This window comes from Lissotriton vulgaris, chromosome 3_1 (assembly GCF_964263255.1).
Source record: "Lissotriton vulgaris chromosome 3_1, aLisVul1.2, whole genome shotgun sequence".
Taxonomy (NCBI): domain Eukaryota; kingdom Metazoa; phylum Chordata; class Amphibia; order Caudata; family Salamandridae; genus Lissotriton; species Lissotriton vulgaris.
In genome coordinates, this window is record NC_141689.1 from 176843610 (window position 1) to 176915698 (window position 72089).

The window sequence follows — 72089 nt, forward strand, 5'->3', positions numbered from 1 at the left end:
GCAGCAATACTCACGCACAACCGCGGGAAAATGGTACAAGACCAGCACACCGAAAATGCGACTAGACAAAAATCATCAACAACAGAGTACGACAAATGCACCCTGGCCAAAGGCAGAGGACAACATGTTCTTCACAACATCCAAGCACCGTGGAAGGAAAGAACCAACAGGCACACCGCACGAAAGAGACCAGTGGCAGACATAGCAGAGCCGCAGGAGCGACACACCGAACGTGCAGCATCCGCACACAATCAGGAGTGCACCCCAGCAGTGACAACATCCCTGTTCAAACAGCACCCCACCAAACTTTTCAACACAGGACACAACTGGTTCAACAAATATGCACAACTAGCCAAATCATATCTGGAACGCAGGGAAACGTAGCAACAAAATGTACAAGTACAAACTGAGGCCTGCAAAAATGTTCATTAACACATGTAGTGCATTTGGACATTCTCTACCGTTACATGATTGTCATGGGCGGTCACAATGTGACGTGTTCATGAGATGTAAGTGTTAATGATGGTTTTCCTACGGGCCATTCCTGCTGCTGCTGCAGTGGGATGTGGCCCACCTGCCCCATCACCACCATCATCCACTGGTACCTCCTGAACTGGGATCCATTGGGCCCTGGTGCGAACACAGATGTTGTACAACACGCAACATGCAACAATCAGCTTGCGCACGATGTACAGCTGTACAGGAGCTTCCCATCTGTGCGGTCCAGGCACCTGAAATGTGACTTCAACACGCCAAATGTGCATTCAACTATGCCCCTGGTACGTATGTGGGATGCATTGTACTGCCTCTGGGCGGGTGTGTTCGGATCTCAGAGGGGCGTCATCATCCAAGGGCAGAGTGCATATCCTTGATCACCTGTGACAGTGCAGGGAGAAAAGAGTCAATACTTGGTTCAGCAGAATGTGATGGCAGGTCCACCAATCCAGTGACGCCTGTGCTCACTGTGTGTGGGGTGAGTGTTCACCAGCCCGCAGGGATGCGCTGATGCTGGCAACTACACCAGCAGCCTGTATAGGGTGCAGGAGTAGGCCAGGATGACCATGGAGTGTTGTGGTCATGTCTGGTATGTGAACGTGTATTTTGACATGTAGAATATGATTTTGTCACATGTGCATCCCCACAGTTGTGCATTGTGCTGTTGAGGCATTGTGATGTGTGGTGTGTTTATTTGGTACTTACCAATGAGCAGTCCCGTTACGGAAAGGGACTCCTCGTTGGTGCCATCCTGAAAGCGCTGGTTGATGATGGACTTTCAGAAGATGAAGGTATAATGCACACTGCCTTGGTAGTTGGCTATGACATTGGAGTCTCCAGTGGTCCACTATTGCCTGCACATTGATGGAATGCATGTGCTTTCTGTTGCGGTAGTGGTGTGCAGTATCCACAGGGGGCACAAGTGGGACATGTGTGCAGGCGATTGCACCCAACAAGGCCGGGAATCTGGCTATGGCGTAAAAGCCTTGCTTGGTCTCCTGCGCAGTGTTGGGGAAGTTAAGGTACTGGGGTATGAAGCTGAGGATGTCATCCAGGACAGGTGTGATGAACTTTGTTAGGGCTGGCTGTGAGACCCCTCGTACTCTTGCAATTGTTTGTTGGAGGCCAACAGGTGCAGCACAGCCAGCAGCTTTGTCTGGGAAGGGATGTTGGTGTTTCGCTGTGTTGGGACTGTCAGCCTGTGGGTGATGTGGGTCATGATGCAGTGAATGGTTGTCTTTTTGAGCCTGTAGTGGGCAATGACTTCCTTGGGCATTAGGTCTGTGAGCATGGTGCGTTTCCGGTAGGTCTGCTTTCTTACTCTGTGCTGCTTCTGTGGTGGTCCGGGGGGTGGGTTCGGGTCCAGTGGGTGGTGGCGGTCCTGGGGATTGTGGCGGTGGGTGTTGTGGCCCTGTTGGGGCTCCGAGCTGCATGGTGAGTAGCTCCATGGCGTTGTTTGGTCTTCGGATGTGGCTGTGTGCGGGGCTCTGTTGCCTACTGCAGGTAGTCGTCCATCTTTACACCTGCTTGAGGCAGGTGTTAAATACCTGCGGCTAACGCAGCTTATCGCGTCTTTTCGGTTCGCTTCGCGGATCTGTCACTTTGTTGTGAAAGTGGTGTTGCTGTTTTTTCATGTGGTTCTGCACAGGAATGCCTACTCTGCATCTCATTAGCGTTAGTTGGTGGTGTCCCCCGTAGTGTTAGGTTTTGGGGATGTTATTGCGGGAGTTCTGGCGATATATTAGCAGTTTGCGCCAGCTTGTGAATGGGGTGTTAATTCTATCACCACTTTTGATGCATTAAAGTGGGGATAATTCGGAGATAAATCCTTGTGAATATGCCCCTATATTTTTACAAACAATTGACTTCTATATTTAAAAAAACATTATTTCTCACATTAAATTCGATATTCTTCACCACGATATTCTTGCTGTTGATCTTTCTCCCTGACTATATTTAGGACTCGTTATTCCTGTAGTTCGACATTTCCAACTCCATATTTTGTCTGCACACCACTGGGTTTACCCTCCTACGTTTTAATACAATAAAAAATAGTGTGGCTGTTTATTAATGTCACAATATCAGAGTCATTGTGATGGAGGTGCACCCCACCACATATATACCTTTCAATGTACCCATCCTTCACAGAAAATGGCGCGCAGTCTATTCTAAGCACCGCACATGGCTTTAGCTACAATTTCGAGACTTATTTCTGCCTGACTAGAAGGAGGTAGCTGTCATCACCATTAAAAAAGCGAGCTTGAATGCAGCATTAAAGGGTCAGTCGCATTATGGAGAGGTGAACTCTGAGCAAGGCAGGCTCGTAATACACAGAAATGGAATAAGACTATCTAATAGAATGTACAATAAAGAGCATGCGAGATCTTGAGCGGCGTGACCTCTATCCACCAGGGGAGCTAAGATTATGAAAGATGGGAAATGTAAAACTGGAAAAGATTAAACAAATTCAGGCAGATATAAATGAAAGGTGTGCTAATATGAGACATTTTCAAATACCTGCTATAGCTTGAAGAAGGGGAGCCAGGCTAACACATGCCTGCAGTTTTATTTTACAAACGAATTCAACCTTTTATAAAACAGGGATGGCAAATCTCCCAGGTGTGATAAAAGCATCAATCCGATATTTAATTCAAGAGTCTCTTTACACATGCAAATAGAATTAATTCGAGGCTTAAACTTAGAATTTCATCAGTTACACTTTACTAACTCTCACTAAATCTTCCACCATGCGTTTCTTTTGCAGGAGGACAATTCCCTGGTCATCTCTGCCCTCTTTCTTTTTCTTTAGGATGCCCCTTTTAGGTAGCATCTTTTATCGTCTCTGGTTTTTAACCTTGCATACAAGCTCCCGTTTTTTTGGCCGCTACACCCATCCGATGGCCATTATTAACGTGGTTGTTTGTATAGCGCCTGCTACAACAGTTTTTTTCCTTTTGTAGAGCAAAACAGGTGTTTGGTGTAGATAAAAAAAATGGCACTCCATGCTTCGACCTTGGAAGGATTAAACAGCTAGATGCATCAAGCGAAATACCGTTCACAAAGTGGCAGATTCTCAGAATCTGCCCCTCAGCGACCGGTATTTATGCATTTGGGATGCATCATCCCAAATGCATAAATCTCTATTTGCGATTGCAATGCATGAATGTAAAATAGCTAGCGATTTTGCTGATAGGGGTCGATATTTACCGTGAAATCAAACTTCATGGTAAATAGCGAAAACTGTGAAAAATGCACTAAAGTGCATCTTTCAAAGTTGTATGTTACACACACACATGCCCTTGGGACTTGTGTGTGCGCAATACCAGTTTCCAGGTCAATTTAGGGGGTGCAACAGGGTGTCCTTTGGACACATGTCACCCTTGAGATTGCATTCTCAAATTGTGATTAGCTAATTGCTAATCGCAAATTGAGAATTCCTCCCCATTCATTCCTATGGGCCTCTTGGCCCATAGGAATCAATGAGATGTCATTCCTTATTTGCGAATCGCACACTGCGAGTCGCAGATAAGGAATATTTAGGAAATGCTAATATTTTAGCAAATCCTACATACATCTGATTTTGCGAGTCCCTAAATGCGAATCCTTAAACTTCGCAATTAAGGACTCGCAAAATCGAACGTTGATGCATCTAGCAGTATGGCAGAATCCGACTAGTGAAATTTAAACCGATAAACTCCAGGTCATTATCAGCACTTAACGTATTTCACTATTTTGACAGTGTTTCTTTGTTTATCTTGTGAGGACATCAGCCATATATCTAAAAAACTGCTTTAACATATACTGAATTGCCTGTGTAACAATTACTCTATCTCCTGTCAGGCGCCATGGATACATTTTGGGCGACTTAGAACATTTGGCAACTGTCAAAGATGTCAAGATCTTCTCTCCAGAGCACCGGGGAAGTGTGTCCATCATTCATTTTGCTTCTGACTGAAATATTCTGATCAATTTTCTGAATGCCTTCCTTGACATTTGCATTGAGGTGACCTATAAATTAAAACCCATGGCCGAATTCACAGTGACTTTTACACACCTTTGTTGAGCTTAGATACACAGATTCTGTCATTTAACAAAACATCCCTGAACATTCATTCTCTTCTCTTCTATAGTCTTAGAGCCCGCCGTAGCAGGCTCTACTGGCCGTTAAAGGTCCACTCCATTGTCAAAAGCCGGAGCCGAAGGCGAGGGACTTTACAAGGGAGCAGGCCTTTAATGGAAAGTAGAGCCTGCTACTGAGGGCTCTAAGGCTATTAGAACATTCCACCCCGTGAGGGCAGAATGTTCTAATTTGTAAAACAAAGGGAGTCACGGAGCCCTAGGGTGTTGAAATCCCCTCGGGTTCCGTGAGGCCTTTGTTCACAGCAACAGCAGTGACAAACATTGGAATGTTGATGCTCTGGGCTTCTACCAGCCGTTAGAAACCCAGAGCACTCCATTGTTTTCAATGGCACGCTCAACATTCCAGGGATCAAATTACAATTAGTTCATCATCCTGCTTTTTCATAAAACTTACCTTGATCTTTGCTGCCAAACTTTAGAACATTCTTCTACCTGCTCTGTAACCAATCTCTAGATACTATTGGGCCAAGAGTTACTAACGCTTTACTCAATTGCAAATTAACAGAAAGTGATTGAAAGCTACTCACTGGTATGTACTTTCCAAAGCAAAGGTTATTTTTCCCTGAAAAGGTGTCAGCAAAGGGCAGAGCAGCAGTCAAACCTTAGCAGATATCGCTCTGCTCTATGTTTGTCCCCTTGTGCAATGCAGCACAGCAAACCTGGTTTCTGCGCTGAATGAAAAATTTGAAAATCAGCTCCTCTATGTTTCGTAAGAAACTGAAAACCTAAACTGACTCAAATTCAGTTAAGTTTACTTGAAGTTTATTGGAAAATCAAATCCAACAACAGCAGCCTCCAGCAGACAACAAAAGTATGCCGCATTTCTAGAACTTCCCAACATGGGCCATTCTACAGCATCATAGCCTACCTCAGATGTGTTCTACATTCCTCACATCTCCCTCCTTTACCATTCAGAAAAGAAAAAAACAAACATCAAGCTTAAAGTCTAAGATACAATTCAACAATATTTCAAAGCGATGAGAAATGCACGCAATTGCTAACAAGAAGGATGGAAATCATACCGCGTCACACTGTTCTCTTCCTGTGTTAGTGACCTTGCATAAACTCCAAAACTCCACCCTCTCCCATCATCCAATTTAGCTACATGCCCCTTCACTTGTATTACTTTTTGTGATTGGGAAAACTTGCTTTCACCCTTCCTCACAAAACCTGCCCTCTTCACTACCCCCGAATCAACACATTTTACATCCAAATTCTTCAATCCCTTCCGATTGTCATAATTAAGCTTGTTACGCCATTGACACTCAGAAACCTTCAATCTCATTCCCACACGACCTATCCACACATGATTCTTCCCTTGGAGCCACATCAGAGATACCTTAGTTGCAGGCTCCCAAGCTTTCAGTGCTATAAATGGAGAAACCACCTGTGATCGAATGGGGAGTGACCGTATGGGCCCACACCATTTTCTGCAATTCCTCCTTCCATGGCAGACCATTCGCCAAGGACAACTGTATGTTTTCCATGACAATGCGATCCACTCTCTCTTCAAGTTTGTTGGCTTGGGACCGAAACAAAACCACCCTGTCGTGCCTGAGTCTTTGTGGTTAAATACAAAGGTGGTTCTGTTGGGTAAAGACAATCACTTTGACAAAAGCTTTTAAATGCTCAATAAACATGTAAACAACCTCTCTGAAACAAAACACATTGAGAAATTTCATAAAGACAAATAGTGATTTTAAACGATTTTTTATATTCAGAATTCATTCATGTTACAACTGAATGAGTTAATTCAATGATTCCATTAGATTCCAAAAATGATAAGGCCGTCAAGCACAAATGTATATTAAGTGACAGATGGTGAATAAAGTGCTCAGTACATGAAGTAATGTACAGTGAAATTCAGTAACACATATATACAAATTATATACAGGGATTAAGTTGGCCAGAGTCTTGTTTCATCTCCAAGGAGTCATAGGGTTCATATAAATGCTCCTGGAGTTTCTGGACCACAGGTGAGCGTCGATGTTTCGACCCTGGTGCGCCCCAGTTGGTGGTCACGGCGGGTCTTTATCAAGACAGGGGGGGTGACAGTCTGAAAGGTAAAAAGGGGATGTTTCAGAGAGGTATTCAGGTGTACTAAAGTCACTTATGACGAGAGTGAGCAAATGTACTCACATGTAAAACGGGAGGAATAGACTGATGGGTTGCCAAACGGTCAATTCTAAACACAGGGGAGAGAAGGGGTATCAGAGCCAGAGACCATGAGCCTGCAAAACCCAATCTACCGCTGCGACACCCGGGTGATAGTTGGGGCTATGCATAAGTTCAAGGCTAAGTGAGTGCATGGCTAGGCATGAATGCACTGTGGGATAACTCTGTAGATGTGCCTAGTTAAGTGTAAAGACGCGTCAAGGGAGTTGGCTGTACCAAATGTGACAGGCTGGAACATGGGCATGACGATGCCCATTCGTATTGAAATGAATTATGTGCCAGATATTAATGCCGAGTGGCTGTCTGGGATGGTGCTTAGTCCGCAGTGAGTCTAGGGATGGTCATGACAATGGTGGCTAGTATGCTATGGCCGTCTAACAAGTAGCACGCCTCCAGTTAATTCGGTTCGATGCTATTGGGGTGTGAGTCAAACTGTGACCATACCGCTAAACCTCTGTGATCGGTTAATGTCACCCATGCCTAGTAGTTCACTGGGTACACTTCTGAAAGCATTAGATTAAACATGACATGTCGTGAAAAAGAGCAACCGCACTCAGTCACTCAACGAGGCAATACCGTGAAGGGCTATAGTGATCCACCGCAAAACCAGTGGCTACTAAATTACGCGTTAGTGATGAGCCAGCGGTTTAACTCTCCATCAATACAAACTACCTGATCTTCCATAATATGCATATTGTATTTTTGTTCCACAGGCGTTCTTGACAAGCAGTCTGCAATCACATATTTCTTTCCACAGACATATTCTACAACAAATTGTATTCCATTACAGGCAATAGCCACCTTGAACTGCGAGATATCACACTCCCTTCTAAACCTCAACTACATTTGAAAACAAGAACAATGGGTTTATGGTCGGTTTTCAAGACAAACGACAAACCCCACAAATAATACCTAAAATTAGTCATTCCCCAGCAACAAGCTAAGGCCTCTTTCTCTATGACACAATAAGATTGTTCTGCACTTTGTAGCCGTTGTGATGCAAACCCAATAATTATTTCATCTTCTTCTTCTGTTACCTGCATTTGATGTCCCAAATAGTTAACTTGCTGCAACCTCCACTGGCACTTTTCCTTCTCAATGGTTCATCAATGGCTCGCTATTTTTTATTAAACTTCCTCCATCAACTCATCACAATCTTCAATCTACTTTCCCTCCACCATAATGTCATCCTGGCAGCACAACATCCTTTGCATCCCCTCAAGAATGTTTGGCATCATCCTTTAAAAAACAGCAGAAGCTGATGCCAGTCCAAACGTCATTCTACAATTTCAAAATGCTCCAAACGGCGTAACAACTCGACCGTGACTCAGGATGTACGTTTATCTGATGATAAGATGAGGACATGTCCAGAACACTAAGCATGCCACCATCCCCCATCATGCTCAACATTTCTGACCACCCATATATTTTTATTGAGGTCCCTCAAGTCAATGCATAGACAGATCATATTTCTTTATCTTAGGAGCAACCAGAATGAGAGTCAACAATTCTGATGATCCAATAGATTCAATGATGTTGGCCTTCAATACTTTGTTTAGCTCTTGATAGACAGGCCCTCTCGTCATATAGGGTATGGTTTTCACCTTGTGCACAACAGGTTTGGCATGTTTCTTGAGAATAATTCAATGAGAAAACCTCTTTAACACACCCAATTCCCCCCCAAAAACTTGAGAAATGTCTCCATGAGCCTTTTCCCACACATTGCTCTCCTTCACTGTTACATTCTCTACTACCAGTTCCACAACCATGACCGGTTCCTAAGCATTGGGGTCAAGCACAATGGTTAAGTCCCTCTGGTGTTGCCAGCCCAAAAGGTATGTTCATTCATTGGTCACATAGATCTTCCCATGTACCCCATTGTGATTAAAGATTATATCTACCCATTGCATTCCCACAATGTTGATCTTTTTGCCACCATGCCCAACAGCCCTCACATCAGACTGTTGCAAGTCCTCAATCTGTGCACCCAATTATTTATGATATGTTGCTTTAGATATCAGAGTAAACAAGCTACCTGAATCAGCTAATAATTTGACTTTAGCTTCTCCCAAGGTGAACATACAATGAGGTGTTTCCAATTTCCCGTACTTTCTTTTCTTATATTAACTTCACTTGCACAATTGCCTTCTTGAAAAGCAACACCCTCTCCATCATTTATGGTCAAAATTCTTATGTTTCCTTTTCTTACATATACTTTTCCCATACAACTGCTCGCCTGAGTTGAAATCTCCATTTCATTTACAGTTAAAATGATCTCTTGCCTTCCATGTCCTTGTCTTCAACTTCCTTGGCATTCGTGGTCTGTATTTTCCCCTTCGACCTACAGGCTTTTGCTAAATGCCCTCTTCCCACACGATCTACATGTTGCATTTCTTGCCTCACACGCAAAACTAGAACTTATGTGTCCAGGAGACTCACATCTATAACAAGTTATAGTGCAGCGCTCTTCAAATCTTGGTGGTACAGACTCACCACTTTCACCAGTCTGTCCTTGCAATGTATTTTCAAAAAAGCATTGATGTCAAACTGGAGCTGTCAGGGCACCATGCCTATATTAGTAAGTACCCACCAAATCTGGAAAAAAAAAACAACCAAAGTTTTAAACTTAGAGTCTTCAAATCCCACGCAGAGACGCTGAATTTGGATCCCTACTTCTCCATGAACAAAGGAATTTTAACAAGTGACCTCATCCTTTACACGAAGAGAAGCGCTCAGTGGAGGAAAGCCCTTTACTCATTGCTCTCTATTTCCACCTCCAGGAAAACTTCAACGATCTTAGCGTCTCGGTAGTGCCCTCATCGATTTACAGAGCAGCAGCAACAATCACCATCTACAGCAATAGGATCATCCACATACAATTATTTGTCTACAACATGGAATTATTTGAGGATATTTTTCCTCTTATCAAGAAAACAGCTACGAGGTCTGATTCCCCCCCACCATGGTCCTCCTAACTCGGTATCCACCTCTAACACGTCACCTGGGTCCCCCACTATGCAGCTACATATTACACCCACAAACCCCCTACACTCCCAGGTCAGCTCTGTCAGACTCTCCTGGCTCTGAAATCCATTCCCCCTCCCGCACTACACCGATGACCCCCAAGCCCTGCTATTCACTGCACGGCTTAAGCTAGCCCCGCCAACTATGACTAGTGAACTATCTCCATCTCCCCCATATTTTTGGCACCTCTATTCCCATTTTTACCTTTCCTTCTAACCATCGTTCATCTCTGCTACCCCATATAGGCCTAGGGTATCTCAACCCCTTAAATCCCAGCTATCCCTTCCCATTCACCCCCTGCCCGAAACCATATATCCTCAGAAACGTCGGAATCCAAGGAAAAGCACTGGAATGGATCACCTCGTTCCTCACCGGAAGAACCCAGAGAGTCCGCCTCCCACCATTCAAGTCAGAGGCCTCTGATGTCATCTGCGGCGTGCCACAAGGATCGTCACTCAGTCCCACCCTCTTCAACGTATACATGAGCCCCCTTGCGGCCATCGCTCGCCAACACAATCTCAACATCATCTCCTACGCTGACGACACTCAACTGATCCTCTCACTCACCAAAGACCCTAACACCACCAAAATCAACTTACACGAAGGAATGAAAGAAGTAGCCGAGTGGATGAAGCACAGCCGTCTGAAACTGAACTCAGACAAAACAGAAGTCCTCATCTTAGGCACCTCCCCCTCCGCCTGGGATGACTCTTGGTGGCCAGAGGCCCTTGGAAAAGCACCCATCCCGACGGACCACGCACGGAACCTGGGCGTCATCCTGGACTCCTCACTCTCGATGACCAGACAAGTCAACGCCGTTTCATCATCTTGCTACAACATCCTTCGCATGCTCAAAAAAACATTTCGCTGGATCCCCACCGAAACTAGAAAAACGGTCACCCACGCACTGGTCACGAGCCGCCTGGACTACGGAAACACCCTATACGCCGGTACCACCGCAAAACTCCAGAAAAAACTTCAACGCATCCAGAACGATTCAGCCAGGCTCATACTAGACATCCCGCGTAAAGACCACATCTCTGGTCACCTGAAAAACCTCCACTGGCTCCCCGTAAATAAGAGGATCACTTTCCGCCTCCTAACCCACGCACACAAAGCACTTTACGAACTTGGACCCGAATGCCTCAACACACGACTGTCCTTCTACACCCCCTCCCGTCAGCTACGATCCTCCAACCAAGCCCTTGCCACTGTACCTCGCATCAACAAAACCACCATGGGAGGTAGATCCTTCTCCTACCTGGTAGCTAAAACCTGGAACTCACTTCCCACTCACCTTCGCCTTACTCAGAACCACCTAGCATTCAGAAAGCAACTTAAAACTTGGATATTCGACAAGTAATCCCCCACCCTGCCTCAAGCGCCTTGAGACCCTATGGGTATGTAGCGCGCTATATAAATCTCTTGACTTGACTTGACTTTACTTGACTTGTACACAACCCTCACTTGACGCCAGACTTGATGCGATCACACTCTCACTACAACAACTCAAAGCAGACCTGCACAGTCCTGCTTGGCTTTATGCTAGAGTCACCCAAATCTGGATGGCTTTATTGAGATTTGCACATGAGCAAATCTATTTGCAATGAACATTCTCCCAACCCCCCACAATGCAAGCCACACACCCACCACCCAATAGGATCTCACCTTCTCCGATATGATATCCATTCTCTCCTCCGCTCCCATGATCTTCCTCAACACAATAGCAATTCTTCTCCCCTTGATAACACATACAATCGTGCCCTAATTCAATCCATCCCTCCTAATCCAGATAGGGATGCAAGACCCAACCATAGAAGAATAAAAAGCACAAGTGATTTACCCCTCACACAGGATACCTTAGCTACCTCCAAACCCCATCTCAAATGTATACTTCTCAAATACAGATCGGCCTGAAGGCATGCGGTAGACATTGCTGATCTTATCCTCTCACATGATCCTGACATTCTAATCCTGGAACTTGCTTAAGAGCCGTCTACACCCATCCTTGACATACTGCTCCCACTCAAAAACAATATCATTAGATCAGTCAGATCTGATAGACCTGGTGGTGGCATTGCTTGCATCTACCGTAATAGTGAATCAATCACATTCACCTGTGTTATACTCCTGCAAATACTTTTGTATTGATGTTACATGCAACAACAGACCAGTTTGCAAGCTACACACGTTCTACCAGCCTCCAGGGGACAGCCTCTCTTTCATTGAACAGTTTATGGATATCATTACAACAAACACAGGTCAACACGGCACCCAAATCTTCATCAGAGACCTCAACCTACACTAGAATGATCTCAATGACTCTGCTGTGAACAGCCTTAAAACATTCCTTTTGGACCTCGACTTGATTCAATTCTGCAACATCTCCACACATGACAAGGGATCAATTTTAGATCTTGTTTTTGCCAAGGTCAGCTCCAATGAACTTGAATCAATTCTCCCTTGTGTCTCGTCTGACCACAACTTCATCTTATTCCTCATCAGCGAAGCTGTGAGACTAAACTTAGCTCAACCAACGAAACCTAAAATCTGGAAAAGGAGTTTAAGAAATACTAACGTTGATCAACTGACATATTTATTTATTTATTTATTTATTTGCAGGTTTGTATAGCGCTAGGAATAGACTCCCGCAGGAGTATCTCCGCGCTTAAGACAGCCGGCAGGGAAGTATGGAGCAGTCGCATTAAAATTCCAAAACCATCTGAAACAGTAACCTAATTCTAAACAAAAGACAGGCTTCAACTAATTTTGGCTAAACAAAAAAGTTTTCAATTGTTTCCTAAAATGGAGATGGTCGGGGCATTGTCTCAGTAAAAGTGGAAGCGCATTCCACAAAATAGGACCCGCCACAGACAGGGCCTTACCACCCAATCTAGTTCTACTGATCTTGGGTACACTCAGCAGCAGCTGTTCACTCGACCTAAGAGTGCGAGTAGGGACATATGGTACAAATTTTTTGGCCAAATAGTCCGGTCCTAGATCATGTAGACCTTTATGTATAGTACAGCAGGTCTTAAACTTCACTTGTTGACGTATGGACAACCGGTGAAGTTTGTTCAGCAGAGGTTTAGATGGAGATCTAGGGGGGCATTGAGAACCAGCCTGGCTGCTGTGTTCTGCACTACTTGCAAAAGGTCTAGTACCTCTTCATTTGCACCTGCCAGAAGACCATTACAATAATCAAGACGGCTGATTACTAAAGCCTGAACCAAAGTTCTTCTGAAGGAGTCCGGGAGGAAAGGGAATATCCTACGAAGGAGACCTATCATATGAAAACAAGATCCCACTATGCTGTTACCATGTTGTTTCATAGTCAACTCCGGTTCCAACCGTACACCCAGGTTCTTGATTATTAGCTTAGGTTCGGGAACTGGGCCTAAGTCCAGTGGCCACCAATCAGGGGACCATTGGACCCTAGCTTCACCGAAAAGCATCACTTCAGTCTTGCCAACGTTACATTGAAGAAAGTTGGAAGACATCCACCGAGATACTGCTTTCATCCCCTCGGAGAAAGATTGTATTACCTCCGGAGTTAGTTGTTTGAAGGGAAAAAGCAGCTGTGTATCGTCAACATAGGACACTGGACAGAAACCAAAGGCTCTTGTTATATCTGCCAAGGGGGCCACATAGGTGTTAAAAAGAGTCGGGCTCAAACAAGATCCCTGAGGAACCCCCTTGGTGATCTTAACCTCTTCCGACCTGAACTCACCCATGGTGACACATTGGGTGCGGTCGGAGAGAAAGCTCTTTAGCCAGTCCAGTGCCTTGCCGCCGATTCTATTCACAGTCAGTCGTTCGATCAAGATGTTGTGTGAGATGGTATCGAACGCTGCCGATAAATCCAGCAGCACCAGGACAACGGAGTAACCACTGTCCTGGTACATGCGGAGATCATCCGTTATCGACAGCAGGGCCGTTTCAGTTCTGTATTTTGGCCTGAAACCTGACAGTGAGGGATCAAGGCTTCCCGATTGTTGCAGGAAGTTGGACAGATATTTATTTGTGTGCTTTTCGATGATTTTCCCCAGAAAAGGTAGCAGGGAGATCGGCCTGAGATTAGACATATTGGTCCGAGGGAGGAGGTGTTCTTCCTAATTGGTCTGACTAGGGCTTTTTTCCATTCCCGTGGGACACTTCCAGTTGTTAATGAGAGATTCACCAGTCTCTGAATATCAGGACCAAGTGTTCTCCCTAACGGTCCCATTAACCTGGCTGGTAGTAAATCAGACGGGCTCCCACTTTTAATGTTAATGAGCAGCTTCTCAACCTCTGGCAAAGAGATCTCAGGAAAATTATAGAAGGTGTTGGAATTGGTGGACACAGTTTGCACCAGTATTTGATCATCCTGGCTAGTCATGGCTGGGATAAGTGCCTCTATCTTTTCATAGATAGCATCAATTTTTTCGGTAAAGAAACTCGAAATGTTGTCACAAAGATGATGGGATGCCATATCCGCACTTTCGTATGCCATAGGTTTTAAAAAGGTATTTACAATCTGGAAGAGTTCTTTCGAATCATTGCCTGCTGCTTCTAATTGCGAGGTAACATAGTTCTTACGTGCAGATCGAATGGCTTTATGATAGATGTTTGTAGCCTTCTGATGATTGATTTTGTCTTCCTCCAAGTGAGACTTTCTCCATATCTTCTCAGTTTTCCTAGCCATGTGCTTAAAGCTTCGCAATTCTTCCGAAAACCAAACCTCCTGTTTCCTAGCAAGACACTTTTTAAATGTTTTTAGCGGGGCAATCTGCTCCACCGCAGTGTTAATGGCTGAGTCCAGTTTTGAAAGTGCAGTATTAATATCATCAGTAGCCAGAATAAGAGGAGGAACATAAGACTTTTTAAAATTTTCATTGGTTATTTTATGCCATTGTCTTCGTTTAAGTGGAATTTGTACAGGGAGATTGGTACATGTGCCCATTTCCGGCATCGAGAACTCAAGCACAAAATGATCTGTCCAATTATACTGTTTAGGTGTATAGCATTCAATACCAGAAAGGTGTGACCTGCCAGATGCGTAGGTCCACTATTACGCTGTTTCAGTCCTATTAAAGATAAGTCAGTCAAGAAGGATTGGGCCTCACTATTATTTTCTATCTCACTATGGATGTTAAAATCACCAACCAACAGAAAATCTTTATCTAGGCAGACATGCGGGGCGAGTGCTTCCACTAACTGTTTAGAGGCACCTTTTATGGGGCCTGGAGGGCGATAAACCAAAGATCCCTTTCTACTGTGTTTGGCTGACAAACCAATCTTAAAAACCATCATTTCAAAGGCCGGATTACACCATTGGTCTAGAACCGAAACCGAGATGTTGTCTTTGTGAACAATTGCTATTCCCCCACCGGCTTTCTTGGGTCTATCCATTCTAATGATTTTGTAACCTTCCGGGATACCAAGGGTGATGGCCGGGATGGAATGGGGTTTAAGCCATGTCTCCGTAAGGAAACACAGATCGGCTTTATGTGTAGAAATGAGATCCCAGACCTCAATATAATGCTTTGCTAAAGACCTTATATTACATAGCAGGTTCTTCCCACCCTGAATTATTGCAGTAGATTTGTATTTTGTGTGTTGTTGGGGGCATAGATTTCTTACTATTTGAAATTGGTGTTGACATAGTCTGCACGAAAACGGCCCATCCGGAGAGCAATGATGTTTTTGCACACATAGTGTAAGTGGGTTACTTCTTAAGCGCATCAGAGCCTGTGAAGAGTATTTCAACCTGGGTACCTTAGGTCCAAATGATGTTACTGCCATGGCCCCTGGTCCCGTCCGGTCGCGGACGGGCGCAGACGGGCTTCTCTCTGGCGCGTCTCAGGCGCTTCGCTGCGCGCGACCGCTGCGCGCTCACTGCGACGAGGGGGCTAAATACCCCTCTGCGTGCTGCAGCTAGAGCGCTAACTGCTCGATGTGGGCGGAAGTGACCTGGCTCTGCCTGACCCGCCCTCCGCTCAACGGCACTGGTTGCCGACTCGGACCGGGGCGGGCAGGTCGTGTGATCGATCCCAGGCTTCGCAAGAGTTTAATTTCACAATGCGCCTAAACGCCCCTGACTTTCAGTGCAAGTAGGTAAATTCAGTGAATTATAAAATACGGCGCTAATTAAAATTCGCTTTAAACAGTTACTGTCATAAAGATTAAAATGCAACATCCAGCAGCTTACAATACTCAGCGTCAGCGGGTCGGGGAGACACTGCCACCGTCCTCCCTACCGCAATTCTCCGCCTGCTCCTCGCTGCCTAAATACCCCTCTCACCGGCTATCTCATGACTTCCCCTAAAGACACATCAGATGTACAGATTCTTATAAACCACTACCTCAGCTCCGTGATGATTATTCTAGATTCCATTGCCCCGCTACAACTAAAAAGACTGTCCACCAAAGACTCCAAACCATGGTACGATGTCAGCCTCAACGTTCCTTAAGATTAGATGAACATCAGTGGAGAGCCTATCTGTCACTTGATCACCTTAAGTTTTTTAGAGCAACCCGAAATTCTTTCTACAAAAGTATCAGAAGGTCGAAAGGCTAACTTCTTTAGAAACCAACTAGACCAAGATAAAAACCGATCCAAAAAACTATTTGAACTTGTGAAGTTACAATCAAGTGGCCTGCCCAACCCCTCTCCCCCTAGCAGGATCTATCTCATTAAGTAGTCACAAGGAATGTGCCTCCTTCTTCCTTGAGAAGGCTGAAAAACATGAAGAGTGGCCTGCAGAGGGCTTTGGAGGATCATACTCTCTCTTCCATCGCTACCGTTTCCCTCTCTGTGACAGCCTTACCCACTTGTCAAAAATAATGCTTCGTGGTCTTCCTTCAAAACCTTTGATGAAGCCGCAATGCTCAAAACTCTTGCATCATTGAAACCTGCTAACCACTTTGTCGATTCACTGTCCTTTAACTTCTTCAATGAGATCAAATCTTCTATACTGCCATTATGGACCAAGATTGTTAATGCCTCTCTACTTTAAGACAGGGAAGGTCTCCCCCATCTTAAAAAAAAAGTCTGTGGACCACATGGACCTAAACAATTTCCCCCCAATCGCTAATATTTCAACGCTGGGGAGGCTCTTGGAAAAATGTTTGCACATCCAACTTTGCAACCACATCAAACAATTCTACTTTCTGGACTATTCCCAATCTGGTTTGTGCCCGGGGCATAGTACTGAATCATCTGACTCACATAGTGGATGATACGCTAAAAATTCTGGACAAAAATGGTTCTTGCCTCCTAATCCTGCTTGATTTATCTTCTGCATTTGATACGGTTAGACACATCAATCTATTAGATCTTCTGAGACATAGAGTGGGCTAACCTGGATCTGTCATAAACTGGTTCACCTCATTTCTCCAAAATAGATCTTAAAAATTCAAGATAAATCAGTCTAAGTACATTCCTGTCACTCTAGGAGTCCTGCAGGGCTCCTCCCTCTTACCCACTCTTTTTTACCTGTTCATGGAACCTCTAGGGGAAATTCTGAGCTCATCCAACATTCATTTTCATATGTATGCAGAAGATATACAACTGCACCTAAAAGTCCCCTCCCCTTAAAACATCAGGGGCCATATGTAGGTAAATAGCGAATACCGAATCCTTAATACCGAATTATACCGAATCGGTATTAAGAATGAGGTAAACGTGATGTAGGTAAAAATTCGTTAAACATTACCGATTCGTTGCAAATCGGTATTGAATACCAAATTTGAACAAATCGGTAATAAAAATACATAACGAAAGGCTATTACCGAATCGGTGTTACCAAATCCACACCCGAAATCGGTAATACCGAATCGGTAATTTAAAAAATAGCGTTTTGGTGAATCAGCCAATCCTGACACACCCAATTACTTCCCAAACAGGAAGTTGCCACACCCAGCCAGGTGCACAGGGCCTGGAGCTTACTGTGAGGCAGGCAGGCAGGGAGGAGAGCAGAGGAGCCGGCAGCAACACAGCCACAAGAAAGGAAGAATAAGCACTGAACAAGCATTGAAATGGCAAGCCAGGACAGGGAGAAGGAGGGAGGTGAAAGAAAAAGAAAACTCAAGTTCAGCGACAAGGAGCTTGAGATCCTGATCCAGGATGTCACCCAAGAGTACCACAAGCTGTTTGGAGCCCAGTCCCACCAAGTGCCAGAGGCACAGAAGAGGCAAATATGGAGTGGCATTCAGACAAGATCAATGCCATAGGTGTGACCCTGCGCACCATAGAGGGCATCAGAAAGAGGTGGTACGACCTCAGAAAAACAGCAAAACTGAGGATGGCAGAGAGACATAGGCTGGCAGGGAAAACTGGAGGAGAAAAAAAGCGAGCCCCAGTACCAACACCACTGGACCAGATGGTGGAGTCCACCATCCAGCGGGAGAGTGTGAGTGGCGTGGGAGACGCAGACAGCTCCGCCAGAGCAGCTAGAAAACAAGGTAAGAAGCATGCCCAGCATGCTGCCCTTCCCCCTCCCCAACCCCAACCCCCATAGTGGTAAAAGTGCTCACACTCCACACCATGTCTTACTGGTTACCTGCAATGCATTCTGGGTGATGTAGTCAGTGTGAACTCATGATCAGGACTGTCAAGGCAGCTAACACAATAGCATGGCAAATCAAATGGATAGGTCAGGACAACCACTGTGCACTGTTGGCATGTACTTTAATGCAATGGCAATGCAGACAGAGCATTGAGTATATCTACATTTGTGTCATTTCAGGTGAGTCATCTCGCAGTGCAGCTGAGGGCAGCAGAGGCAGGTCAGCCAGGCCAGAGGGGAGTGAACAGGATGAAGACAGCATGCCTGCAGGGAACACAAGCTCTGCGCCATCGCAGCCAGCCAATCCTCCACCACAGACATCACCACAGCGCCAGGGAGGGCCGCAATCCCCTCTCACTCAGTCACCACTGCGACGTTCACCAACACCACCACCACCACCACCATCACCACCACTGTCACGCAGGAGGCATGCCGTGATCACCCTCCAGCAGTCGTCGTCGGAGGGCAGACAGCGCGAACGAAGTCCTATCGTAGAAAGATCCAACAGGGAGCGAGCTGGTCCTGCATCCGAGGGCGCCCACTTCACATCAAGACGCCGCAGGGCAAGTCCAGACAGTCCAGTGGCATCTGAGCAGGGTGACAGTGTGTTTGCTGGACTGGAAGGCAACATGCTGAAGGTCCACTGCCTGCAATGGAGGGAGATGAAGACATTACACAGGGAGGTGGCAAACATTAACAGACATATGCACAAGATGGAGAAGGGCATCAGTGCCATGGGGGAGCATTTGTCTGCAGGGATGGAGAGGGTAGCTACCTCGGTGGACAACCTCTGCAGCCAGCTGGAGCAGGACCGTGTTGGCATGCGCCGGGAGAGACTGAGACTCCAGGACTATACCAGGTCGGTGAACCGGCTGGCCGCTACGACATCACTGATGTGTCGCCGGTCCATCGCCATGCAGGAGGAGATGGCGCATTGCAGCAGGGATGTGGCCAGGGGGATGGTGTCCATGACCTCAGTGCTAGAGCTCATGCAGAATGCCAAGGCCTCCAATATGGAAGGGGGGGGACAGTGAGGAGGCTACCAGCCGTGGTAGCATTACACCATCACCCACCGAGTGCAGGAGGCGTAGTGGACGAAACGTCCCAGCACAGGAACAGTCAAACTCACAAGACAGTGTCGATGGGGAACGTGCACGTGCAGCACGGGGACGCAAGAAGTGAAGGACAATGGCTGTCCACATGCATGTGATGGGTGATGTAACCCATGTCCAATTGGACAATGCTCACAATGCTGGAGGTGTGCCAAATAAACACCTCTACATGTAACATGAAATGGCTCAGTGTCGTTACTCACTCAGAAATAGTTAGATGTAATCTCTGCCCGTCTCTGTCTCCCATCATGTTCAATAGCAGGACCAGCCGCGCTGGGCTCTGGCTGAGGGTTGTCTTCCTCCTCGTCCTCTGACTCAGTTAGTTCCACTGCTGTTCCTTTTTTAGTGGCCAGATTGTGTAGCATTGCACACGTAGCAATTATCTTGCAACATTTGATGGGGCTGTACAGACGCGCACCTCCTGTTTTGTGGAGGCAACGGAATCTGCTTTTGAGCAAACTAAAAGTGCGCTCCACCACGTTGCGTGTGCTCCTATGTGCAACATTGTATCTACTCTCCCTTCGGGTGGTTGGGTTCAGATATGGTGTGAGTAGATACGGCCGGAGGGCATATGCGCTGTCACCTATGAAAAGAAGTAAGTGGCATTGATTGGTGTGCCCAACAGCTTGTGCCAGGGTGTACATCAGGGTGTGTGACATTTACTTACCTAGTATGTATCCGTCGGCAAATTCGCCAGCAAGCAGACGTGTATGTATGCCACTGTTCCTGAAGATGTAAGCATCGTGGCTACTCCCGGGGTATTTTGCCACAATGTCTGTTATAATGTGTTTGGCATTGCAGATCACCTGAACATTGATTGAGTGGGTGGATTTGCGGTTTCTGTAAATGTATTCACTTGCTGCAGGTGGGCAGATGGGAATATGGGTCCCATCGATGCAGCCAATCACGTGGGGGAAATGGGCAATTTGATAGAACTCCAGCTTGGTTCTCTGCAGCTCTGCCTGTGTACTGGGGAAGGAAATGTATTGTTCCATTCTGTCCATCATGGCGTCCAGGAAGGTGTTGAAAAAACGGGATAGACAGCTCTGTGACACTCCAACGACTGCTGCTATCACACCCTGAAAACTTCCTGATGCAAGGAGGTGCAGGCAGCAGAGTACCTGGACATGGGTGGGGATAGCATGGGCCCTTGGCGTCTGATGCTCCAGATAGGGTCTTAGGTCCCGTATTAGCTCCAGGATGGTGTCTGGGTGCAATCTGTATCTCTCATGTATTTCTGGGTCTGTCAATTGGAACAAAGTGATGCGTAATCTGTACACCCGCTCCTCACGTCTCCAGATCCTCATTCCTGCTGCTCTCAGGCGTAGCCGCCTTGCAATGACATAGAGGCCTGCCATTGTGTTCATTGTGATGCATTTTGGGTCTGTTTATATAGACTGCTCCTGATTACCACATGCTCCTGAAACGTGCTAAATACCGATTCGTTATTACCGATTTTGGCCAAAATCGGTTTTACCGAGGTTTGCTACATAGCATTTTTGGGCTTTTTACCGAATCGTTTATACCGATTCGGTATTCATTGTTTCGGTAATTTCAAGTCGGTAACTTATGTTTAATACCGATTCGTTATTATCGAATCAATTTGGTATTACGTACATCTCACATGGCTTAATATTTGTCTGTAACACCGAAAATGACCCATTTTCGGTGTTACCGATCGGTATTTGGCCACCTACATATGGCCCCAGATCTCTTAACTCAACTCTACAAAAAACTCAATCCTGGATTGCAGAAAATCACCTCAATCTAGATACTCCCAAGACCGAATTCCTCCTAATCGCTCCACCCAACCAGTCACCCATTGTTGAGAAATGGCTGAAACAACTAGCAGCTCTTAACTGCCAAACCCAAGTTATCGACTCATCTCTAAGAATAACACTCAACAGTAACCTTAACATGCAGAAGCATATCAGTACTGCAACCAAAGGGGCGAACCTGCAAATAAGCATCCTGAGGAAATAAAAAATCCTTCCTCCCCCCTAATGACTTCAAATCAACAATACAAGCCTTAGTACTCTCTAGGCTAGATTATGGGAATGCAACCCTTTGCGGACTCCCCAGGTTTACAATGGCTCCTCCAAGAGCATCCCTTAATTTGGCTGCTAGACTCATCAGGGGATCTAAAAGAAACTGTCACATCTCCCCCAGTCTTAAAACTCGCAATGGCTCCTCTATAAAGCAAGAATTCAATTAAAAATCACATGCATGATTCACAAAGCTCTTCACTACAATACTCCGAGATATCTGGCTCAGGAGTTAGTGGTCACTGGCGATGTTAGAGCTTCCAGGAGCTCCAGCACTCTACTGCAGAAACCACAAAGATTTTCCAAAAAGAAAACATACAACAGAGCCTTCTCTGGGATTACCCTGAGGATCTGGAACTCACTGTCCCAAGACACCAGACTGAATCCCTCAACTGCTTCCTTCAAGAAAGATGTGAAGTCTTTATTCATGAGCAAATTAATTTCTTATGTCTCAGGATCTTTGTCCCCTGTCAAGTCAAGTCAAGTCATGAAATTTGTATAGCGCACTACATACCCAGAGGGTTTCAAGGCGCTTAGGAAGGGGAGGAGGATTATTTGTCAAATATCCCTCTGGTCCCTTACTCGCATGACGGCTGCTGGCCGTCTCTGATTTTGATGATTGCTTGTATTTACTGTTCTTATACACATGCTTTTGTATCCATTTGTATCTGGGTGTAATATCTGTTTCTTTTGCCTCTGCCATCTTTTTGTTTGTAAAGTTCTTAAATACCCGCAAGGGTCATGTTCGCGCTATTTAACATTTTCTAAATAAAAAATAAATTAATTAAATAAATAAATACTGTGCTGCAGTGCGTTGCGTGATAGGGGGAGAGCAGAGGTAAGTCATATCTACTAAAATACAACGTATTCCTGTTCTCTGACTGTGCCAGCACAGGCACCCATGTGCCACGGTGCAAGGATTGCCTGTTTTATAGGGTGGATTATTTTGTGCAGGAAGGGACAAAATCACCTTCCTCCACAACAATAATCCTTAGAGGCATATTCCTCTTTGTATGTGTGCTGCAGAAAGAGAAAATAACAAGGAGAAATGAAGACATTTATCCTTGTTATGCCTCTGTTGGGATGGCGAACAATTTTTTCACAATGCAAGGTATACTATGCTTAGTAAATCTAAAAAGGCATCAAAAATCCATGGGTGGGCACATGGGAACACCCACGCTTCCCAATGCAAAGTAACACAAGGCAGCAATTTGCTCTACCTTGGATTTACTAAGCCAAGGTGGCTTTGAGTTGCTTACTAAAGGGCTTGTGTTGCCTTGCGTCACCTTGCCTGATGCAAGGGCAATGCCAACCTTTTGTAAATCTGGGCCCAAATGTATAGCCAGGTGGCGCAACAGAGCCTTACAGATGAGAGTGCAGCACTGTGGGTGTAATTAGAGGATTTTGGACATAACTATGTTGCAGGTGGTCCAGTATTTCTGGGTACCTATCCACCGGCTTAAATTCTGTGAAATATATTCTTGGAAACGGGCCTAGTAGTTGAGAGCCTTAACATACATCTGTGAGACACGTTCTGTTGCAGACTCAAGTAACTAGGGGCCTCATTTATGAAAAGTGACGCATCGCTGCATGAAAACAGCCGTGCGTCACTTTTCATTGCACCATCCTTGCGACATGGTGGATGCGTCATATTTACAATATGACGCATCATGTCCCAAGGAGTTACAGATACGTCAGTATTTCTGTTGTATCTGTGGGCGCAAAAATGACGCATTGCTGGAGTGTGTAACAAAAGTGACGCAACTTCAGCAATGGGCCATTTAACATGGGCAAGTCCCATTTCAATGTGCCTGCGTCAGTCTAACGCCTGCTGTGAGGCAGGCGTAAGGTAATGACGCATTTGCATCCTGAAAGTGACGCAGTGGAATCTCATAGATTTCACTGTGTCATTTCTATGAGGCTTACTTGCGTCAAAACGCCCCCCCTACATACATTATACCTGGCGTAGGTATAATGTAGCACAGGGGTTTACAAAGTGACGCATCTACCTAGATGCGTCACTTTCTAAATATGATGCACCGTGGCACATTTTTTACCTTGCTGGTGCGTCACAAAAAGTGACGCACCAGCGGGGCAAAAGTGACGCTCCGCCTCATAAATGAGGCCCCAGGTATTTGTGTCTTTATGTACGAGGCCTTGTTGTGTTCGTCGTGCTGAGGCCCACTGAATCTTGTCCAAATCATTTTCTGTAGCTTATTCCCTGGTCTCTCGAGCTTGCCCACTACTCTCGTCCTACTCCCTCTATGCTCCTGCCTTTACTACCTCCCCGGAGCTGCTCTCCTCTCCTCTGGATCTAACTTCTGTCATCGACCTGTTGACTTATGTATAAACCTTGCTGTGTGTAAAGCAATATGCATCCAGACATTCACTTAGGCACACAGAAAAACACCCGAACAGGCACCCATGCACCTGGGTGATTACATTTGCATGTGTAAATGAACACATAGACAGACGAGCATGCACCTTTAACATATAGAGGCACCCTTGCATGGTTTTTGATGTGCACACAAAAAAACATATACACAAGGTCAAAGTCCCAGGGAAGGAAATATAGATATAAATGCACCGACGTGGGTAGATTGAAGAAGGCTTGAGTATGAGGGCGGGTAGATCGATGGATGAGTGGGAGCTGATGGGTGGATGATGGATGGATGGTTTAGTAAATAAACGCACTAGTGGGGGTGGAGGGATGGAATGGTACATCATGGTGTCTGAACAAATGGATAAATGTATGGGCGTGAGTGGAAGGTGCTGTAATGTACTGGCATTTGTTGATGGCTGAACTAGTGTATGAGTTTGAGGTGATTGATGGTTGCATCTGTGGGCTCACATGAAGATTGATTAGTAGGTGAAAGCAGTGCTTAATTTGAACCGGTGGCTGCCGGTGGGGGTCAGACGTTTACCGAGACAAAAGAGCGTGAAACACACCAAGGAGAAAGACGAAGGAAGCAAAAGACGGAAAACCCCAAAAGAGATAACCAGCAAGGCTTTATAATTCTGCATTTCCATGCCACTAGATTCAATGACAACCCCTTAGAATTCTTAATTTCCATGACACCGGTGCCAGCCACAAAGCAGAGCCTCCTTTCAACATGTTCTTAAAAGATTTGGCATCATCAGCATTAATAATAATAATAATAATAAAACCATTTATAAAGTGCCTGGTTACCCAAAAACAGTGTGTCCCCGCGCTAAATACTGCAGAATAGCTCAAAGGAAAGAACAGGGGTGAGCCTAAAAGGAGCAGAGGAAGGAAAAGGGATTAAACACGGGGAAAAAGGAAAGTTTTAAGTGTTCCCCGGAATCTAATTTCAGAAGGTTCCATCCGGAGCACGAGCGGGAGTTCGTTCCAGCACTTGGCAGCCAGGTATCTGAACGAACATCCTCCCATCCTAACTCTGGTTATTTTGGGAGTTTGAACATCATCGTTCCAGAGGATCTTAGATTCCTGATGGGGCGGTGTATTGTGAGAAGGCTTCGTAAATAGCCTGGTCCAGTGCCATGGGCAATTCGATGAGCAAAGCAGAGGGACTTAAATTTAATACGCTCCTTGATAGGGAGCCAGTGCAGTTTAGACAGAGCGGATTTCCCTGAAGCTCTGCGAGAAAGTTTGAGCACAAGGCGCGCTGCGACGTTCTGAACACACTGCAGTTGGTGAAGTCCTTTTTTGCTCAGACCTAAAAGCAGAGCATTCCCATAATCAAGATGGGGGGTTACTAGAGCATGGACAAGGGACTTTCTGGAATCGATGGGGAGAAGATCTAAGACCTTACGGAGAACTCTAAGGAAGCTGAAGCACCTGGCTGTTACTTTACTGACATGTGACTAGTATGAGGTGTCTGAGTCAAGTGTAATGCCCAGATTGCGCACCGAAGCCACAGGACAGGGAGGACTGCATAGTTCCGTAGGCCACCAAATGTGTGACCATGCTGAAGGTGATTTCCCTACCACCAGTAGCTCGGTTTTGTCGCCATTAAGGCGTAGGCAGTTGCTATTCATCCAAACTGCCATAGATGAAAGACAGTTGGAGAAATTGATGGCATCTTCTCTGTGGTCGGGCGTGAGCTTGAACATCAGTTGGGTGTCATCAGCGTAGCTGACAATGCCCACCCCAAATGTCTCAGCTATGCGAGCCAGGGGTTCCATATAGATATTGAACAAAGTAGGGCTTAGACTCGAGCCCTGAGGAACCCCATGGCTTGCCTTCCTGAGAGAGGATTTAAAGGGGGGCAGTGCAGCTGAAAGCTCCTGTTGACCAAGAAGGACTCTATCTTTAATCTATTACAGTTCCATTACAGCCAAACCTGTAGCTAGAAAACACTACAGCCCTCTATGCCAGTGTTTCCCAAACTGTGGTCCGCGGACCCCCAGGGGTCCGTGACACATTCCCAGGGGGTCCGTAGGCAACAGTTTTAAAAGCACAGAAACATTTCTTGTATAATTAGCAGCTTTCCAGCAGCAATAAAAGTGTCAAGAGAATGCCAGTGATTAATATACCTGCTGGGCTGAGGAGAGTTTTGTTCAGTTGCAGCTTTGATTGAACTAATGTAGCACAGAGGGTTAATGTGCTTACTGCAAATAATGTGTATCATGCATCTTAAAAAGCAGTATTTTATGTGCATAGGTTCGGGTTACTGCTTTTGTCACAGAGATTATTTTGTTGCTGTGTACTTCATAAGTGACAATCGTAATCTAGCAGAGAGACCTCTAAACTGTCATCAAAGAGCTGCTTGCAAACTGCATGGTACCAGTCAGTAACTTATATTTTTTCCCAGGTATTCATTATCCTGATGCTGCTAAAAAGATTTATTTGGGTGGAAATACATTTTTATTGTTAAAGTCAGTGCTAGCCACTGTGTTATGTTCTGAATCCTGAGTTTGTGCTTTTTCCGACCGGGCACGCAACATTTTAAAAACACATGTATGATTCAATGTCTCTATATGTGTGTGATGTAAAGTGCTCTGACATCCTACAATGGTATGAGAAATGCTATAAAACAAATAAAATACATGTGACAAAGGGGCTATTACTTCAATATAAAATACTAAGCGCCAGATGTACGATCTGTTTTTATATTTGCGAAACCGTTTATGCAAGCAAAAACCTATTGAGCCATGTACATACCATGTACATACCTATTTCGCGAGTCGCAATTTGTTTGCGACTCGCTAAATAGGTTTTGCAACGTGCTATTTGGAAGGGGCATTCCCTTCCAAGTAGGTAGTCTCAAAACCATGTACAAAAGTTTTGCGGTCGCAAACCAGTCGCAATTACCACCTACTTCAAGTAGATGGTAATGCATTCGCAAATGGGAAGGGGTCCCCAGAGGACTCCTTCCCCTTTGCAAATCCATGCAAAATTATTTTTAAAGGCAGGCAGTGGTCCCAAGGACCTCTGCCTGCCCTTAGAAAATGAAACGAAAACGTTTCATTTTTTTTTTTAAATGCATGGTAAACAGGCTGCATTTTTTTTTACACTGCTTTATTTAAAAGCAGTCCGAGACATGGTGGCCTGCAGAGCCCATAGAGTCTAAGCGGACCGATTTATTTCTGCTCAAGAAGTGTGTCCATAAATTGGTCTAATAGTTGTTGAACGAAAGTGGATTATTAATTTGGGAAGTGGGTGCGCCCACCAACTTAATAAACACACTCTGGTTAATTCACAAAAGAGAATCACAAGTTAAGTTGTAGCACAGGCTAACACAATTAAAGTTAAGAGCATAAAACTGAAATTGCAAACTGATTTAGAAAAGTCAAAACATGTAGGGCCAGATGTAGGTAAATACCATTTACCGATTCTAAAATACCGAATTTTACTGACTCGGTATTTTAGAATGGGTAAATGGTATGTAAGTGTTCATTCAGTAATTTTTACCGAATAGATAAAATTCAGTAAATACCGATTTCGAAAAGCACGAAAAGTATAATTATATATTGAGCAACCTATGCTTTTTTGTCTTACAAGACACATTTAGGGGTGACGTAGGGGTGACGTAGCAATTATGTAAACATGTCAAAACACTTTTTCGTGCCCTGTGCCGCCACCGTAGCTTAGAACTGCAGTCCAGCAAGAGCATAAAGGGGCTTTCTGGAGCCATACTCTTTGGTCTTGATGAATGTAGTTGAGGTAAATAAATACTCAAGCCCACATACAACATTTACCTTCCATGCCACTGGTGCAGTTCTTCCCATGGCCTTCAGCCATACTAACTGTGGGTTGTTTTGTGTTTGAGGCTTCGGAAGATCTTTTTGAAAGCCCTAAGGTTCCAGTCATTGGCTTGGATCCTGTTAAAAGCAAATCTTCTAAGGTCGCCAACAACATTTTGGCATCACGTTTGTGGCCTCCTTGCATTTCCAGGAGCTTCTTAAAAGTGAGTTCAAAGAAATATGTGTTTAGTCGATTCAGAGTTGGTTCCAAAAAGGGAAGGTCAGTTTCATTTTTGTCTTAAGACTTGTATAGATTTCAGAAATTAGAGTTTCAGACTGTGATCTCAAGGTGTTTATTGTTGCCTTTTTTTCTTGTGCATGAGAAGATTGAGGTTGCTGACCGTCAGGTAGAGAAGCTCTCCGAAACTTTGTACTGCAACTGAGGGTACCTCTTGTGTTGTTTGATATTTTAGAGATACACCAGTGAAAAATTATTTTAGGCAAGCGAGAATTGAGTAGGAGACAGGGACTGCAAGGGTGAATGGAACTGGTCAAGGGAGTGCTACTCACATCTAAAGTGGTTGATTGGTGCCAGGGGTAGTATTAATGTATGTATATATACATTATTTCTATAGCGTTACCCTAAACAAAATATAACATAACATAACATGTGTATTTGTAAAGCACACATTCACCTCAAACAGGGTATCTTGGTGCTAAATATCAGATGTTTATTGTTACCCAACTCAATGATACTCATTTTATCGACCTCAGATGGATGAAAGGCTGAGTAGACCCTGCCGGTTTTGAACCTGTGACCATGAGGTCAAACACAGGACCCTGCAGTGGACGAACAAAAGGCAGCAGAGTGCTATAGACAGCCAGACCAGATGAGCCTGCCTTCTTATTTTACTTAGTCTGCAGCCTGATGGCATCCTAGTTACTGGGGTGCTGATAACTACTGTAGGTGGTGAGCTTGTCTGCAAGGTAAGCAGGTGTACTGGTGATGATGGCTTTGTAAATGATGCTTTTCAAGATGGTGCCAGCTGGCAAGGGGGAGCCCATGTAGTTTCATCTGGAAGGGGGTGATATGATCATATTTCAGTAGGTCCTGGATATGACGTGCTGCGGCATGTATGATGTCCCTAAGGGGTACCACTGTGAAGTCTGGGTGGCCATGGAGCAGGGCATTACCACAATCCTGGAGCATGAGTACAATGGTTTGAACAGCAGTTCTGAAGTTGCTTTCTGGGAGAAACAGTTTGACTTTCTTAAGAAGAGAAAGCTGGTACCAGACCGTCTTTGTTTATTGGCAATATACTCCATTAAGGAAAGGATGGTGTCCAGGGTGAATCCAAGTGATTGGCAATCAGTGAGAGTTGGGGTTCAAAGTAATCAAAGTTTGTGTCATTGAGGCAAGCTTGTGGTGTATTGTGTTTGTTCTTGGATAATAGTTGGATTTCTATCATTGTTGAGTTAAACTTCAGGTCAGTGCTGGACATTCAGGCCTTTAGGACATGCAAGCAGTGCCTGAGGCATTAGATGTCTGATGCAGAGAGACTTTCAAGTAGAGTTGTGTATCATTGGACTATTTGTGAATCTTGATGCTGTTATCTGGGAGTACAACAAAACACAGAAGATGATGGACGGAATGTTGCACAATGGCAAAACATTCACCCCTAGTCACAGATCTGGGTTTAATCCATCGTTATTTTACTCATCAAGCCACCCCAGTTCAGACATGGCCAGATGCAAATCTGTCTTGACCCTGTGCCTCATGGGAACAGTCCAGAACGAACTGCCAAGCCATGTCTTCCATGCCCCGGAATCAAGCATCCTAGGATCGGTTTCTGGCTATCAGCTGTCGTCAGCCGGGATAGCTTGACTCCAGTGGCGTAGTGAGCACGGGACTCACGTCTGGGCATACCCTTCCCACATAGGGTGAACAGCAAAACACAGAACATGATGGACGGAATGTTGCACAATGGCAAAACATTCACCCCAGTCACAGATCTGGGTATAATCCATTGTTATTTTGCTCACCAAGCCAAACTAGTTCAGACATGGCGATATGCAAATCAGTCTTTACCCTGTGCCTCATGGGAACAGTCCAGACCGAACTGCCAAGCCATGTCTTTCCTGGACCTGAATCAAGCATCCTAGTACAAGGTTCTGGCTGATAGCCAGAAACCAGTCCTAGGATGCTTGATTTGTACGTTCACCCAGATACCCACTCGAATATTCACATTCTCTGAGCCCTTCTTGTAGTCAAAAGCTTGTTTATAATGTAGATGCTTTTTAACAATACGTCTTCCTACCTTATCCACAGAAATATTCACCTCAGAGGCCTTCATCAACCACTCACGGTTATGCTTAGTTCTGGCCTCCCGTCCTCTCATGACTGCAAAAGGTGACACCTCCAAAGCCTCATGTATAGTGGCCCTGCTTTCCACCTTTCTGAAGGAAAGGGGACAAACGGTGACATTGGACAAGTATAAATCGGATCCCTACGCCCTCCCAAGCGGAGTTCCACAGGGCTCATCTCTTAGTCCATCTCTTTTTAACGTGTATGCATCTGTACTCGCCCCTCTGATCCGAGAGTTCGGTTTTAGTCTCACGTCTTACGCCCATGACACCCAGATGGTGGTGGCAGCATATAAAGGGATGTATGTCGTTACTATGCATGCTTTCACAACGCATGCCTTTACCATGCAGGTTTTACAACGCAAGTCGTTACAACGACTTGCGTTGGGGGGCACTGGATAGTGAATAGTTTCATTTACTATTCCAACTCCAGTCCCCGTTGATAGTAGGGAAGGTTTTGGATAGTAAATTAAACTATTCCCTATCCTACAGCGCCCCCCAGCGCAAGTCGTTGTAACGACTTGCGTTGTAAAAGTTGCGTGGTAAAGGTACTGCGTGGTAAAAGTTGCGTTGTAAACGCTGTTCCCCCGTATAAAGATCAAGCCTTCCCCACACTACAGATTCAGAATTGTATGAGAGAAATAAATAGATGGATGGGAAAACATTGTCTTAAGCTAAATTCTGACAAGAAAGAGGTAGTAATCTTTGGCAACCTGCAACCCAGATGGGGCAATCTCTGGTGTCCTGTGGAGATGGGTGAACCGCCAAAACCAGCTCAGAAGGCAAAACTTTTGGGAGTTTTGATTCATAATAAACTAACACTATCTTACGAGACCAATGCCATCATGTCTGCCTCCCACTTTCTGATAAAGAAACTAAAGAAGATTCTACCTTACATCCCCACCGTCTCTAGAAGGAAGGTTGTAGCCACACTAATACAGTCAAAATTGGATTACTGCAGTGGGATCTATCTGAGTATGCAGAAGCAATATCAAAGAAAGCTCCAGACAGTTCAAAATGCAGATGCCAGACTTCTACTGAATGTCCCTTAGCACGAAGGAAATTCGAAGCCTCCACTGGTTTCCTATGGCACAACAAATTAAATTCAAGTCATTATGCCTACCATACAAGGCACTGAGAAACACAGGACCACTATTTCTTAGAAATCTCTTTGCCTGGTAGGAACCGCCCAGACAATTACACTCCACAGGCGCTAGACTTATGAAAGTTCTGAGGATATGGTCCTCAAGCTGGGGCAGCCAAAGCCTCTCGTGTGGCGCTGCAAAATTCTGGAACATGCTCCCAATGGAGCTCAGAAGCGCAAGTTCTCTCACCATCTTTAGAAAAGGGTTAAAACCCTGACTATTTCAGAACTAGATGCACCATCTGGGCTTAATGCAGTCCTAGAGCAGAGAAACCTCCAGGTATTCGTGCGCTCAATACATTTTCATAACATAACATAACACATAGTGGTCCCAAATTCTCACACAGTTTTATAAACTTGTATCTCCCATTCTTCACCCTTCATGAATGCAAGTTGAATGGCATTCTTGAACTCTATTGAATATCTTGATCATTCCATTTCAGCTAGGATTATGGAGGAATGTGGTTCTTTGTTTCACTCCTATTCTCTCAAAATAATTCTTATCTAAATTAGACATAAACTGTACACTGTTATCACTTATAATTTGAACTGGTGGTCCCTCCTCCATGAAAAATCTGTCCATAAACTTCAGCACTGCCACAGAATTAATCTTATCTACCACTTTGATAACTGGCCATCTAGAAAATACATCAATCATTGCAATTATGTACTTAAATGGGGTACCAATGGGATCCAGAATATCTATGGCAAAAGTGTGCCATGGACATTCTATAACAATAAAAGTACACATAATTGGCCTTAAAGTCCTTAAGGATTTGCCCAAATTGGCACATACCACACAGTTCCTTACTTTTCTTTCCGCACACACATCTTTTGTAGGTCACTAGTACCATTTCTTAACCCTCTGCTTGCTTTTAATAAGCCTGCAATGATCCTCCTTGCAAATCCTCCTGATATATTCCCTATGAGAAACAGGAGGCACAGCCATATCTCCTATAAAAATGGTACCTAGATTTTCTGACAACTCATTTTTTATCTCCCACAATTGTTTCAAACTCATTGACCCTATAGATTTCCTAGGCCAACCCTGTACCACCCACTTAGTGAGCAGCTTTAAGTCTACATCCTTTAAATATACTTCTTTCCATTTTTCCTCTTTCACGCCAGAGACAATTTTATCATGAATTAAGGCAATTTGTAACTTATCCCTATTCATTCTTACTGCATTATTCTATGTCTAAAGGCATGCAAGATAAGAAATCAGCTAAAAAATTACTTTTACTGGTGATATAGACAACTTTATAGATAGAAACTTCAAGACGCATTTTCAGTCTAGGCCCCAGTCGACAGCAAACAAGACACTGTTGCAGACTTACCCACTCAATCTACCCTTAAAGTTTTACATCTGAATGTCAGATCATTGTCCTGCCACTCCCAAGAAGTTTTTTCCTTGATAACTGATGATGATCCGGATATCTTTTTTTTCACGGAAACCTGGCTGCATGATCAGTCTATGGCGGTCATGAATCTAGCCCTCCCCGTGGGATACACCATGCACTCCCTCCCTCGCAATGCTAGAGGTGGAGGTATAGCAGTTGCGGTAAAATCATGCTACCCCTGCATATGGAAACCTATCACCATAGCAGGATGTGAAAGTGCCCTTTTCAACATCTCAGTGAACCCCCACTTTACTTTCACGGGACTATTAATTTATAGGCCCCCCCGGTCCTGATGGCGCTTTTCGCCAAAGCCTCCCGGAGGTGATTTCCTCCCTAGTTTTAAAAACAGCTAATTTTACGATTATTGGCAACCTTAACTTGCATATGGATGCTCCACTCTCCAACTCGGTCCATAGCTTGTTAGCAGATCTTGAAGCGCTTCAATTGATTCAAATGGTACAACTATCGACCCATACAGGTGGCCACTTACTAGATCCCGTTCTGACGAATCGTGCGACTAACATCTCAGTGCTGCATCCCAGACCTATGGCCTGGACTGATCACCATTTGATTGAAATTCGTATCATCACTACTATTCCTTCCCCGAGAAATAACACCCCAGCCAGTTTCAGACGCCCCTGCAGAAACTTGAATTTAAAGCATTTTCACCAGCTTTTGATGAAATACCATCCTCTACCCCCTACTGAAGTCTCCCGTGGCTATGATAGTTTCTGCGAATGGCTAAATCACTCGCTAGATATGCTCATTCCGGCCAAGTGGAGTAAGACTAGATCTAGTCCTTCTAGCCCTTGGTACGATGAATCTCTTAAAATACTTAAAGTCTCCTGTAAAAAAGCAGAACGCGCGTGGCGTAAAACTTATGATACTGACCTCAAGGCGGCCTACAGGGCCTGCACTAGAGTGTATCATCGGGCCATATGCGCAGCTAGGGCTGCTTTTTACTCTCAGGAAATTAAGAACAGTACAAACCCCACTAAGGTCATCTTCAGGGTGTGTAAGGACCTTACAAGCAAGAGGACTGACATTGCTACTATTGAACCCTCCATGGCACACTGCGAGGATTTAGCCTAGTTTTTTGTAGAAAAAGTGGAGGCCATTTACAGATCATTTTCTCAGCTTCCCATCAGGGAGAATATGTCTACATCATTGGTTCTCAAACCACTGTTGATTATTCCCAGTCCGACTCTGGATGAGTTTTTAGCCTTGACGACAAAAGTCAAATCCGGCTCTCCGGATGAACCCATGAGACCCGCTCAATTTCGGGAATCTGCTGAATGCTGTTATCCTGCCTTGCAAGGTCTTATCAATCTGTCCTTTAGCACGGGCAGTGTTCCCAAGTCTTGGAAACAGGCGACGGTCATTCCTATCCTTAAAAAACCCGCCCTTGACCCGACTAAGCCAGAACACTATCGACCCATTTCCCTTCTTCCTTGGCCAGCCAAACTAGCAGAAGCGCATGCTAATCGTATTCTATCATCTCACCTGCAAGAAGCGAATATACTGGATAATTCCCAGAACGGATTCCGCGCGGGTCATAGCACCAAAACTGCTCTTTTGGCTGTGGTGGAGCCCATCAGGAAGCTGTTGGATCAGGGTCAGACGGCGGCACTGATCCTTTTGGATCTCAGTGTCGCCTTCGATACGGTGTCCCATCAGATTCTTTTACATCGTCTGATGGAGGCAGGAGTTGGAGAGGTGGCACTTGAGTGGTTTCGTTCCTTTCTTAAGGATCGAGGCTTCAAAGTGTCTACACCTCCTTTTGTCTCTGCTTCTCGCCCTATACTTCAGGGTGTTCCCCAAGGTTCGGCTCTTAGCCCTACCTTATTTAATTTATATTTTCAGCCTTTGGCGGAGGTAGCCCATAGTTTTGGTCTCTCCTTAGTGTCATACGCCGATGACACGCAGCTGGCGGTGGCACTTAATGGTGACTCCAACATGGTCGCCCCCACCTTTCCAGTCAGCGTTAAAAGCTGTTGCTGGCTGGATGGCGAACAATCAACTTCAACTTAATGCCTCTAAGACCGAGGTCATCATTTTTGGTAGGGAAAGTGGGTTATGGGGAGATCAATGGTGGCCTTCTGATCTAGGCCCTGTTCCCACCCCTGTGAGTGAAGTCAGAAACCTCGGGGTGTGGTTTGATGATAAGCTCTCTTTCACCTCCCATACTAAGCGTGTGGCTGGCGCATGTCTAGGTACTCTGCAGTGTTTGCGACCTATTTTTAAGTTTTTTGATGCGGAGACCAGACAGATTATAGTCCAAGCTCTGGTTCTTACCAGATTGGACTACGCCAACTTTTTGGGTCTATATCAGGCCGAACTATCCCGCCTTCAGAGGGTCCAAAATGCGGCGGCCAGGATGCTTGTCGGCCTCCCGAAGTTTGTCTCAGCTCGTCGAACCATCCAGGATCTCCATTGGCTACCGATGGAGCAAAGAATTAAGTTTAAGGCCCTCTGCTTAACTTTTAAAATTCTTAAATTAGCCTCCCCTCCTATTCTTTCACAGACTATCCTGCACTATGTCCCTGCTAGAACCCTCCGCTCTGCTAGATTGAATCTCGCCATTGTGCCGCGTTTTAAAAGAGCTAGAATGGGTGGACGCTCGTTCTCAGTGCTGGCGGCTGCCCTCTGGAACTCTCTGCCGGCTCCTCTCCGTTCAATCCCTGACCTGCTTCCTTTTAGGTAGGCATTAAAGACCTTCCTCTTCTCTACAGTGTAGATTTTGACTCTCCTACCTTCTCTGATGTGTTGTGTTATCCAATTCTCCAAAGCGCCGGGACGCCTCTTGGCTGCGGCATCCGTGCGCTATACAAAAAAGAAATAACATAACATAACATCCTTGCAAATTACGCAGAGCCTTTGTGAAGACCCTCAGTTGTCAGTAATCTAACAAGAGTTTTGTGATCACTCCTGACAGTGCATTGTCTGTCCCACACAAAAAAGTGAAAATGCTTCAGAACCCATAAACAGGCTAGTGTCTTCTTCTCAATGATGGAGAATTTCTCTTCTACGGGACACAAAGCTCTAGAGACATAAGCGATAATGCTTTCTTTCCCATGCACATTAATCTGAGACAAAACACCTCCCAACCCTTTATAGCTTGCATCCACAGTGACTACACTTATAATATTCATGTCAAAACAACTTAGTGCTGGTGCGTACACAACAGTATTCTCAATATCCTCATATTCCTTTTTGTACAGATCTAACAACAAAAATGTAACTTTGTTCTTTAGCAATTGTATTATATTTTATATTTTGCTTGAAAAGATTTCAACAAATGTTGAGTAAAATTCCACAATGCCTAAAAAGGATCTAACTTCGACTTTGTTAACAGGATGTGGGGGCGTTATGTATTGCATTAACCAGCTGAGGCTTAGTAGGAACACCTTTGCCACATAAAACATGATTCAAATACGTCAATGACTGCACTCTGAATTGACATTTAGAGTGTTCCTCTCTCAAGCCCTTCTCTTCCTGAATACCCAAAACATTCTCCAACACCTTTTCATGTTCAGCCTCATCTTTCCCAAAGACTAATATATTATCCTGGAAGCACCATACTTTTGACTGCTTCCCAAATTGCTGATGCATAAGCCTTTGGAAAATAGCTGCTGCAGATGCTAACCAAAAGACTTCCTTATATACTAAAAACTCCCATGAGAGTAATGAAAGCAGTGTACTCTTTGCTCTCCTCATTCCACAGAATCTGGATGTATGCTGCTGATAAATCTATGATTGAAAACCATTTAGCTGCCTTTTATAAGCATTAGCATCTCTGAAATCTTAGGTAGGGGAAATTTAGCCACTACTATGTTGCTATTTAGATGGTGCAAGTCTATGCATAAACTAATCTTAACATTACTGCGTCTGGCACTACCACGGAGAAATACACTCAGACTATTCAATTGGTTTAATAATATCAGCACAGACTTACTTATCTAATTCTTTCACAACTTCGTCTTTAATAACCTCTCCTTTTACCTCACTACTCACCTCAGAGGTTCCAGAGTAAGAATTCTGGAACCAAAGACGCATGCATTTGAAAGAGCGAGGACAACATATTTAAAAGTAAACACAACTTAATAAAATCACAATACATACAAAAGTAAATACAATATATAGATGCATAGCTGTTGATAATTTTGTCCTAAATATTTTGGCTAAGATGTAAAAGCATAACAATATTTCCTCCTTTAAATTTAGGACCCACTCCACTTGGTGAGCCACAGACAGCCTAATTATTTACCTTTTTCCCACCTAAAATCTTTGTTGCTTCCAAAATTTAAACTTACTTAGAATATATTTCAGTTTTTCTCAGCTTCAAATCTTTTTTCAATACAGTGCTAGCTTATCTTTTTAGCTTTCTCCCTCTGAAACCTCTCTGCAGTTCACAGCAGGATGAAGCGAGGGCATAGTTTTCCTTTTTTATCTTCTCCCTCTAATCCGTTGAAGGTGGTAACAACTTCTATTTACTGGTGAGAGCGAGTTTTGGTTGAAACACTTTATTTGAGAATTTATGAATAAGAGGGGTATGACTTGGCCTTCTTCCTCGTTGAGCTTTTTTATTTGATGAGGTCTGTTAGAATCAATTTTCCTTTTTTAGGAACTTCACTTGGGGATGTAGAGAATGGTGGGGAAGTATATTTCTGTCACGCTTTTCTAACAAAGCTGACAACAGTTCACACAAGAGCTGGGGCTGATTTTGCTTTTTGGTCTATTGAACTTTCTTCTTGGCTCACTATAAGCAAAACATGGCCACCTCCTGGTCCCAACTTCACATCTGCAAATACAGAGATTGCGACCTGCAGACAATGGCAAAAATAGCAGACTACCGCCATATGGTCTAAGGAACATGCTGCTCCTCCAAGAAGCTCAAGTAGAGTCAGAAGCCTAGCTGTAACCATTGATTCAACCTCTATTTGATATAAAATGGATTACATCTAACAGGACACCTTCTACACAATGACAACACTATATTACATCCTCCCATGCCTTGGATATGAACAGAAACTGCAAAGCATCCTCACACTGGAATTCTCTAACCTGGACTATCCCAACAGCCTATACCTTGGTGCACCCACAGTCATCATACACAAAATACAATCTACACAAAATGCTACTTCAAGACTTCTTCTCCACCTTCACCCAAGAGAACATATGACTCCATTCTTTCAGTCAGTCCACTGGCTACCTATAGCAAGTAGGGCAATGTTCAATTTACTTTGCATTATGTGCAGAGCCTCCAAGGAGAAAGACTGCTATACCTACAAGCCAAATTCAAGCAATACAAACAAAACAAGACACTATGCTCCAGGCTTGCACCACCTATCATCCTACCACCCTATTATAAGAATTCCATAAGAGCCACTGGTATCTCAGTAATATCTACCAAGCTCTGGAACTTTCTACCAGCCAGAATCCAAAGCATCCAAGAGTATTCACACATTCAAAGACAGTTGAAAATATTGCAATTTCTAAGACAACTACACCAGCACACATTCCAGCAATAGAACCCAGAAAGACTGTCACATCCTTAAGCTCAATCTTCAAATTACAATGTACAGATTGGAAACAACCCAACCAGCAAACTACTTTTGATAGGCAGGTAAGTTAAGGAGGGCTAATCTATGGTTCACCAAGATATTATATAGTTATGCAATTTCATACATAACATTTCTGGGTTATACTTATACTAATACCTTAATACTCAGCGGTCGGCAGTCAACTTTACCTTACACTACTGAATTCCACTTAGGACATATGTGCTACAAGGGTTGTCCATCACCATTACTGTACAACCAATAAACCAGCCATCACTAAATTAACCGCCATTGTGTAACTCAAAAGAGCTTTCACACTTCTGGTCAATCAGAGGTCATTAATCTAGTCCACAACTGCAGGTTCCAAATATCTATACACTATTAGTAATTTGCTAATCGCAATTAAGGAATTTTAAGGAATCGCTAAAAAGAAGCAAATTTCTACATACATACCATTTTGCGGTTTCTAAATAGAGATTCCTTAAAAATCGAAATTTAGAAATCACAAAACGGAATGCTGATACATATGGCCCTTGATGATGTAATGGATGCTTATGAACAGAAACATATTTCGATTTACAGATAGGGTTGTTCAAAGAGAGGTCCGTGCCTCAAACAGTACAGTAGTATAAAGGGTCAAAGTTTAGATAAAGAAAAGACAACACAATGCATGGACTGCAACTGGGATCTGTGAATGATGGTTTGTTTACACAAAAAAACAAAGCAGTCGAGTCGCCTGGCCTGGCTTGAAGGCAACTTCCTTCCAGTTCAGCAGCCAGATGAGGTAAATAAAAAATGCCAGCTGTGCTCTGCCCATTTAGTTAGGTAATTGCACTTAGGGCTGTTAGTGATCCAAACCATTAATTGTGTTTCGTTGTTTGCTTGAACTGGAAAAAGGAATGTGTGCGTTTTTTATTGGGGGTCGCAGGCAAGGCGTTGCATTCCATTCTTTGGTTTTATTCCAATAAATGTTTTTAATAGCGTGTACGTTCAATCTCCTGACAGGACAAGAATCCTGATCTCTGTCATTGCATTTCTGCCTGTAAACTGAAGGGGTATGGACAGAGTGAAAACATCTGAATGTGCCTGAAAAGACCACAGCAGAGTGATGCAGTTTACCAGAAAGCGTGCTGTATTGTTTCTCGCCTGTGTTACGAATTCCATTCAGGAAGGTTTTTCATAGCTCAAAACAAAACATTTGTAGATCTGTTTTTGCAGTTGATTCCTTCAAGCTACAAAGCCTCAGAGTTTATCAATGGAAAAAAAACTACTTTTGATACAAAGCTACCAAATCAAATACATCCTCCTTAACTGACAGAAGCAGTGCAGTTACAAATGTGGAGTTCAGTATTTAATTGTCTGCCATAAAATTGATTCCTGCGTGAAAATAGGCACAGCAGCACAAGACAGAGAGTTGTTTCTAACTATTGCATTTTCCTGACTTTTAGAACGGGTTTAATAATTCCCTCGAGGGTGAGGGAGGCTCTCTGAACATCTTGAAGATCCAGATCACAGAGTGCGCTGCGGTCTGCCAAATCGGAGGTCGGGTGTGGCTGCTTCATCAAGTGGTCGAGGTGAGCCCGCCTCATCAAGTGGGATTAAGGCGCATTGTAGCCAACTGACTTCAGAGGGCTCCCCTTGTGTGGGAATGAAACATTAAGATACTGTGATTCCAGAGCTGCACTCTGACTGTTCCTATGGCTTACAGCTAGTTTCTGACTGTTTTGATCATGCTATACCTCAATGACAGCAAGTTAAATGCTTGCTGCTGACATCAGTCACTAAGGCTAGAAAGCAGGCTGGACTGACCATGAATGACACGAGAACTTTCAGTGCTACTTGTTAAAAAGCATTTTGCATTCTGGATAGGCCCTCATATGCTGGAAAATATATACCTACTGAGCCTTTTGTAGTAGTTTGGTACCACCACTAAGTGGAATCATGAGGTCTTACCTTGCCATATGGAAACTTTAGGATTTGAAACGGACATAATGTGCCTCCTCCCCCACCCCTGAACAAACCCAGCCTCAACACTCACAAACCTCACCAGCCGCCACTGGGTCTATCCTATGTAGACTGTAAACAAAGTACGTAAATTGAGTGAAGTAAACCTATGGGGACGAAGCCAGATTGTGCCAGCAAAATAATATACTCCATCAATACATTCAACATGGAAAATGGCCCGTAGGAGCCACAGAGTGAAGGGTTCTTATGGGGCTTGGGGAGAAGGATAATGACAGCCTCTCTGAAGGTTGGAGGAAGGATACCAACTTTAAGCGCCTCCGCATACACCTCTATCAACCGTGGAACCAATAAATATTTATATGTAGAGAACCCATCAAGGCCGGGTGCTGAGGAACCCCTAAGCGCATCAATCACCTCCACCGCACTTTCCTGGGATATGGGAATGGCCTGTAAGTCCTGCATGTGCCTTGCAAGATAAACCAGGCCAATTTCCGCTAGGTACTTTCCTTGTGCACGGAGGTCCCCGGTGATTCTAGAGGTGTACAAAGTTTTAAAGTGAGACAAGAAAGTGTTGCATATCTCCGGAGTAGAGTGTACCACGTGGTCGTTCAGGCCTTTGATTCCAGTGAAATAGGCTTTGCTATGCGCCAAAAACTTACCGGGCCGTTCACCGTCCCAATACCTTTTGGCCACGTGCTGTTTGATGAGAAATAAACGTTCTGGCTCTGATGTCTCCTGAAACTCCATCATCAAAGCCAACCATCGAGCCTCGCCGGCCTCTTACACATGGTCTAGCAATTCCACATCTAGGGCTGCAATTTCTTTCTCAATACGGCTTAAAGTGGATCGTAGATCTCTCAGGACCCCTGCATTCTTATTCTTACAAACCCCCCTAATATAGGCCTTAAAACCATCTCAAAGTACTGCCCAGGTATCCACCGACCCAGTGTTAATCTCAAAATAGTCCTCAATGGCCTTCCTCACCTCCTCAAGAAACACCGGGTCCTGAAGTGCCTTCCCAGGAAAACGCCATTGTCTCTCACATCCCTCAGGCCTGGGAATGTTAATTCGAAGTATGACAGGTGAAAGGTCTGAGAGCGTCCGTGGCATCGTATCTAACCCACTGAAGCAACCAGCGACTCCAGGTGAGACTAACCAATAGTCTATTCTAGTCCAGGTGTTGTGGAACCCAGAATAATGTGTATAAGATGTGAGGGACAGATGATGTGTGTGTTCAATATTGACCAAGGAGACTGACACAGATGTCTTGCTCATTGCACCATCAGGATTCAAGCAAGCCAGGCCGACGACGGCTGAAATGCCAGAAACCGGTCCCCGGAAGCTTGTTTCCTTCCCAGTGTAAGAATTGGCTTGGTAGTTTGGTTTGCCCTGTTCCCATCATGCACTGGGACAGGAACAGACTAATTTGCATATAGCCAGGTTCTGAGCTGGGATGGTGCAGTGAGCTAAAAAACGGTGTTGGATCTAGCCCTGATCTCTTGACTGAGTGAGAGTATTCTGCTGAATTCAGAAACTCTGTCCATCACCACCCCTTGTTGTGAAATATTTTGTCCACCATAAGCGTGGAAGGGTATACTCAGATGTGAGTCCCTTGCTCATTGCACCATCAGGATTCAAGCAAGCCGGGCCGACAACGGCTGAAATGCCAGAAACCGGTCCCTGGAAGCTTGTTTCCTTCCCAGTGTAAGAATTGGCTTGGTAGTTTGGTTTGCCCTGTTCCCATCATGCACTGGGACAGGAACAGACTAATTTGCATATAGCCAGGTTCTGAGCTGGGATGGTGCAGTGAGCTAAAAAACGGTGTTGGATCTAGCCCTGATCTCTTGACTGGGTGAGAGTATTCTGCTGAATTCAGAAACTCTGTCCATCACCACCACTTGTTGTTAAATATTTTGTCCACCATAAGCGTGGAATGGTATACTCAGATGTGAGTCCCTTGCTCATTGCACCATCAGGATTCAAGCAAGCCGGGCCGACGACGGCTGAAATGCCAGAAACCGGTCCCCGGAAGCTTGTTTCCTTCCCAGTGTAAGAATTGGCTTGGTAGTTTGGTTTGCCCTGTTCCCATCATGCACTGGGACAGGAACAGACTAATTTGCATATAGCCAGGTTCTGGGATGGTGCAGTGAGCTAAAAAAACGGTGTTGGATCTAGCCCTGATCTCTTTACTGGGTGAGAGTATTCTGCTGAATTCAGAAACTCTGTCCATCACCACCCCTTGTTGTTGAATATTTTGTCCACCATAAGCGTGGAAGGGTATACTCAGATGTGAGTCCCTTGCTCATTGCACCATCAGGATTCAAGCAAGCCGGGCCGACGACGGCTGAAATGCCAGAAACCGGTCCCCGGAAGCTTGTTTCCTTCCCAGTGTAAGAATTGGCTTGGTAGTTTGGTTTGCCCTGTTCCCATCATGCACTGGGACAGGAACAGACTAATTTGCATATAGCCAGGTTCTGAGCTGGGATGGTGCAGTGAGCTACAAAACGGTGTTGGATCTAGCCCTGATCTCTTGACTGGGTGAGAGTATTCTGCTGAATTCAGAAACTCTGTCCATCACCACCCCTTGTTGTTAAATATTTTGTCCACCATAAGCGTGGAAGGGTATACTCAGATGTGAGTCCCTTGCTCATTGCACCATCAGGATTCAAGCAAGCCGGGCCGACGACGGCTGAAATGCCAGAAACCGGTCCCTGGAAGCTTGTTTCCTTCCCAGTGTAAGAATTGGCTTGGTAGTTTGGTTTGCCCTGTTCCCATCATGCACTGGGACAGGAACAGACTAATTTGCATATAGCCAGGTTCTGAGCTGGGATGGTGCAGTGAGCTAAAAAACAGTGTTGGATCTAGCCCTGATCTCTTGACTGGGTGAGAGTACTCTGCTGAATTCAGAAACTCTGTCCATCACCACCCCTTGTTGTTAAATATTTTGTCCACCATAAGCGTGGAAGGGTATACTCAGATGTGAGTCCCTTGCTCATTCAACCATCAGGATTCAAGCAAGCCGGGCCGACGACGACTGAAATGCCAGAAACCGGTCCCCGGAAGCTTGTTTCCTTCCCAGTGTAAGAATTGGTTGGTAGTTTGGTTTGCCCTGTTCCCATCATGCACTGGGACAGGAACAGACTCATTTGCATATAGCCAGGTTCTGAGCTGGGATGGTGCAGTGAGCTAAAAAACGGTGTTGGATCTAGCCCTGATCTCTTGACTGGGTGAGAGTATTCTGCTGAATTCAGAAACTCTGTCCATCACCACCCCTTGTTGTTAAATATTTTGTCCACCATAAGCGTGGAAGGGTATACTCAGATGTGAGTCCCTTGCTCATTGCACCATCAGGATTCAAGCAAGCCGGGCCGACGACGGCTGAAATGCCAGAAACCGGTCCCCGCAAGCTTGTTTCCTTCCCAGTGTAAGAATTGGCTTGGTAGTTTGGTTTGCCCTGTTCCCATCATGCACTGGGACAGGAACAGACTAATTTGCATATTGCCAGGTTCTGAGCTGGGATGGTGCAGTGAGCTAAAAAACGGTGTTGGATCTAGCCCTGATCTCTTGACTGGGTGAGAGTATTCTGCTGAATTCAGAATTCACCACCCCTTGTTGTTAAATATTTTGTCCACCATAAGCGTGGAAGGGTATACTCAGATGTGAGTCCCTTGCTCATTGCACCATCAGGATTCAAGCAAGCCGGGCCGACGACGGCTGAAATGCCAGAAACCGGTCCCCGGAAGCTTGTTTCCCTCCCAGTGTAAGAATTGGCTTGGTAGTTTGGTTTGCCCTGTTCCCATCATGCACTGGGACAGGAACAGACTAATTTGCATATAGCCAGGTTCTGAGCTGGGATGGTGCAGTGAGCTAAAAAAACGGTGTTGGATCTAGCCCTGATCTCTTGACTGGGTGAGAGTATTCTGCTGAATTCAGAAACTCTGTCCATCACCACCCCTTGTTGTTAAATATTTTGTCCACCATAAGCGTGGAAGGGTATCCTCAGATGTGAGTCCCTTGCTCATTGCACCATCAGGATTCAAGCAAGCTGGGCCGACGACGGCTGAAATGCCAGAAACCGGTCCCCGGAAGCTTGTTTCCTTCCCAGTGTAAGAATTGGCTTGGTAGTTTGGTTTGCCCTGTTCCCATCATGCACTGGGACAGGAACAGACTAATTTGCATATAGCCAGGTTCTGAGCTGGGATGGTGCAGTGAGCTAAAAAACGGTGTTGGATCTAGCCCTGATCTCTTGACTGGGTGAGAGTATTCTGCTGAATTCAGAAACTCTGTCCATCACCACCCCTTGTTGTTAAATATTTTGTCCACCATAAGCGTGGAAGGGTATTCTCAGATGTGAGTCCCTTGCTCATTGCACCATCAGGATTCAAGCAAGCCGGGCCGACGACGGCTGAAATGCCAGAAACCGGTCCCCGGAAGCTTGTTTCCTTCCCAGTGTAAGAATTGGCTTGGTAGTTTGGTTTGCCCTGTTCCCATCATGCACTGGGACAGGAACAGACTAATTTGCATATAGTCAGGTTCTGAGCTGGGATGGTGCAGTGAGCTAAAAAACGGTGTTGGATCTAGCCCTGATCTCTTGACTGGGTGAGAGTATTCTGCTGAATTCAGAAACTCTGTCCATCACCACCCCTTGTTGTTAAATACAGATTTCTTGCAGGGCATTTTTTAGACAATGTTATTATTGATATTGCCTATGTCCCTGAGACTTAGGCGGCCTCAGGCACTGGCCTGGTTACTGCCAACTGGTTCCCCCCACCTTCTGGCTACTCTCTAATTAGGCTGGATCATATAGGGAAAAGAGGCAGCGGTTTAGCAATTTTCTTTAAGGACAAATTTAAGATTAGGTTTGACCCCTTATCTCATACTGGTTGTGAAGACTTGGCTTTTAAAATTGGTCTTTCAAACCACTATTACTTTAATGGTGCCCTTATCTATAGACCCCTGGCCCTAGAAATCTTTATTAAAAAATGAATAACACTCCATGGGACATTAAAACCAACTCCTCTGACTTCACCATCCTTGATGATTTTAATTCTAATTTGGAGAATGACGAGGACCCTTATCCTTGTGACCTTTTTGCCTCATTATCTCTTCTCGGCCTGTCTCAATTAGTTCTTGACCCCATGTATTCTGGGGGTCATACCCTTAATGGCATCTTCTCTAACTGCCCTTTTATTCAGGTCAACTCCCCCTTACTGCTTACATGGTCAATCATAAGGCAATAAGGTTCCAACTTAATTTAACGAGCCACAGCTCCGAAGAGCCCATGTCCCCGCTTACCAACAGCTACAGACCTAGGCATAAAATATCAAAAGGCCAATTTATTGATGCCTTAATTCAATCAAACATGCCAGTCTCTTCTGAGCTTGACTCAGCTACAAACGATTACCATCAATTGATCAGCGTATCCATTGATGATTTAGCTCCTGCAAAACACAGTAATAAAAATCGACCTATGCCATCTGAACCCTGGTTCAATGAAGAACTCAGACTGGCCAAACAATCTTGTAGAAGGCTGGAGAGGAAGTGGAGGTCTAACTATTGCGCTGAGGACAAAGTCATCTACAAAGCAGAATTGCTACTATACAAAAAGCTGTTGATTAAAGCTAAATCCAGCTTTTTCATAAATAAAATTAATTCAGCTATTAATACTCCCAAATAATTGTTTTCCACAGTGGTGAAACTGAGCAATCCTTCGCCGGCTAAAAACGCCAAGACGGATGCTTCTTTTTGTAACAAACTTGCTACATTCTTTAAAGACAAAGTAGAGGTCATCTTTAACATCTTTGCTGGAAACCAAGTTCTGAGGAGGCCTGCATGTTTAATAATTTATAGTTAGTGATATCTAATGGCTCCGGATCAGGGACCTACACTAGTGAAGCAGCCAATTTGGATGCTGAATTATCAGGGCCACATCAGTCTTTGAATACTATTTTTCTGCTTTTTCTCCCCTTACAATTGGTCAAGTAAAAGATTTGTTCAATCAAATCAGGCTCGCTGTGTGATCCTTGCCCACCCAGAGTGCTAAATCTAGCCTCTTCCATTGTCCCTGGCCTCTTCCTATTGATTTTTAATCAAATGATCCTTCTAGGTTATTTCCCAAAAGATGGCAAATAGCATCAATCCTCCCTCTCCTACAAAAGTCAAACTTGGGCGCTGATAATTCCAGCAACTACAGGACAAGCTCCAGGCTTCCTTTCCTGGCCAAGATGGTAGAGAAGGCCATGTACACTGAGCTGTCCTTATTTATCCAGGAGCATAAGCTGCTGGATCCCTCTCAGCTTTGCTTTAGAAGCCAGCATAGTACGGTATCAGCCCTGATTACAGCCTCTGAGTATGTCAGAAACCCTTTAAACAAGGGAGGAATCTAATTTTGTTAGATCATCGTTCGACACCGTTAATCATGAACTCCTCGTCAATCGTCTGTTTGAGTTAGGTGTCAGGGGCACTGCCCTTAAGCTCCTTAGATCCTCTCTCACCGACAGAGTTCAGTTTACGGAATCTAACAGCCACAAGTCAACATCTTTTACTCTTGCTTGTAGTGTACCACGGGATCGGCACTGACCCCAACTCTTTTTACTCTATACGTCACTCCTCTAGCCTCAATGATTAAAAGTTTTGCTTTCTCAGTTGTCTCATATGCTGACGACACCCAGATCGTAGTGTTGGTCACAGAAGATCTTGACAGAACTGCAGAATGCTTTCACAATTGGATGTCCAATAATCGCCCTACATTTTGGTCTCCCAAATAGTGGCCTCAGGAAATTGGAGCTCTCCCAATTCCTGTTCCCAACTGGAAAAATCGAGGAGTGCAATTCAATGACAAGTTCCCCTTTGTGGGATGCCTTAATGCTATCACTTCTTCATGTTTCTTTATGTTAAATCACTTAGGAAAGTTTTTCCCTTCGTTCCTTTGGACCTTCGCAAAGCATTAATCCCTGCACAAGTCCTTCCTAAATTAGTCTATTGTAATGGGCTTTTCTTGACGGCCCACAAGAAATCTCTGCATGAGCTTCAAATGGTCCAAAATGCAGCGGTCAGATTGCTTCTAGGGATACCAAAACATCAGTCGGTCTTCCAATCTCTCCCCTTACTTCACTGGCTCCCGGTGAGAAAGTGGGTAATGTTCAAGTCGCTGTTCATAGCTTTTAAGGCCCTTCATGTCGATGGCCCAGAATCAGACAGCTCTTTCAACAATACACCCCGCCCAGGACCTTAAGATCTTCCTCCCAGGCCAATCTGCTTGTACCTACAATTAAGGGAGCCACTTAGCGAAGCTAGAGTTTTTCAGTGGCCACTGCCAAACTTTGGAACTCAAAGCCTCTTAAAATAAAAACCATAGAAAATCGTTTGCCTTATTAAGGCTCTGAAAACATGGCTGTTTAATAATTAGGACAGCATTTACATTGTTTTCTATATGGTCTACACGCAACGCTTGGTTTTACTCAACCTTTCCTACCTACTGGGAGTTCAGCGCCTAGACACCTACGGGTAGTAGTGTGCCTTAGAAATTTCAATTTCATTTCATTACATATTCACTTCCCTGGTAGGTGCTGCATTGAGCTTTAGAATTTGTATTTTATTGACGCATAATCAAGACAACCTTGCCACAGAATTTAAGCCTCCTTCCTGCATAATTCCAGTGGCTCTGATTGTACAGTAATAACATAGTTAACTTTTCAAAATCCTCCCACTTTGCAGAAGAAAAGTCAAGGTCATCGCCACTTAAAAGAATAGGCAGCCTTTTTTCCGAACTCATTGCCTGACATTTAACATCTGTCCTGTCATTTAACAGGCAGCAAAAGTAACAAGATAAAAAAGGCATTTTTATTGTTCATTTACCTTCCAAACTTCAGCATGTGTCTTTCCAACCAGGCTGAATGCATTCAAATGCGAGTGTAGTTTCTTTGGGTAAACTGAATTTAAACTGAGTTTTTTTTATAAATAATGAATAACATGGCCCAGTCCTCAAATGTCCCCCCATGGCTACAGCCCTGACAGGAACCACCACCGAACTCAAGAGAAGGCTCCAGACGATACAGAATTCAGCCGCCAGATCGATCCTCAATCTGCACAAACGGTCCCACATCACCCAGCACCTGAGGAACTTCCACTGGCTTCCATCCAGAAGAGATGGCAATTCACACTCCAACAAAGTCCTCCGCTACCCAGGACCAGCATACATGAACCACTGCCTGAACTTTCACTAAACATCCAGAAACCTTTGCTCAGCCTCCCTTGCCAGACAGCTTACACCTGCTGAGCCACAGCAGAGGACACTCCTTCTCCCAACTCGCGGCAAGTCATGGAACCCCCTCTGTCTCCACCTCTGAACATTATCCTTGCTGACCGACTTCAGGAAGAGACTCAAACCTGGCTCTTGGATTAGCCCAGCAACCCAGCGCCTGGATACCCTAATGGGTGATAAGCCACGCTGTACAAGTACTGACTGATTGGTTTATTGATTGATTGGTTGATGGACAAATGAATAGATAAATTGCCTATGTTCTGGTGAATGGCTATATGGATAGGTGGGTGAATGAGTGAATTTGAGAGTCTCTAGAAAGATAGATGAATAGATGAATACAGTGGATGATGGAAGCATGGATAAATTAATTGGGGGAACATTGGATGGAAAATGCATGAGTTGCACCCCAGTATGTCAGTCACACTGACTCTCTATCTAAACTTAATCCCCAACTTTTAGGCCCCACCACCTTGAAATGTCACCAGCTTTTACTGTTCACACTGTGAGAGCACCTTTGCACTGTGCCATCACAAATTTATGGTAGTACTTTTACCTTTTCTGATTTAAATATGTCTACTCTAATATCCATAAACTAAAAACTTTGCTCTGTGGTTCGTTACTCTTTACCATGCACATCGTGTAATTGTTTTTGAGGAGTGTAAAACCTCAAAACCCTTGATGTGAAACCTCTACATATGTAAGCTTTGGTGTAAATGAATTGTTGGGACTAGCTATCCCTTGTATACTGCAACAGGTGCTGTGAATAAGGCTCTTTTGAAGGGGATGCAATGCCATAACATCATTTAATAGGAAAGGCCATAGCTCAGTCAGTGAGATTTAGGGGGTATGAAGCTCAAATACCCCAAATGAAAAAGCAGTGGGCTGCAGAGTGGAGGGGTGAAATGACCAATATTTGGATGGAATGTTAAAACGAGGGACAGGGCAAGTAAATATGATTTTACAGTGGTGGCCGGCACATTAAGCACAGTGGGGTCTGTCGGAGGGGGGAAGTCGAAAGACAAAGAATAGGTATTATTTATTTGTTTAATTATACCTATCCCATCGTCTGTGCCTTCCCCTCTCCCAACCTTCCCCGCCCCACCGCGCTGACCTTCTGCCTGCCGGTGCTGTCATTTTATCAATTGACGGACAGCCCCATATACGAAGCCTGTCTCAAATAGATGTAGGCATACCAGCAAATTATTCGTGCAAGCCAAAACAAAGCCAAGACTCTGGCTTAGCTGTAATAAATCCATGCACAAGCCAAGTCATGAAAATGTTTGGCATCTATATTGTGGTACAGACATAATGTAAAAATATGTTACAGTCTCTTCAAAATTCAAAAAGTTTATTTTCTCTAACAAGCAGGTGCGTTTCATCTTAGTACATCAGATTATATATCTGTATAGACAGATTCTTATTAAAAGTGATAATTTGCAATCATGAACTTAGAAACATTAGTGGCTCACTCTCCAATGAGAACGGCCTTAGCAAACTAAGAGGCAAGCTAGTAGCATTGTAAACTCTAAACATGACCTAGATTCTTAATATAGAAACAGTCTATTAAATCAAGCATAAAAGGTGCTTTTAAAGTGCACATCCAGCACTGAAGCATTTAAAATTGCTCTCATATGTGATAATAAAGAAAAAAGTGCTCCGTGAAATAAAATGTTTGCTTAGGAACACACAGTTTGGTCATGAAGAAAAGCCAGTATAGATTTGAGTTCATCTGGTTTCGCATTTTGGAATTAAGCCACCAAGACACGTATCCCAAAACGGGAGCACTTTCCCTGTTTGTGCCACAGCGCACCTGGTGCAGTCAGGGAAAGTGCACTCTGTTATGATGAATGCGCTGCACTCAGGGCAGTCGCAAACTGAAATACGAAGCAGCAGTTTAAAAGCGAGGACCAGAGAGCCCCTGGCAGGCGGGTGCAGTGAGTGAGTAAATCAGCATGTAGGAAAATGTCGGGTACATGGGACGCCCTTTCCATTCTCTGGAGTAATGCCTTCAGGGGGTGCACTGAGAGTGCACCACTTTTTTGTGGCACACTTTCAGTGCACCCTATAAGAGCATGTTTGCCTCTGCGCCCACGTCGATAATACAATGTGGGTGCAGAGGCAAAGTGATGGCCTCATTTGCATGGATCCAAAAAGAAGGAGTGTGCAATTGCACACCTGTCAATGTATTCACCACAAAAATTCATCGTTTTGATCTTTGAGCGTGCTGCCCGGATCCGTGGTCTGCCCAAATGCCACGTTTTAAGACATTTCATCAAAAATACGAGCGACATGCCACTCCATTGCCGGACGCACAGCTGATACCAGAATCTCAAAAGATTTTCAACTCAAGTAGTCCATTTTCAATAGGTTTTATTCTTTGTGTTCAACAGTTTATATGCTGTATATTTTCATTTCATCGTGTCACATTAGAGCTATTCCTGTACTTAATATCTAATGCTGCAGATATGCCCATCCAGGCCTTTTTTCTGTAGCAAGAATTCATACAAATAATCCTCAGCTGTAAATGTAATTCCCAATGCATTTCGGGCATTGTTTTGCCCTTCGTCAGGGGTACAATACAAAATGAAAGACAACCAACATTAGATGCTATGCCTAAGTCATGATGTAATCAAGATATTAAATCAAAAACATGGCTTGTTCAAAAAAACAATCCCTGTTATTGACGTTTTCCCTCTAAGCAGTGCAACTTACACCCTTTTCCCTTGCACTTATACCCTACCAGTGGAATGCTCAAACAAGCGCCTCCCCACCTCAGTGACCTTCCTCTTCCTTAACTTCCCCTCTCAGCACCCTACAGGCCACGCCCCCATGCAAATGAGGGAACACCCTCTCATGATAGTCATAGCATTACATGTGCACAAAGGCTATCATTATTCCCTACTCAAGCGTGTGCTCCCCGTTCTGTAATACCAAAGTGCCCGGAGGGCGCACAAAGCGGGTGCACACACCCGTTGCGCCCCTGGAGCACTTTCTGTAGTATGGCCTCAGATGTACATCTCTGTCTCTCTCCCTTGTTTAAAATTAAAAGGAAGTCGCGGCTCCTCGAGGGAGTGCTGCGGGGCAGTGGGGAGGGCGGGGGAGGGAAAGGGTGGGGAGTAGTAAACTTTGGCATATGAATGACATTACGCGCGCTGCACCGCCGATTGAGATACAGCGCGCGCAATGTAATTCATTGTATTTATTTATTCATATACTTAACTCGGTTTGGCCGTATGCCGGAGTTTTCTACCCCCACCCTGCCCTTCCCCTGCCCCGCCCCACCGCCCCACAGCACTCCCTCGAGGAGCCACGACTGATTCAATGTGACAGTTTTGTCTTCTATTCTTGGATCATGATAAGGAAACTGACACAGACACATCACACCCTACTTAGGGCCCCCGGGTCCAACTATCAATGCAAGAATGCTTTTTTGGGAGGGGGACTCACCCCAAACACCTCCCCGCCTCCCCTCCTCCGTTGAACCCGTGGAGCCTAAAATCTCTTCCTGACACTGGACTCCTGACCTACAGTGCTACAGAACACCTCACCTGAACAGCAGGAAACGTCACGAGCGTGACACTCACAGGTGTGGTCGAATCCATCATTTAACTAGAAGGTGCCAAGGAGCAGGCGAGGTGATGCATCTGGGCAGCAAATTAGCACGAGGGGGCTTTCCAGGGACAGCCGAAACATAAGGCATGGAACATTTTGTTGCTCCACGGTTTCCCAACCATAAATAATTCTTGTCATAACATCTATGCGTAGCTGGAGAGAGTTAAATATTCATATTGCACAGATGGCAATGTGGGTTTCTTTGAGGCATATTAGCCAATCACGGATAATAGTGTGTGAAAGTCATATGTCATGCATTTCTATTAATGCCTATTATCAATGCCCTAATCAAAAACAGTAAGAGTGCCCGAGGCACATGCTGCAATTATAATTCCTATTTATATTTAATTATTTTAGTTAAGTATTCCTATTGTGTCACATTAAAAGAAGTACTTCTTAGCAACCACCAGAAAGCTGACTGATGCCTCAGACGTGTTATCAGTCGGAGGACTGAGACCCTGCATTGTTCTTTCTAATGAGTTCCTCAAGGTCAGGTTTCAAGGACAAGGCCAGAGACGGACGAGAAAAAATAAGGAAACATGAACAAAGCGGAAGTCAATGCACGGTCTGTGACCCGGAAGTAAGGAAAATGGACATACTGAAGTGGGATGGCAGTTATTATTCATGTCTAATTTTATACCACTAGTCTGTGTCAGGTAAAGGTTGCAAATTAAATAATTCCTTGAGTGGTGCTCTTTTTCTGGCTCAGTGGTTCCCAAACCTTTTAGAACCATAACCAGTGGCGGCTCCTCCACTAAGGCGGAGGAACGTCGCCCCACTGCTTTTAAGCAGTGTGGCTAAAGGAAAATTAAAATGATAACTCAATGTTAGTATCATTTTGTTTTTAGTTGCTTTGCAGGCGGGCGGGGCAGCCCCACTCCCATAGCACGGCAGGGTAGGAGTGGTTAGCCTACTCCAAGTGCGCATGAATGCTTGGTGAGCACAATTATCTGCACTTCGTATGTTCTCCGCGGAGGCTGCATTATAGCCTGCATGGAGAACATGCCCAGGCCACCAGTCCCTGTCTGAGTGCCAAACCATGGCGCTCCTACCAACCACAACGCTGCATTGCAGCATTGTGATTGGGCAGTGGAGCCTGGGTGTGGTTTCTTGTTCCTGTACCTGGTCCAAGTCCGACGGAGGAGAGACAGAGCAGAGACACGGAGCTTAGCGATAAGGTAAGTGTTTTTTGTTTTTTAAAATGGTAACATTCCGCTTTTTCCTCCCCCATCCCGCACCCTCCGCCCACCATCCCCGATCCATGTTAGCCCCCACTGACCATGACCCAATTTTTAGAACAAACTTTCGCCACTCACCTGTCTTTAATGGACATGAGGTGGGGGAGTGATTTAATGTAAGCAAAGTATTGTGTCATAGCGCTCTGTCATTTACAGACAGCACATTGTCCATTGAAATGGGCACTAAACATGGACAAACATACAGTGTTATACATAAAACTATATTGCACACAAATGCTAGTGTGTGGAAATTGGGTTTCAGTGATCTAGCATTTGTACATTTGTGATTTGTTTTGATTCTGTTAAAATCTTTGCTTTAATCACACTTCAGAATTACTTGCTTTCCGAACAGCTGAATGTGTGCAGTTTATTTACAGGTATATCCATTTTGTTGTGTGTTCCAAAATAGGATATCCTACTGCCTTTCCTTTCACACACCTGTCCCCCTGCAAGATTGTACCTTAATTAACTTCACTTTTCTTTCTCTGGCTGCAAAGTAAGAGGAGTTTATAAACATCAATCTCCAGGTTAAAAAATCAGCAATTTGTCAGAAGACATAGCCTGACATTTGACCTCTGTCTTTTTAGCACAAGACAAGATAAATACAGAATTTAAAGGCATCTTTATTTATTACTTTGACTTTTGCGACCCACCAAAAATCAGTTCAGGGCCCAAAGTTTGGGTAACACTGTTCCCAGAGTGCACCCCCAAGTGGATGGGTTTGGAATTTCAAGTGCCACTATGAGATAACGGAATGACATATTACCGATGATGCTGACAAAAATCAGTATTAAAGTTACACAAAAGGAATGTGAGCACCAATGATGGTCCACCAAACACAGAAATAGTGGGTTGGCTAATCGCTGCTGATATCTGGCCTTCTCTGCAGGGCTTGCAGGCTTTGGTTCTTAGTTTTTGAGAGTGTTTGGAAACAAGTTGAAACAGTACAGTCCTAATCTGGAAACCCTTGGAAGGTTTTGTTTCCCCAAATATCAAGAATATAGATTAATATTGGTGTACACTGGTGTGGTAACAAAATATCGTTCTCAGTATGTCGGCATGAATATGGTCTACTAAATATTGTTCACAAAATTATTTCCTAATGGTAATTGATAATAGGAACTCTACACACTAAGGAGACATTTTGATAAAATATCTTGATATGTGGTACATGGTATTTCTGCATACAATATTAGCGCATAAAACCTGATAAACTGACTGCAGTACAAGGGTCGCAAATCATAAAAATCCCAAAAATGCACATTTCCATCTTTGTTCAGTGTAGCACAATCTCCTGTCTGTGGTCATGCTTGCAGAGTTCATGCTGCTCTGGTACTGGGAACCCCCATCGACGTCAGTTCATCGCCGCGCTCAGAACATTAAGCCCAGATATACTAAGATTTCACCTCGGGGTAAATCACTTTTTTCGGCGCAGCCCCAATGCAAACTTTATTTTGGGATTTATAAACCCATACAAAGCCTGATTTGCATGACTTTGTGTGATTTTCATTTTAAAAATTCATACAACCCAGCACATAGCACTGCCTTGCATTACTTTGCATCATGTAGGTGCTAAATGGTAGAGCATGGGCGTTCCCATTCATCCACCCCTGTATAGGGACTCAAACCTATATTAACACAGACTTGAACACATGGGTTTGCGCCAAATTGGTGCCCCTATTCGATGCCAACGTTAACGAGCAGATATATTGTCATCTCTCCTCTTTGCTGCCTCTTTTCATGTGCTGAATTCTTCCGCATACATGCAAAGAGGGAAAAGCCTTAAAGGGTAGTTATTGTCTTGGAAGCCAAGCCTTACTGCACAAAAACTATCCTGACCACAACGCATCCCCCATCTGATATGACAGGAAGGTGTCTGTATTGGTGCTAGGTTACAAGTGCACCAGCACTAGGTGGAAGCAGAAAATATCGCACAGTTCTGCTTTCTCCGTTTCATGCAATGCATTGCAGAAATGTTCCATAACTAACCTTTTCTAAAGCTTCTACCTATGCCAACATCACAATAGTTAGCTCCTTGAGGTCATTCATTTTACAAACCTCGAAAATACAAGTACTCTGTTCATCAGAGGGGGAAGGACCCATCCTGCCTTAACCTGCCACCTGGGTAACCAGGTGTCAATATCTTGCTCACTCAGAAGTGATGGCACTCCAACATGTTTAGCAGATTGCAAATCGGGCTCACGGTCAGTCCGTGTGTCGTGCACAGACTGCGATGGTGCACCTGATTACACAAACAATAGGAGTATCTCCAGCGCATGCACTACCTTCACAAATGAGTGTCAAGATCGTCCAGATAACAGCCTGGAGAGCAATGGGAATATCGGGGTGTTCTGGCCCATTTCCTTTTAAGGGGGCTTCCAGGAATGAATGCATAATTACTGTTTTGAACCAAGGCACTAAACTATATAGCAAACTCAAGGTTTCAACCCAGATCTGTGACTGGGGGTGAGGGTCTGAATTGTTTCAGCGCTCCGTCCATCCTCTCCTTGTGTTTGCTTTGTTCGCCCTAAGTTCGAGGCATATGCCCAGACGTGGGTCCCGTGCCCACTTTGCCACTGGATTCAAGCTAGCCTGGCTGATGAAGGGTGTTACCCAGTAACCGGTCCCAGGATGCCTGTTTCCGGTTCAGGGAAGACCTGGCTTGGCAGCTCGGGCTGGACTGTTCCCATGTGGAACAGGGTCAAGACTAATTTGCATATAGCTGGGTCTGAACTGAGGTGGCAAAGTGAGCTAACGAATGATAATGGATTCAACCCAGATCTGTGACTGGGTTTGATGGCTTGTTATGAGTGAGAACGATGTGTGACCGCATGATCTTTAAAAATCATTGTGCACTGGGATCATGTTGACTGGCAGTCATTTAATCACAAATTAGACATACATCTAAAATTTCCCGCCCAATAATTTATAGCAGACAAATTCACACTAATCTCATGCATGCATGAATTGCAAAAAGAGGGGCATGCCAACTGTGGAAAATAGGGGTCGAGGTTCAATCCTAGCCTTGGCACTTGGTTCAACCTTGTGTGATTCTAGACACATCACGTCTTCCTGTGCCTAGGATTGCACCCATCTAATCCTCACTTAGAAATACGTGTAGCAGGCTAGGTTTTAACTATATAAATACCAGTATATAGAGAGCAACCAGCAAGGCAGAATGTGATTCCACGGGGCAAGGCTGATTTAGCCTAGTCCCTTTTTATGACCTGAGGCAGGAAGCAAGCAATAAGGGCTAGAGTCTTTCATTGCAAGTGTGCAGACGACGGCCAATGATAATCATCTTGCTCAATAAAGCAGCAGTAATCTATTGCACAGATTCATATGAAATGCAAACTAAGTGTCCTCCATCCTCCATTTAGTAGCTCCAAGCTCCATGCATCAAACAGTGCTTGCCCTCTGCACTGCAGTGAACCAGTGCTACAACACACAGCCAAGCACTGCCCTGAAGTCCAAAAACACTGGTTTGTATTCACAAGATAGGACGAAAGAGGAAAGGAAGAAAACACTGATGATTGGTGAATAAGAAAGAGAGTGCAATGTGGCACAGAAAAGGGAAAAAAAGAGTGCAGGAAGCAGGTTGATTGGAAGGTAGGGAGGGAAGAAGCAAGGCAAAGGGAAAGGAATGAAGGGAAATTGGAAGCAAGGAAGGGATGAAGAAAGTGAGCAAGGAAAGTAAGGGTGTGAATGAAGCAAGGAACTAAAGGAAGAAAGGAAGGCAAGGGGAAGAATGAGGGAAAAGAGGTAATGAATGTAGTAGAAAGTTACCAAAAGAGAAGAGGATAATGACATGAAAGAAAAAATCTATGTTGGGAGAGCAATGATGAGAAAGAATGTGTAAAGCATAATTGTGGAAAGGAAGAAGGAAATGAAGAGTACTTGGAAAATGGCAAAGTGAGAAACTGGGAAACTCGGAGGAAGTGGAAAGCGGAGAAACAAAGAAGGAAATAAGACGTGGAAGGCTCAAAAGATAATAGCTCTACCTAAACCCCCTAACACCGCACATGTCCTCAAGGGCCTGAAGAAACATGGCCACATCATTCCCACCTACTCTTTTTCTGGCCCACACCATCTCCCAAAGCTGCTACATCATCTACAAAGCCATCCCAACAGGCATTCTTGTCTGTCTGGCTGCCAAGGTCTCCACCTCGTGACACTCGTCAAACTAGCAGCAAGGACATCACCAGACTAGAGAAGAAGCGGCAAAAAAACAACACAATAGGCCCTCTCTGTTTATGCACCCAAAGCCTGGCACCCCATTACTTATGCCTCTGGACTACCAAAACCATCTTCCAATTTAGGGAAGAACTGAAGACACACCCCTTTAAAAACCAATAATAAAATGTACTGCTTACGAGCATGTATTATGTAAGTCCTACACCTTGTAACCCTCATTGTTTTATTTAACATTTCTATAGACTTATTTACGCATGGATGAATGTTTGTCTCCGTATTATATGTGCGTGAATTAAAATGCTCCGACACACTACAATATTATGAGTAGCGCTATTACGCAAATGGAATGCATATGAGAAGGGATGTTAGAAGTGGTTCTGACACTCTGGGCTGCCCGGATTTTTCGCTTGTTCAGCACTCATTGGTTGAGCTTTTACTGTGGGAGAGCCTCATAAGTTGGGACTTACCCACATTGAATTTATGATGAAAGAGACTGCATGTGAATTTTACTGTTGTCCCCTCTAGCTTGACTAGGCTGCTGCGCAGCAGATGGAGTAGGGGGAACCGGGCTGGTTACATGCAGAAAGATGTGTGCATGCATGTGCACATTTGTGCAGGCTGCTCAGGGGAGATTCCTGGCGTGCGCAGCCCAGGAGCAGATACAAAGAGAATGGTGTGGGAGGACATATGCAGAATTGGGTGGTGACATGGAATATACACTGGGAAGAAACATGCCAGGGAAAGTCAGTGTGTTTTACTGGTTGCACTTCATTATTCTCCTGTGGGGATGGGGAGCCCATTTGCTAGTTTCACTCTCCTAAGGCCTACAAATTCCAGACATGCACTAACTTGTGTGAGAAGAGGTATTCTGCAGAGTCCAAAGTCATATCTGTACTGCTTTTGGGTCATCCAGAACTGTCATATTGCTCTGACACAGCTCATATCCAGGGCCTGGTTGGGGATTATCCTGGCAGGCTGGATTATTGACCTTTCTTCCCAGAGCCAAGGTCTCCTCTCTGAAAAAGAGAAGATGGGTGGAGCTACAGGCTCATCCATCAGCAGCTGTCACCTGATGCCTGGCACCAGGGAGAAGATAGCGCGGGTGAAGGGGCTTTCAGAGACAATGTGGCAGGAGACCCTTGGACGGCACTACCTTGAACCAACCCAGAGGCCTAGGAAGAAGGGAGCAGGGGCAGTGAAGTGATGTGTCACTGTTTGATAGGATGAACAGGGACTCCCTGCAAAGGCCCCTCCCCAAACTTAAAAAAATGTTTGCACAGGAAGAGAAGCTCTCTCTGGGGTGTGGTCTCCTGAGGCAGAGGGTGCTGGAACGTGGCGCAATGAGCAGTTGGAAGGAGGAACCCCCTGACAAAACCAGGATCCTGAACAGTGCCAGGAGAAGAAACCAGCACCAGTGCACAGAAGCAGGGGCCTCTGCATGGAGAGATGAAAGGCCCAGGAGGAGAGCCAGGCGAAAGGCTGGCGCAGGGAGCCAGTGAAGACAGCTCCCTGTTAAATCCCCCCTCTGTGAGACCCAGAGGGTAAAAGAGAGTGCTCCCAGTTTCTGGGGTGCGCCACCAGGAGCAAGAACAGGCCAAGATCATGAAGATCGGACCCCTATGGGCCGAGATACCCCCCAGAAGGTAGGCAACCTTTGCCCTCTGGAAGGACCGACGACGAAGCGCGTGGGGCTCCACCGAAAATGAAGCCAAGGAGTGCCGGTGCGCTCCCCGTGAAGAAGTGCAGGGAGAGGGGCCCGGTATCCTAACCCTGGGCCCCATGTGTGGAGGAGGAGGTGGGGAGCGCTATCGCGCCCCCGTGAAGAGGTTTCTAGGCGCCTGATAAACCATTCCCGGGCCCCGAATCAAAGCCGGGGAGCGCAGTCTCGCCCCCCCATGAAGAGATGATCGTGGGGGGCCCCCGCAGAAGAGCCCAAGTCGGGCAGCACCATCGCACTCCCCGTGAAGTCAGATGAAGTCGGCCCAGAATCCCAACTCCTGGCCCCAGCGGAGAAGATGGCAAGCCAGGGAGCACTATTGTGCTCCCCGTGAAGACAGGCCCAGGGGGCCCGGGAACCCATCTCCGGGCCCCTAAAGTGCAGAGGGAAGACAGGGGAGGGCTGTTGCACTCCCCTGCAGCTGCCAGAAGCTGGGGGAGTGCCATCACACTCCCCCGAAGCCAGCGAGATCGCCGCAAGACTCCGGGTCGGGCAGACCAGAAATGTGGTGCCGGCTCCCATGGCAACATGCGAGAGTGCTGGCAGTGGGGAGAGCAAGCGGGGGCAGTCTGGGTGGGCTCCCCGGGTTGCCCTCCAATGCGAAGGCATGTGGGAGTCCCGAGTAGTACCGGGACCACAAAAACAGAGAGAGGTGCTGCAAGGGGCCCAGGTGGGACCTGGCCGCTGACAACCCACAGAGTGGGCCCCCAGAGCCCTATCCACTTACCAGTGGGACCAGGCCCCCCAGCGAGTATGGCAAGGCGGGGGGCCCGGTATGACCTTACCCCCGCGAATGCAGGTCACGCGACTCTCTCCGGAGCAGCGGGGGAGCCTCTGCTCTAATATGTGGGAGCGCCCATAATGCCTTGCAGGCCCAGACACACCTGGAGGAGGAGTGTGGCTCAATGGTTAGAGCGGCAGACCCTGATGCAGAGCTCTGGCCTGGGACCAGGGTTCAACTCCTGCCTCGGCGGGTCTTGGGCTCAATTTCCTCGGACCTGACAATTCTCGCCTCGGTGCCTATTCTAATCATTGGCCCCACGCTGCAACTCTGGGCAATAGCTTGCTTAACCTCCACACCGGCCCCAACAGCACTAGGAGGCCTGGCTTCACCCTGGGGGTGCCCAGGAGTGGACACTTTACAGGGAAAGCCAGGATGGATTCCTCAGCGGTATGAGTAATAGCGCCAGGAAACCGCTTGTTGACAGTGCGCTCTACAAATACCTTGACATTTACATTTACATTTACACCTGCAAGGAAAACTCAGCATTTCCCTGCTTGTGGTGGCTACAAGAGAACGTGGTCACCACCGCATGTGTGCCAAGGTGCAGGGGGAGCTCCAGGAGCAACGCAGTCTACCCCAGCATAAAAATGGAAGCCTCTCCCTAAGTCTCATGGGGACTTGAGAAGAATAACCCCTCAAGGGCGAAGCCAGCATTTAAACATCTCCTTTGCTGGAACTTTTGCTCTACAGGTCGGGTGTATTGAGAAGTGCACCAAGAGATAAAAAGTCGAAATGGGGATGTGTGGAGGAGGGCATCCCGTGGAGGTGAAGAGATGTAATTGCACCTATAGTGCATTTACTAATGTTATTTTTTTCAGAGGGACTGAAGGTCACGTATGTAATGGGAAGTACCTGTGTAAGGTGATGTCATAAGCAAAGTGGGGTTATGTTGTCAGACATTCCAGTTAGGGTGTCTGGCTGCATGTGCTTTATCCTGTGATCTATTCTGTGATGCCTTTAGGGGCTGTAATTGCAACGCATTCTAATGTCCAACTAATGTGATGGGTACTGTCATTCTAAAGTGATTACTAAAGATGTATTCTTGCAACTGCGTTTAGGTGAAGAACCAAGACTGTTAGCCCTTAAGATGTAGGGGTGTATACTTCATGGTCAGTAGGAAATGATCAGTCAGGGTTGTGTGTCACCTGGGCAGGTGCACCTATTTTAAATGATTGTTGAGGTAACAGGGTGGGTCGCCGCTGGGATGATGCCAGCACGGAGGCCCTCGCTCCAGATTAGGTTCAACTAACTGCATTTGGGGGTAAGATGATGTGCATACATGGGAGTGGCGGTACTAGACCCCACCCTCCTGCGGGAGGGGTGGAGATGTTTTGCAATGTCACAAAGTAATTCTAACAGCTTATGTATATTTGTAAATTGGTGCATAGTATTGAGTAGTGTGTGTGTTTAATAAATGTACTCTTACTTTTATAAAGCAAAGTACAGACTGGACATTAAATTATTGAGTGTTATTTCTGCGCACCTGTAATGGCGGTAACTAGCCTACACCACCTCCCTTGAGTAAGCCTCAGACTGCTCTGCAACGCTACCTCTGAGAGTCAAGCGCCACAATTGGGTGTTTGGGTCCCAGTGAAGGACAAATGTAGTCATGTTATTTGTGCAGGCCTCACAGATACTGCCTCGTTTTCCAACAGGGGCTATTGAAAGATGAAGGGCACTATTGGAAGGTGGTAGTGAGGTAATCATTTCAGAAGGTTATTGGGCAGCAGCAAAAGAATTCTCGCACCAGCAGTTTTTTAAAGGGGGCCTCGAAACGGGTCTCAATCGGGCTCTGTTTTGTGCCCTGGCACAAGCGGTCCATTTTTTTCCGGTCTACAGTGACAGCAGGCACATCGATGCACTCTGCTCACACTGCTCCCTTCTCACTAGTGGAGAAGTAACGGCATGACAGCATGCCAGGTGAGCGCTGTAGGAGAAGGGAAATCCTTTAAAGAGAGTCATTTTCTCTCTGGATTTCCCTTCTCTTTTTGAAACTCAGGAGCAGGATTGCTGTTGGGGTGTCACCGGGACTTTAAGTGAAGTTTTTTCAACTTTATATACAAGCTATAGTTGCTTCTTATTTATCTTTTGCAATGAACAACCATTGGCAATGCCAATAGTCCTGACTTGTTTTAGGTATGTTATTTGTTGTATCATTTATCTGGATGCAATGATAGAAACAGAAAAATACAAGTCGGGCGGCACACTATGCAAAGCACAGATTTTTAGCTTACATGTTTTTAAGCCACACCCTTGATTGCATTGGCCACGCCCCTTTGAGAGACCACCCAGTTTTTTCATCCCTCTTATAGCCCTGCACGCCAATATATCATGAAGGGGACATTCTCATTTCAACATAAACCTATCGCTTGGATGCATTTTCATTTTCACTCTTGGATGTCTGTGAACCATCTAAAAGTTGGAAATCTCTTCCAATCCTGGGCTTGGCAAATCAGCCTCTGCTTTGCACCATATGATCACACTTGGATCACAGCTTTCAACCCGCAGAGGCACAGCAATGAATCGCCACAGCACTCTTTGTTAACTGCAAAGAAATGCAATTAAACTAAGAACAAACCCGGATGTTGTCAATGTTCCTGAGTTGATAGGCTATCCCTTAGATGCATCAAACATCCATTTTGCGATTCCTTATTAGCAAAAAATAAGGATTCGCTAATAAGGAATAGCAAAATGAAATGCATGAAGAACTCGCTTAAAAAATAGCGATTTCTTAAAATTCCTTAATTGCGACTTGCAAATTGCGAGTCGCAATTAAAGAATACCTCCCTATTTATTCCTATGGGTATTGAGGCCCATAGGAATGAATGAGAAGACAATCTCAATTTGCGATTCTCAATTAGAGAATCGCAAATTGAGATTGCAATTTTAAGGGTGCCAGGGTGTCAAAAGGGTACCCTGTTGCACCCCTGAAAACTGCATAGGGGTACATCTTGCACACACACATACCCTAAGGGCTTGTTTGTGTGCAAAATGGAACTTTGAAAAATGCACTTTAGGGCATTTTTCAAAGTTTTTGCAAATTACCATGAAGTTCAACTTCACTGTAATTTGCTCCCCCTATTAGCGAAATATCTATTTTTTTAACTTTAATGCATTACATTTAAGGAATCTCAATTTGAGATTCCTGAAATGCAATATGATGTGATATGAGGTGATATTTATATAGCGCTCTTTCACTCCAAGGAGCATCTTGGGGCTGAGACTCATAGCTAGCTGGATAGATGTTCTGCAGCTGTGCTATTCCAACTGAAGGGAGTGCGAAGTTCAGCTCAGGGCTTTACAAGCTTGTTCCAACAGGCTATATATCCAGATTTTGAGGGCTTTCCTAAAGCCCTTTTCAGTTGTAATCAGACGCAGGTGGTATAGTTTTTTCCATGCCTTTGCGCCAATCACTGCCAGGGATTTCCCTGCCTTCGTAGACACTCTAAATTAATAAAAAATTAATTAAATTAATTAAAATAGCAATTTAAGTAATCGCAATTTTGCGATTTCCTAAATTGCGATTTTTGGATTTGGGATGATGCATCCCAAATGCAAAAATACTGGTCGCACAGGGGCAGATTCTGAGAATCTGCCCGTTTGCGAGCGGTTTTTAGCTTGATGCATCTGGGCCTATATGTGTAAGAAATCGCATAAATATTTTTGCAATATTTTAAAAAAATTATACAAATGGTGGTTTGCCCGTATCGTGTGTGAAACTTTGATGCTAAGGGCATTCTTTGTAAAAAATAATTGGAAGAAAATACCAGGAGGAGATTGATTGAAGCAGAAAAAAACCCTCTGTAAGAAATGTTTTGCTTACACCTGCCTCCTATGAGCAAAATAAGACATGCAATTACAAAGCACAACATTTTGGCAATCTACTGAATTTCGAGCACTGTAAAATTCGCATTCGCCATTTTCGGAGTGTAATGAAACCTTTGCATGGAACTAGACCCGACCCGACCAACCTTGGTGACCTTGAGGGGGGGAATTGATGTTCTAAGCTGAAGAAGGCCATTAATTGGACCCCGATAAGACTCGCAGGTAACTCATTGGTTGGTTCTATAATTGTTTTCCTGTGTTCAAAGATACCAGCTTCCAGGGCGCTATAAGTCTCCAAAATGATTTTCGTTAAAATGCAGAGGAGCTGTGTCCCGGCTCGGCAGATTGCACTGCCACTTCGGAATCCCAATGTAATGAAAAAACAAATCATCTCTTCAACTGGATCACAGAATCAAACACTCTTAAGGGCTCTGGACACTGGCGTCAGTATCCGTGGAAGAGGGAGTGGGTGGGGGAATGAGAGAGAAGCACAAGTGTGCTGTGCTAATTTAGCCAATTGCAACCTATTTCTGCAAAGTTGTTTTGATTAGTGTGCCCATGGTGAAAATAAAAAGGTAGGAGAGAAATCCCAGGATGTAAATAAAACTAAAAGAAAGTCAACCCATGATGAAAATAGAAAGGAAAGAGAACTAACCCATGATGAAAATAAAAAGAAAGAGAGCCATCCCAGGATGTAAATAAAAATAGAAAAAAGTCAACCCATGATGAAAATAGAAAGGAAAAGAGAACCAAGGGCAGACAACCACCCCATGATGATAATAAAAAGGAAAGAGAACCAACCCAGATGAAAATAAAAACAAAAGAAAGCCAACTCATGATGAAAATAGAAAGGAAAAGGGAACCAAAGACAGAAAACCAACCCATGATGATAATAAAAAGGAAAGAGAACCAACCCAGAATAAAAAAATAAAAAAATGAAAGCCAACCCATGATGGAAAATACATGTGGGGTTTATATATAGTAAAATGTTGTTTATCTATAGTAACTTACCTTCACAATATTTCTGTCCTCGTTATTTTTGACACGAAATTTTGTCTCATAATATTTCTGTTTCCGATATTCTGTCTAACACCTGTAAATCCTCCTCACCATCTATGTGCACACTTCACTGGCTAGACAGTGCCTTCGAGCTCTGCTGAGAAGGAGAAATAGGTAGGGCCAGAGACAGGAGAATGAACGAGAGGCAAAGAGAATGAAATAGAGAGAAAGGTCAAGTAAAGGTTTACAGGAAGTAGAGGCAGAGCTAGGTAGCTAATGTATACTGAGACATAAGATAGACAGTGAAAAGTGAAGCAGCTAGAAAGTAAGATACAGAGATGTAAAAGGGGGGAAACTTGGCAGAGAAAAAGAGGTAGAAATATAGGTAAAGTTTTAGACTGAGGTAAAGAAGTGGGTAAAGATAGAGAAGTAGCAAGAAGGAAATGTAGAAAGAGGAAGAGGAGGTGGAGTACATAAGAGAGGTGAGGTAGAGAGAGATATAACATAGAGAAGTTAGTATAGAGAGGCAGAGGAGGTAGAGGTAAACAGAGAGTGAGGTAGAGATGTAAAATAAAGAGAGTGGTGAGATAGAAAGAGAGTTAAAATGAGAAGCGAGGTACAGAGAATGATGAGAGAGACAGAGAAAGAGAAAAAGAAATACGAGATAGTGAGCGAGATGTGAGGCAGAGAAATTAGGTAATGAGAGGTGAGCAAGAGGACTGTGTGGTAGAGAGAAAGTGAAAGAGTAGTAGAGAGATGTATGGTAAAGGGAGATGGAGAGATAGCAAGGTAAGGTTGTAAGAGAGATAAGATTGACAAAGGGACAAAGTAGACGGAGTAGAGGAGAAATAAAAGAGAGGTAAAAAACTTAGGCAGAAAGAGAAGTGTGTCAGAGAGAAGAAAAGTAAGTGAGGGTTAGAGATAGACAGGTAGATAAGGAAGGTTGTTGGGGAAGTATGGAGACATGCAAGGAATAGAGAGAGAGCTGTGAGGTAAAGAATGGAACACAATAAGAAGTGAGGTGTGGAAAGACAGGACAGGTAATGAGGGTAGTGCTGCAGAAAGAAAGGTGGGGTGAAAGGGTGAAAAGAGAGATGGAGAAAGAAAAGAGGAGGTGAAGCAGAGAGACAGAGGTAAGGGAGAGAAAGAGAGATGAGGTTGATGCAAAGATAGAGTGTGGTAGAGAAAGAGTGGTGTTGTAGTGAATATGAAGTGAGACAGGTGTGTAAAGAGAGATGGGTAGAGCTTGAGAGGTGAGTTGAGAAGTGTAAGTTCAAATTCAAAAGAAGGTACAGTGAGATGAGAGAGAGGGCGAGAGAACAAGAGATGGATGGAAAATGATAATTATAGAGAAAAGGGAGAGATATTAAAAGAGAGGTAGCAAGAGAGGAGTGAGTTAGTAAAAGAAGTAAGGGCAAGGACAGAAATAGAAGCACAGCACAAAAATGTAATTGGAGAAGTGGGTAGGTGAGGTAATTAATCCATTATGTGGAAAATTGAGCAGTTGGGCAGAGAAAGAAAGAGGTAGTGTAGAGGGATATAGAAGGATGAGATAATGATTGATATGTAAAATAGAATTAGAAATGAGGTAGACGGAGATGAGGAAGAGAGTGAGGTCAGAGAAAAAAAGAAAGGAGAAATGGAAAGAGATTTAATAGAGAGTGAAACATTGATGATGTAAAATTAAGCATTGATGTGAACAGAAATTATTATGACAGACAGAGATGAGGAAGAGACAGGGAGTTGAGAAGCAGAGCTGTAGAGGTAGGCACAGAGGGTGATAGAAAGTGAAATGAGTTCATGAAAGAGGTGGAGGGAGTCAAGATAGATAGAGAGAGAGAGGTTGAAAAAGATGACATACATGAGAGAAATCTGAAAACTAGAAAGAGATAGTAAGTACATAGAAATAAAGAGTGGGTATGGAGAGGCCGAAGAGAGAAGGGTGAGGTGACTGTAAAGTGCTAGACGGTGCTTGTGATTCAGATAGGAACCCCCCTTTACAGACACCTGTCCCCTTAGACTTCATTCATAAGCCTATTCAGTAATATGATGCAGGCATCATACATTTCAATGGGAAGTAAAACATGTTTTTCCATTAAACTATTCAAGGAAAATAACCCTTTCTAAATTATTTCTAAGTGGCTTTGTAGGAGTTTATTCATAGCTAACTCTCAGCACTCTTTTTATGTGAATCGTGCTTGCGAAACATGTATTTAAGTGTTCAGGAACATAGTAAGTGCAAAATACAAAAGGTAGCTTCACAGTGAGATTGGGTATACACTGAGAGAGAGGAAGGAAGTGATGTGTTATTTGCAGATGGCATTAAAGGGGAAATCGAGACAGGCAGGCACTATGTTCATTAAAAAACAGCTCTAGATAATTTGACCAGGAACAGGAAAAATATTTGGTCAGAACGTGCAGGTTTCAAACGCCTTAAATCTACTCCCGTATTAAGAAGTGGAGAATATGCAGAAGTAAATCATGGGTTCATTTACACGGTACAGCAGGAACTATTTTTTTAATGACAGGGAAAATATTTGACAGTGTACAAGACCCTTGCCTGCCACCATCGTTAGAAATGTGGTACTGCCTTTCCTTTTCCACCTTGGAAAGGTGCTTGCTCCTCCCTTTAAATGAAGCAGGGGCGGCTCTAGGCTCATGGTGACCCTGGGCAGGGAGAGTAGGTAGGTAGGTCCCTGAATGTACTTCCTCGCTTTTCTGTTACTTCACCGCTCCGAAACATGCACAGTGCACCCTCAAATTTAAACACTTTAATCTCTCTTACTTTTGCCTTGCAAATATTTTGGCATCTGATGCAATTTCAGATGCAAATTGAACACATAAACATTGTTTTGTGTGCTCTGTAGAGAGGCTAACCAACTGACTGGCACTTTGTTTTGCTTCAACCATAGCACTTGTGCGCTCAATCAAAGCCCCTCATAAACACCTGGCATGGCTCAAGCCTCAAAGTATGCACAGAACAAAATACAGATAAACAACAATATTATAAAATAGCTAACTCTTGGAAAATGCAAGATTAAGTAAAGCATGGGAAATAAGAGAGGAACTAAGGGCCAGATGTAGGTAAATCTAATTTACTGACTCTTAAATACCGAATCATACCGATTCGGTATTTATGAATCGGTAAATTAGAAGGAGGGAGATGTAGGTAATTTTTTATTTAGAATTACCGAATCTGTAACATTCGGTATTTACCGATTCGGTAAATACCGAATCGGTATTCCCCATTGATTCCTATGGGCTTTGGAGCCCATTGGGAAATATTGGGAAATACCGATTCGGTATTTACCGAATCGGTAAATACCGAATCCAGCAAGGGTGCAGGGGTGTCACTTTCAATCAATCAATCAATCACAGACATTTATAGAGCGCAATACTTACCCGGAGGGTCTCAAGGCGCTTGGAGGGGGGGGGGGGAGTGCTGCTACTGCTCGAATAGCCAGGTCTTGAGCTTCTTCCTGAAGGAGAGGTGGTCTTGGGTCAGGCGCAGGTTGGTCGGGAGGGAGTTCCAGGTCTTTGCGGCCAGGTAGGAGAAGGACCTTCCTCCTGTTGTCGTTCTTCGGATGCGGGGGACGGCGGCGAGGGCGTGGCTGGCTAATCGGAGATGCCGTTTGGGAGCGTAGAAGTTGATGCGGTTGTTGAGGTAGCTCGGGCCTTGATCGTGTAGGGCTTTGTGTGCGTGGGTGAGGAGGCGGAAGGTGATTCTTTTGTTGACGGGGAGCCAATGCAGGTCTCTCAGATGTCCAGAGATGTGGCTGTGTCGTGGGATGTCGAGGATGAGACTGGCTGAGGCGTTCTGGATCCGCTGGAGTCTCTTCTGGAGCTTGGCGGTGGTTCCGGCGTAGAGGGCGTTGCCGTAGTCCAGTCCGCTGGTGACGAGGGCCTGGGTGACCGTCTTCCTGGTCTCGGTGGGGATCCACCGGAAGATCTTCCGTAGCATGCGCAGGATGTTGAAGCATGACGAGGAGACGGCGTTGACTTGTCTGGTCATGGTGAGGGAGGAGTTCAAGATGAAGCCCAGGTTGCGTGCGTGGTCTGTCGGTTTGGGTGCGCTGCCCAGGGCGGGGGGCCACCAGGAGTCGTCCCAGGCGGAGGGCGAGGAACCCAGGATGAGGACTTCCGTCTTGTCTGAGTTCAGTTTCAGGCGGCTGGTCGTCATCCACTCGGCTACGTCTTTCATCCCTTCGTGAAGGTTGGCTCTGGCGGCGGCGGGGTCGTTGGTCAGGGAGAGGATCAGCTGGGTGTCGTCAGCGTAGGAGATGATGTTGAGGTTGTGTTGGCGTGCGATGGCCGCGAGGGGGCTCATGTAGACGTTGAAGAGGGTGGGGCTCAGTGAGGATCCTTGAGGGACGCCGCAGATGACTTCGGTGGCCTCTGACTTGTACGGTGGTAGACGGACTCTCTGTGTTCTTCCGTCGAGGAAGGAGATGATCCATTCCAGTGCCTTCTCCTGGATTCCGATGTTGCTGAGGCGCTGCACTAGGGTGCGGTGGCAGACAGTGTTGAATGCCACAGAGAGGTCTAGGAGGATGAGGGCCGCTGTTTCTCCGTTGTCCATCAGGGCTCGGATGTCATCGGTGGCAGCGATGAGGGCGGTCTCGGTGCTGTGGTTGGCTCGGAAGCCAGACTGTGAGGGGTCAAGGGATCCATTCGTCTCGAGGAAGGCGGCCAGCTGTTTGTTGACGGTCTTCTCGATGACTTTGGCTGGGAACGGGAGGAGCGAGATGGGGCGGTAATTCTTGAGTTCGGTGGGGTCCGCTGTAGGTTTCTTTAGTAGGGCGCTGAGTTCAGCGTGCTTCCAGCTCTCCGGGAAGGTGGCGGTGTCGAAGGAGGTGTTGATGATGTCCCGCAGGTGGGGTGCGATGACAGCGTCGGCCTTGTTGAAGACGTGGTGAGGGCAGGGGTCGGTCGGAGATCCGGAGTGGATGGAGTTCATCATACGGATGGTGTCTTCGTTGCTGATCGGAGTCCAGGCGTGGAGGGTGGTGGTGGGGGGCAGTGGTTCGGTTGTGGCGTGCGTCAGTTGAGTGCTGAAGCTGTTGTGTATATCCGCGATCTTGTTGTGGAAGTAGGAGGCGAGGGAATTGCAGAGGTCTTGTGATGGGGTGATGTCGTTGTTTCCGGCGTTGGGGTTGGAGAGCTCTTTGACGATGATGAAGAGTTCCTTGCAATTGTGTGCGTTGTAGTCCAGCCGGTCCTTGAATGCAGTTTTCTTGGTGGCGCGGATCAGTTGGTGGTGCTTCTGGGTGGCAAGCTTGAGGGCGGTCATGTTGTCCGGTGTTGGTTCCCTTCTCCAGGCTTTCTCGAGGGCTCGGCAGTTCTTCTTGGAGCTCTTGAGTTCGTCGGTGAACCATGGGGCCTTCTTGCTGCCGGGTCTGCTGGGCGGGGTCCTCAGTGGGGCGAGTTCGTCCGCGCAGTTGTTGATCCACTTCGTGAGGTTGTCGGCGGCCTGGCTGGGGTTCGCTGAGCTGGCGGGGGGGTGCTGGCTCAGGGAAGCAGCGAGCTGGTCGGCTGTGATCTTGTTACAGCTTCTTCGAGCAACCGGTTGCTGGTGGTGGTGGATCGTCGTTTTTCTGAAGGTGAAGTGGACGCAGCTGTGGTCCGTCCAGTGGAGTCCAGTGGCGTGGCTGAAGGCGATGTCTTTGCTGGATGAGAAGACGGCGTCGAGTGTGTGTCCGGCAAAGTGGGTGGGGGTGGACACCAGCTGCTTGAGTCCGAGGTTGGCGAGGTTGTCAAGCAGGGTGGTGGTGTTGCGGTCGTTGTTGTTCTCCAGGTGGAAGTTGAGGTCCCCCAGGAGGATGTAGTCAGCGGAGGGGAGGGCATGCGGGCTGACGAAGTCGGCGATGTCCTCGCTGAATTGTGTGCATGGTCCCGGGGGTCGGTAGATCAGGGTGCCTCTGAGGGTGGTCTTCGGGTCGGTGCAGATCTGGAAGTGTAGGTGTTCGGCGGTTTTCAGGGTGTCGTCGGTGTTGGTCGTGATGTGGATGGTGTCCCTGTGGATGATGGCGATGCCTCCTCCCGTCTGTTTGACTTTGACACCCTCTAGCACCCCAAGTGCAGGCTTGTGTGCCATGTGGCACACATACATGCCCTAAGGGCATGTCTGTGTGTCACATGGCACAGGTGTGCATGCACAGATGTGCATGCACACCTGAATTCGGTATTTTACCACCCAATAGGATTGGGTGGTAAAATACCGACTCTTAAGGGCCTGTGGCACTCTGTGGAGTGCCACCTACATCTGGGTTTTACTGAATCGGTAAAATTTCTGATTCGGTATTTTACAGAATCGGTAAATTTACCGAAACAGGAAATTTACCACCAGTTTTAATGTCACACATCATAGAAATGTCCACTGAAAGCACATATTTCTCACCTAGTTTGACCCAGCTATTTGGATCAAATTCACAAGGAAACAAGAACCCTGCTAATTATTTGGATCCATTTCACAGGGGAACAAATACAGCAGCTCCACTTCTAATGGAGCCAGCAATCTGCAACGGGGGCCTAGGGTGTCATAGTGGGGGAGGTTAGCGTGATGAGGGGTCTAAGTTCAATATTCATAACAGAACATTAGTTTATAAACACTTACCATTACCAAGTACAAGGCACCAGGTCAGACGTACTTGCATCAGCTCTCACGTATGACGAAAGGGTGGGATCTATGCCTTTGAATGACAGACGTTTGAAATCACGCAGGGATGAAGTCTCCAACGCCCGAAACCATGACGCTGATTGCATCACTGGCATACAGAGTGCTGGACCAAAATGGCAATGAAGGGTTTGTAAACAGAAAGCCCTGCGCCGTCCATCACAGTTCAGAAAGACAGACCAGACTTAAATACATAGATTTATTTAGAGATACAATCATATCTCTAAATAAATTGATCTACCTAATAAGTTTTTATGTAAAGGTGTAGGCGTTTAGAGGGGCGCAGCCCCTGAACCCTAATGGAGAAACCACCCCTGCACCCGGTGCTTTTTTTGTAGACAAGCGCAACATAGCCAAGATGTGGGGAGCTGCAACCCCTTCAGCATTGGGGGAATGGAAGACAGATATGGATTGGTGCATGCAGGCAGAGAGAGTGGTCTATGAAAGTAGAGGGTGTCCACATGAATGAATCAAAGTTTGGGGAAAATGGAATGAGATCAGAGGGATGTTGTGCACACTGGTGACTAGAATTGATCCCGGTGAATTGGTATGAAAGTAATGATAAGGAGAGTCTGGTTGTGACAATGAATCTACAGCAGCCCAGTACCTGGGTCCGAAGAGGGATTATGTGGAACTCCAATA